The sequence below is a fragment of the Eriocheir sinensis genome, unplaced genomic scaffold, assembly GCF_024679095.1.
Source record: "Eriocheir sinensis breed Jianghai 21 unplaced genomic scaffold, ASM2467909v1 Scaffold456, whole genome shotgun sequence".
Taxonomy (NCBI): domain Eukaryota; kingdom Metazoa; phylum Arthropoda; class Malacostraca; order Decapoda; family Varunidae; genus Eriocheir; species Eriocheir sinensis.
Genome location: NW_026111783.1, coordinates 73650 through 145738, shown reverse-complemented (window position 1 = coordinate 145738; position 72089 = coordinate 73650). Strand labels below are relative to the sequence as shown.

The 72089-nt window shown below is 45.4% G+C and overlaps 1 protein-coding gene across 1 annotated transcript; it reads left to right on the top strand.

The window, feature by feature from the left end:
* Window positions 1-39805: 39805 nt before the first annotated feature.
* LOC126992416 (mucin-20-like) lies at window positions 39806-53105 on the top strand. The gene is made up of 5 exons (XM_050851153.1): window positions 39806-40496; window positions 40605-40830; window positions 50406-50605; window positions 51939-52061; window positions 53085-53105. The coding sequence occupies exons 1-5, from the start codon at window positions 40035-40037 to the stop codon at window positions 53103-53105; spliced, it is 1032 nt and encodes a 343-aa protein (XP_050707110.1). The 5' UTR covers window positions 39806-40034.
* The last annotated feature ends 18984 nt before the right edge of the window (window positions 53106-72089 follow it).

The following is a 72089-nucleotide window of genomic DNA, read 5'->3' as shown; positions in this document are numbered from 1 at the left end:
TCCCGCGCCTTCCTTACCATAATCATTTAATTCAATCCTTCGTATTGAGCATCATAAAGTACGGATTAAAGATATGGGGATATAGTGCTGCATGCCATATCCAGCAGGTGCAAAAAACAACAGCCAAAGTTGCGCTTGGTGCAATAAATTTGACCATGCAACACCATATATAGGGGAGCTAAAGTGGCTGAAGATATGTGATATGTACAAGTACGAGTCGGGAATCACTGTGAATAATGTAATGAGTTAAAGATTGCCGGGTTGGTTGTTCTCGCTCCCTAAGGTGAGTGAGACTCGCGATGTCAACACAAGACATCAACACCAACTACTTGTTCCCAAAACTAGAACTTGTATAGGAGACAGGTCTCTACTGGTAGCTGGACCTAAACAGCCTACCTGATCACGTGAAGGACACCAAATATGTCTATTTTCAAAAGTGAGTTGAAAAAACTATCTTTTTTAGTTTTAACGAACAGACTTTCTCCAAGTCGTGACTACACTCATGTATATGATATTTTGTTTTATTATACATTTTATGACAACATTCTTGTATATGGCTATTATATTATCTTACGACAACGTGTACGCACATTCCTATTTTATTAGTATTATATCATTTTATTCTTGTTTACGGAAAACCTTATGTCTTATATTTTCAAGATCTAGGTTTTATATTGCATCGTTTACTATTATCTTATTTCCTATTTTATCTGTATATCTTAACTTGATATAAGGTCCTAGTATAGAAACCCCAGTATGTTATTTCGCTCTGTACTAGGACGTTTTCGTCACAATGTATGCCAGTAATAACCAGGGCAGTAGCAAGTAGTGAGCCCCCAATAAAAAAAATATATGTGGGGCCCCATACAGACAACCGAGTTTTACCTTTTTTTCAGTAATAGTAAGGAGTACAGCTATTAAAAACAATGAATGATGATGTTATACATTTAAGTGGTGCTGAGCCGGGCACAACGTGGGGGCACGACTGATAAGCAGGCCTATCAGAGTACAAAAATAATGTTTCTCTTGACAAAGTATGATGATTTAAATGCAAAACGATCATTAAAAGGCTTTTTTCGAGCTTTGTGGTTTGCAAACTTATTAACCAAAGCATCAAAATCACGAGATCTAGCAACATCATGTTCAATGAAGATGATTCCTAGAGCAGAGAGCCTCTCATCTGACATTGTTGACCGCAAAATATTTTTTTTAATTATTTTCTTTCTATTAAAGCTTCTCTCTGCACTTGCAACAGTAACTGGAGTTGTTAACATAGCTCTCAACACAATTCCAGTGTTTGGGTATATTTCCTGAAGATTATTACTACAAATATATGTTAAGAAATCTTTAGCAGTAGCAAGAGTTTTTTTCTCTACTGACAACAGCAATGAAATGTCTCAACTCCATTTCCAGTTCAGGTGCATCAATGTCTCCCATTATTTCCTCATATTTCTTGCATCGAATGTGAAGCTTGTTTTCGTCAATACACTGCTTGAATTGCTTCGTATTGTACAAAAAGCCAAACAGGTTATGCCACTCCATAAGCTGACTAATTCCCGAGTTGACGGATGATATAACCTGATCTACTACAACAAAGAAGAACTGACCTTTTTTTTTGTCCTCAGATAAGATACTTTCATTGCGACACATAGTCAAACATGCTTTTTTTTTCTTCGTGTACGCGTCTGCGGAAATACTTTGGCTACATTCACCTGCTCAGCTATTTCCGATGCATTAAGATTTTTTATTTTTTTACAACAAAGGAGGCAGCTCAAGGGCACAAAAAAAGGAAACAATAATAAAAAAAAGCCCGCTACTCGCTGCTCCTAAAAAAGAATCATAAGAGGTGGCCGAAAGAGAGGTCAATTTCGGAAGGAGAGGTGTCCTGATAACTTTCTCTTGAAAGAGTTCAAGTCGTAGGCAGGAGGAAATACAGATGAAGGAAGATTGTTCCAGAGTTTACCAGCGTGAGGGATGAAAGAGTGAAGATGCTGGTTAACTCTTGCATAAGGGGTTTGGACAGTATAGGGATGAGCATGAGTAGAAAGTCGTGTGCAGCGGGGCCGCGGGAGGGGGGGAGGCATGCAGTTAGCAAGTTCAGAAGAGCAGTCAGCGTGGAATTATCGATAGAAGATAAAAAGAGAGGCAACATCGCGACGGAATTCAAGAGGTAGAAGACTATCAGTAGGAGGAGGAGAGCTGATGAGACGAAGAGCCTTAGACTCCACTCTGTCCAGAAGAGCTGTGTGAATGGAGCCCCCACACGTGAGATGCATACTCCATACGAGGGCGGACAAGGCCCCTGTATATGGATATTACCTGCGCGGGGGAGAAGAACTGGCGGAGACGACACAAAACGCCCAACCTCGAGGAAGCTGATTTACCGAGAGAGGAGATGTGAAGTTTCCAGTTGAGATTTTGAGTTAAGGATAGACCGAGGATGTTTAGTGTTGAAGATGGTGATAGCGAAGAATAGGGGATAGGTGTTTGGAAGTTTGTGTCGAGTTGATAGGTGGAGAAATTGAGTTTTTGAGGCATTGAAGGACACAAGGTTCCTTCTGCCCCAATCGGAAATGATAGCAAGGTCTGAGATTAAGCGTTCTGCAGCCTCCAGTCTGGAGTCGTGTACTTCCTGTTGTGATGGGCTTCTATTGAAAGAAGTTGAATAATGCAGAGTGGAGTCGTCGGCGTATGAGTGGACGGGACAGTTTGTTATGGAAAAAAGATCATTGATGAATAACACGAAAAGAGTGGGTGATAGGACAGAGCCCTGTGGAACACCACTGTTGATAGGTTTAGGGGAAGAACAGTGACCGTCTACCACCGCAGAGATGGAACGACCGGAAAGGAAACTGGAGATAAAGGACAGAGAGAGGGATAGAATCCAAAAGAGGGCAATTTAGAAAGCAAAGACTTGTGCCAGACTTTATCGAAGGCTTTCGATATGTCTAGCGCAAAGAGAAAGTTTCACCGAAACGGCTAAGAAAGGATGACCAAGAGTCAGTTAAGAGAAGAAGATCGCCAGTAGAACGCCCCTTGCGGAACCCATACTGGCGATCAGATAGAAGGTTAGAAGTGGAAAGGTGCTTTTGAATCTTCCGATTAAGGATTGATTCAAAAGCTTTAGATAGACAGGAAAGTAAAGCTATAGGGCGGTAGTTTGAGGGATTGGAACGGTCACCCTTCTTTGGCACAGGCTGTACAAAGGCATACTTCCAGCAGGAAGGAAAGGTAGATGTTGATAGGCAGAGACGAAAGAGATTGACCAGGCAGGGTGTCAGCAAGGAAGCACAGTTTTAAGGACATTAGGAGGCACTCCATCAGGTCCATAAGCCTTCTGAGAGTTGAGGCTAGAGAGGGCATAGAAAACATCATTTGGAAGAATCTTAATAACAGGCATAAAGGAGTCAGAGGGGGGATGAGTAGGAGGTATATGCCCAGAATCGTCCAAGGTGGAGTTCTTACAGAAAGTTTGAGCGAAGAGTTCAGCCTTAGAGACAGATGAGACGGCAGTGCTGACGTCAGAGTTAATGAGAGGAGGGAAAGAGGAAGAAGTGATATTGGAGGAGATATTTTGGCTAGATGCCAGAAGTCACGGGAAGAATTAGAAGAAGTAAGGTGTTGACATTTTCTATTGATAAAAGAAGTTTTGGTAAGTCGGAAAATAGATTTGGCACGATTCCGGGCTGAAATGTAAAGGTCATAGTTAGCGGGAGTTCGAAGGCTCTGGAACCCTTTGTGAGCTGCCTCTCTATCTTTAATAGCACGAGAACAAGCATGATTAAACCAAGGCTCTTTAGCATGAGGAGTAGTAAAAGAACGTGGAATGTATGCCTCCATTCCAGAGACAATCACTTCTGAGATGAGTTGTGCACACAGAGAGGGGTCTCTCTCCTGGAAGCAGTAATCATTCCACGGGAATGGAAAAGTACATCCTCAGGTCGTCCCACCGAGCTGAAGCAAATGCCAGAAGCATCGCCTCTTCGGTGGGTCCAGAGGATGTACAGGAGTGATAGGACAGGAAACAGAAATAAGGTTATGATCGGAGGAGCCCAACGGAGAGAACAGTTTGACAGAGTAAGCAGAAGGGTTAGAGGTAAGGAAGAGGTCTAGAATGTTGGGCCTGTATCCAAGACGGTCGGGAATACGTGTAGGGTGCTGAACCAACTGCTCTAGGTCGTTGAGGAGAGCAAAGTTGTAGGCTTGTTCACCAGGCTGGTCAGTGAAAGAGGATGAAAGCCAACGCTGGTGGTGAACATTGAAATCTCCCAAGATGGAGATTCAGCGAAGGGAGAGTGAGACAAGATGTGCTCCACTTTAGAATTCAAATAGTCAAAGAATTTTACATAGTTAGTAGAGTTAGGTGAGAGATAAACAGCAGATATGTATTTAGTAATAGAATGACAATGAAGTCTTAGCCAGATGGTGGAAAATTCAGAAGAGTCAAGGTCGTGGGCACGAGAGCAGTGATGTCGTTGCACACGTAGGCGCAACATCCAGCTTTGAATTGAATTTTAGGATAGAGATAGTAGGAGGAACAGAGTAGAGGTTGCTGTCAGTAGCCTCAGCCACCTGTGTTTCGGTAAGGAAGAGAAGATGAGGTTTAGAGGAGGAAAGATGGTGTTCCACAGAATGAAAATTAGAACGAAGACCGTGAATGTTGCAGAAATTGATAAGGAGGAGGTTCGAGGATTTATCAGGACACCTCTCGGGTCGGCAGCCAGAAGAGGAGTCCTTCCTGGGGGTATTTATGGTCCCCCCCCACAGGCGGCAGCTGTATTATACCCTGTATTGCGATACTGTTCAAAGAATGCCATAGTAGTAGTCACCCCTGCCTGCAACACACCAATTGTTATGTCTGATGACTGAATAAGCTTGCTGGTCTTATTGATATGAAATAAAATGTCATACCATAAGCAAACTGCTGATAGAAATGGCCATTAGTTCAATATGTCCATGAGTGCACCTGCTCCTGTGGCCACGCCATCTTTTTCTCGAGAGCATATTCTCTCAGCACTGATAAGGCATTGTTAATTTCCTTCATATGATATCGGAGTGGTTTAACAGCTTCAATTCGTGACTCCCACCTGTTACCTGATGGACCTTTAACTGTAATAGGCAAACATTCTTCAAGAATAGCCCATCGAGATGTAGATGAGCTAAATATCACATACATTCTGTTCATGATGCCCAAAAATTCAATGGCATAATTTGAGGATTTCGCTGCATCTACAATCACCAAATTCCAGGTATGAGCCACGCAGTACATACAAAGCACGTTGATTCGGTTCTAATGTACGTGCTTGTACTCCTTTATTCTTTCCACTCATGTTAGCACCATGATCGTAAGCTTGTCCTCTCATATCAGATATATCTATCCCAACCCCATTCACCTTGTCAAGGAATGAGTTCAGTAAACCGTCACCAGTTGTATCATGCACATTCAAGAAACCAAAAAAGGCCTCACGAATTTTAATCTCTCTCTCTCTCTCTCTCAGGCAAAGGCAAAGCCTCCAAGAGAATTTGCACAAAATTTCAGCTTGGTCGGATAAATGGGAGATGCCCTTTAACGTAGACAAGTGCCAGGTCCTTCAAGTAGGAACAAAAAATAAGAAGTTCGATTACGAAATGCGCGGCGTTAAACTCATAGGAGCTCAATGAGTTAAGGACCTGGGGGTCAAAATCGCGTCAAACCTCAAATTCTCACAGCAATGCATCGATGCAGCAAATAAAGCAAACAGAATGTTGGGCTTCATTAAAAGAAACTTCTTATTCAAGAATAAAGATGTAATACTTCCGCTCTACAATAGTTTAGTCAGACCCCACTTGGAATATGCGGTACAGTTTGGTCTCCCCACCATGCAAAGGACATTGCTAAGCTAGAAGGTGTTCAGCGTCGAGCAAAAAAAAAAAATGATCCCTTCCTTGCGCAACAAATCCTACGAAGAAAGACTTTCGACCCTTAACATGTTCTCTCTTGAGAAACGTCGCCTCCGAGGAAAACTGATCGAATGTTTTAAAATACTTAATGGTTTCACGAATGTAGACAGATCAACATTGTTTATGATCGATGACACTTTGCGAACGAGGAACAATGGCATAAAACTCAAATGTAGACAAGTAAATTCAGACTGCACCAAATTTTTCTTCACCAACGTTGTAGTGCGAGAATGGAATAAGCTCCCACCATCAGTGGTCCAGTGTAACACGATTGACTCCTTCAAAAACAAGCTCAACCGTCACTTCCTTGAGATTAATATTAACTAGAGTAGAAAAGCAACGTTTTGGAGCCATCTGATTAATGTAAAATCACTTAGGTTTAAGGATAGACCACCTAGTCTGGACCATGGGGTCTGTGTGGTCTGATTTTCTATGTAATTCTGTGTCTCTCTCTCTCTCTCTCTCTCTCTCTCTCTCTCTCTCTCTCTCCCTTCCCGTCACCTCCCCCCCCCCTCCACAATGCATGGCTCTCAATGAAGACGATTAAACAGTTCCGAAGTTGCTGTTGTGTTTGCAAAGGTAACGATCCCCCTCTCGGCCTTCGGGAATAATTGATGAGAGTCGAAAGCGCCTGAAAACACCCACGTTAGAGCACTGGGGTCCGTCTGCAGGAGCCACCAACTACACGGTCAAGTCTCTGACATCCCCGGTGGCACCTGGCAGACCTGTGTGTCGCTGCGCCGCGGGTGATTTTAATTATCGAAAAAGAGAACTCGTGTCTCCCGCATTGTTCTTTTCTTATTTCTAAGCAGGAGCGTGTGGCCGGCAGGCAGGCACGCATGACACACACACACACACACGGCCCGGTAGCTCAGTTGATAGAAAGTCGGCCTTACAACCAGAAGGACCGGGGTTCGATTCCCCAGCCGGGTGAAGATAAATTGGGTTAATCTTCTTTCACGTGTAGCCCTGTTCACCTAGCAGTGAGTAGGTACGCGACGTCAGGCAAGGAGTTGTGACCTCGTTGTCGCGGTGTGTTGTGTATGAGTGGTCTCAGCCCTACCCAAAGATCGGTACTACGAGCTCTGTGCTCCTCCGTAGGGAAACGGCTGGCTGTCTCGAGCATAGCTGGGCGTTATCGCGATAAGTTATCGCGATACTTTATCGCTGATAACAAAATCGGGTTATCGGCCATCCGCTACTTATTTAAATATATATCGGTATCTTCGTTACTTTTGTAACCAAACTAGCGATAATCACTACTTTTTTCCGCCTCAGAAAAAAAAACGTCTCCTCCCTACTGCGCATGCGTGGCCGGGCGCCCGGTGTTGTATGAAAAACGTAGGGTAATGAAATATATTAGTGTGAAGAGATTTCATACTTAGATCATCAACAATAAAAAAACTACGTGAGGTTTTATATTAGACTCAAAAATCAATATATCAAAGAGAAAAATCATTTAAGTTTCCCCCAAAATGATTATTCACTGCCTCAAATTTGATATTCTATATCCGTTTGTGAGCATGCCATGGTACTGAAGGCTCCCGATGTTTTGTTATTTGGTGTCCCATCGCTTTTGTTTACAAACACTGGTCTCTCGTGAACTGCGCATGCTCAGACCAGTAAGTGTAGACCTGTACAGTCTCACAAAGATTTTTAAGGCTGAATCAGACATACAGTACCACCATCCTCTTTTTTTCTAGAACGCCACTCTTTACATATAAATACAACTCGTACAGAGTGTCGTTCTAGAAACAGCGGGGATGGTGGTAGTGGTACTGTATGTCTGATTCAGCCTTCCAGCAACTCTTAATTACGGTTAAAAAGCTTTGTGAGACTGTACAGGTCTACGCTTGCTGGTCTGAGCATGCGCAGTTCACGAGAGACCAGTGTTTGTTGACGGTGGGGACGCCAAATAACACAACACCGGCTCAGGCGTTTCTAGTATTACCGTCCATAGGTACGTGTCAACGTGTGGTTTTCGGGTTTTGTAAGTTTTCTAAAATACAGATAATGAAAATGTTTTCTATTTGAAATATGAATATAGTATCGTTTTCACCTATCGGACTTATCGCTAGCTAGTATCAGAATTGTGGATTTATATCGGGTATCGGTTATCGGTTATTGGCTATATTTGTGTCTCCAGTTAACGAATATCGGTTATCACCGATAAGGTTTTTCATTATCAGTTATCGGTTATCGGGAATAAGGTTTTCTGTTATAGTGCCCAGCTATGGTCTCGAGAGAGACCCGCAGCAGACCAAGAGGTGAATTACACACACACACACACACACACACACACACACACACACACACACACACACACACACACACACACACACACACACACACACACCTCCACCACATTCCAAAGTCTGTCCTTCAATACTTTCATTTTCTATGGGAATTCTGCGTGCTAGAAGGGCGTGTGGAGCATCTCAAGGTCGCAGTGCGGGGAGGGATGAATGTGTGCCTCTGAGCGGTGCGGCGGGCAGCGCGGTGTGTGTGTGTGTGTGTGTACGGTCACTCGGTGTGTCCAGGCAGCCCGTCACTGAGGAATGCGAGGAATGCGGCGCGGGTGGACTTTAAACCGGGGTACGCGAGGGTCCGTGGGAACGCTTTTGAATGACGCGGCGCCGGCTATTTATAGATTTGAGGCCATTATTCGCGTGCTCTCAGGAGGGCTGCTGCCCCTGATGGTCCATGACGCAGCCTATTAGCGACATCAGCACGGCACAGGGAGTCTTCTTGCTGCTATACAGGCTAATCAGCAAAGTGTAATACCCGGGCCTGTCTTCCTAGACATATCGGTGTCTCGGTTCGCCTGTTTGAAAAGCCTCTCGTTGACGTTGCTGGGATTGTCGTGGACTGTTTCGTTATTTCGGCGTTCCTTCTCCTCCTCCTTTTCCTTCTCATCTTTCTATTTCTCATTCATCACAGTCTTCCTTATTCTGTCCTCCTCCTCCTCCTCCTCCTCATCATCATCATCATCATCCCCTTCCTCCGTCCACCTTCTCATTTATCTTTCTACTTCTTTTTCATATTGTCTCTCTTCTCTTCTTTTCTCTCCTCCTCCTCCTCCTCCTCTTCCTCTTCCTCTTCTCGTTCCTCCGTCCACCTTCTCATTTATCTTTCTACTTCTTTTTCACTCAGGAAGGCTTTACCATGACTCATCTCCTCTCTCCGAAAATAAGATGACTCAAAAGGAATATAGCGTGACTCACCTCTTCTCTGCAAGCATTATATGACTCAGAAAGACTTGTGTGACACACCTTCCCTGCATACACAAGCCGACTCAGGAGGGACTTCGTGTGACTCACCACTCTGCATGCTTGAAGTAATGACTTAACCCCGTAGACTAAAGGAGAATGCATGCATATTTGTGAGTCATTGAAATATAGACTTTGGGAGAATTTGAGTCAGTGAAGGGAGGAAGGAATGGAGAGGGGGAGGAGGAAAGGGATGAGTCATGAGTCAGTTGTATAAGGTGGATGATGAGAGAGAGAGAGAGAGAGAGAGAGAGAGAGAGAGAGAGAGAGAGAGAGAGAGAGAGAGAGAGAGAGAGAGAGAGAGAGAGAGAGAGAGAGAGAGAGAGAGAGAGAGAGAGAGAGAGAGATGCCTTTAGCGTAGTGTATTAGCCCTAGTAAGGAGGAGGAGGAGGAGGAGGAGGAGGAGGAGGATAAGAAGAGAAGAAATAAGATTAGGAGGAAGGAAAAAAAAGGGCCGTGGGGGGAGTAAATAAAGAGAAAGAGAAGGAATAAGAGGATTGGGAAGAGGAGAAGGAGGAGGAGGAGGAATACATAGGAATACATAGAAAGAACAGACACCAGAAGACCTATCGGTCTATGGCGAGGGTGTCTGTTTACTACCGCTACTACTAGTAATCTACGTGTGGTAGGACAGGACATAAAAGATGAAGGCTCCTCCCCACCCACCTCTCCCTCCGGCAACGTGCCGGCAGGAAATAGTTAGAAGAGAACACCATGTACCTTTAAGGAAGAAAGGGACATGGAAATTTTACAGTAAAGAGAGAAATAAGAGGAAATTACTACCCTTAACTTACACTACTGGTAACCTAAGCTGTGGGGGAAAATGACTTCATTATATAAGAACCTAAGAACATAGAAATACAGGGAGACTGGAAGAGGACGAGTGGCCTACACAGGGCAGCCCCAGAATCCCCACTAAGACCCACGATGGGTGAGGTGTAGTTTCAGGGGCACAGGTGGAGGCTTGATCCTCGTTTTACCGGCGGTACTAGGCACGCACCAGTAACCTGTCACCTTACTGCACCCACACCTCACTCCACCTGCCATGCGGACATTAACTGTTGCTTTACTCTATTTTTGACTTTCGCTACTTGCAATCTAGGTTGTGGGGGAGAATTATATGAATATAGGTTGAGGTCTTGCTGCAATCTGTCTAAAAACATGCGAAAAAGGGTCAGTATAATCTTATATCCCTGAAGTACTTATCCAAAGAAGACTTAAAGCTATTGATACTCTGTGCGCTAGCTACTGACGGTGGGAGTCTATTCCAATAATCGACGACTCTCTTATTGAAAATAACTTCCGTGCACCAATGTGTTACATCGATTTCCTTTTAACTTCATACCGTTGCTGCGTGTTATTGTGTTGGTGTCTCTCTGAAATATACTATCTGGGTTAATGTTGTCGAATCCATTAAGGATTTTGAACACTTCAATTAAGTCCCCTCTTATCCTTCGCTTTTTTAGGGAAAACATATCTAAAAGCTTTAAACGCTCGTCATATGGCAGGTTTCGGAGCACTGGAATTTGTTTGGTTGCTCGTCGCTGTATCTTTTCTAGCAAAACTTGATCTTCGATATAGCTCGGTGACCAGAACTGAACGGCGTGTTCTAGGTGTGTTCTTACTAATGCTAAATATAATCTCTTCATAAGTTCGGGTGATTTATAATCAAAGTTTTTTGAGATTAATCCCAACATCATATTGGCTTTTTTACTCGCTGCAGAACATTGATCACACGATCTTTTTCGTGTTTTAATTCGCTGAGCTCATGTCCTTGAATCTGATATTTAAAGTTAGGATTTTTTTCACCTATGTGCATTAAATAAGGAGGTGAATGAAAAAGGAGAGAAGGAGGAATAAGCAAACGAGAATGATATATATATATATATATATATATATATATATATATATATATATATATATATATATATATATATATATATATATATATATATATATATATATATATATATATAGAGAGAGAGAGAGAGAGAGAGAGAGAGAGAGAGAGAGAGAGAGAGAGAGAGAGAGAGAGAGAGAGAGAGAGAGAGAGAGAGAGAGAGAGAGAGAGAGAGAGAGAGAGATTTACATAGATATATTTACATAGAAAATCAGACCACACAGACCCCATGGTCCAGACTAGGTGGTCTGTCCTTAAACCTAAGTGATTTTACATTAATCAGAAGGCTCCTAAACGTTGCATTTCTACTCTAGTTGATATTAAGTTGAAGGAAGTGACGGTCGAGCTTATTTTTGAAGGAGTCAATCGTGTTACATTGGACCACTGACGGTGGAAGCTTATTCCATTCTCGCACTACAACGTTGGTGAAGAAAAATTTGGTGCAGTCTGAATTTACTTGTCTACATTTGAGTTTTACGCCATTGTTCCTCTTGCGCAAAGTGTCATCGATCATAAACAATGTTGATCTGTCTACATTCGTGAAACCATTAAGTATTTTAAGACATTCGATCAGTTTTCCTCGGAGGCGACGTTTCTCAAGAGAGAACATATTAAGGGTAGAAAGCCTTTCTTCGTAGGATTTGTTGCGCAAGGAAGGGATCATTTTCGTTGCCCGACGCTGAACACCTTCTAATTTAGCAATATCCTTTGCATGGTGGGGAGACCAAAACTGTACCGCATATTCCAAGTGGGGTCTGACTAAACTATTGTAGAGCGGGAGTATTACATCTTTATTCTTGAATAAAAAGTTTCTTTTAATGAAGCCCAACATTCTGTTCGCTTTATTTGCTGCATCGATGCATTGCTGTGAGAATTTGAGGTTTGACGCGATTTTGATCCCCAAGTCCTTGACGCATTGAACGCTGTTGAGTTTAACGCCGAGCATTTCGTAATCGAACTTCTTATTCCTCGTTCCAACTTGAAGAACCTGGCACTTGCTTACGTTAAAGGGCATCTCCCATCTATCCGACCAAGCTGAAATTTTGTGCAAATCCTCAAGAGACAAAGAAAGACAAAAAAACTAGATATTAGATTCCATAGAGTACAGACGAAGGGAAGAAAGAGAGAGAGGGAGAGAGAGAAAGAGAAGGAAAGAGAGGAGAGGGGAGGAGAAAGAGGGATTGTACTATGGGGCGAAAATTAGCTAAGGGGATGAGTCTGTGGTGAGGGAGAGAAAGGGAGAGAAAGGGGAGAGGGTGAAGGAAAGCGAAAGGGGAGAGGAAAGTAAATGAAGGGAGGAAGGGGATGAGGCTAAGACAGGGAGGGGAAGGGAGAGGAAGGGAGAGGTGGACGGACAGCGAAGGGAACGGGAAGGTAAGTGGGGCAGGAAGGAGAGAGAAAGGAAGGAGGAAGAGGAGAAGGGGGAGGAAGAGAGAGAGAGAGAGAGAGAGAGAGAGAGAGAGAGAGAGAGAGAGAGAGAGAGAGAGAGAGAGAGAGAGAGAGAACTAAAGAGCAAGGTAGGAGGTGTTATGTACAAATGATGATGATCGTGAAAGAAACAAGATTCATCGATTTTAACGGGGCACTTTAGGTCTGACGTATGTTGTTGATTTTACCTTTAGCTTTTTGGGAGTATATAGATCTTACTACTTAGCACACATACATACATATATACATACATACATACATATATATATATATATATATATATATATATATATATATAAATATATATATACCTATATATATACATACACATATATATATATATATATATATATATATATATATATATATATATATATATATATATATATATATATATATACATACATACTTACAAGTGGATATTTTCATATATTTTTAGACCGTTTTGGGGAGATTATTTTTATTATTTTCTACCTGGCTCTCATACATACGTACATACATACATACATACATATACATACATACGGATGGTTGAATTCATGCACTTCTAGATATCGTTTTGGGAGTTTTTTGTATTTTGGAGAGTTTAAAAAAGTTCGTCACACACACACACACACACACACACACACACACACACACACACACACACACACACACACACACGCCCATCGATCACCAGCCATTCGACCAACCAACCTACAAGCCAGCATCACCTCCCCCTTCCCCCTCCTTCCCCTCCCTCCCTTTGTTAGCTTCTAAAGACCCCGTACGTAAAGTTCTCTCCCATATTCCTTCTTCCGTTCTTTCATTGTTCTCTTACCTCCATTCCTCCTATCCCTCCCTCTTCTATTTATTTATCTAACTTTACCGTACCTTACCTAACCTAACATTACCTGACCTAACCTAGCTTAACCCAATCTAACCTGACTCTTCCTTACCTTACCTAACCTTACCTAGCCTAACCAATCCATACCTCCTCTTACCTAATCTTACCTTACCTAAGTTAACCTAACCTTAGCTAACCTAACCTTTCCTAACCTTATCTAATCTTATCTAACCTTACCTTACCCAGCCTAACGTAGCCTAACCTAACCTCCTACATCTGTTTTTGGTGTCCCTGTTATCCTTTCTCCTTCATTTTAAGGGTGACCTCCTCCTCCTCCTCCTCCTCGTCCCCTACACACCGACCAATATTCCGTCCCTTCCTTCACACGTCTTCCTTTCCTTTAGTGTGTGTTCTCTCTTCTTCTTCTTCATTTTCTCGTGTTTTCCCTCTTTCTAACTTTATCACTCTCTTCTTTTCACCTCAAAATATCTATCTATCTCTTTTACATCGACTTTTCTTTTTCCTCTTTTTTTCCTTCACATTTTCCTCTTTTCCTTCGCACTATCCTGTTCTTTCTATCTCAAAACATCTATATTTTATCCTCTATCTTTTCCTCTTCCTCTTTTTTCCTTCGCTTTTCCTCTTTTTATCAATATTAACATCTGCATTTTTTTCCACATGTTCTACTTCATTTATTTATCTTCCTCTTTTCTCTTCCCATTTTCCTCTTTTCTCATCTTTATCACTCGTCTTTCTACCTCAAAACCACTATATTTTCTCCTTTATCTTTTCCTCTTCCTCTTTTTGCTGCACTTTTCATCTTTTTATCAATCTTAACATCTGCCTTTTTTTTTTTTTGCTTCTTCTATTTCATTCTTTTTCCTCCTCTTTTCTCTTCACTTTCTCCTCTCTTACAATCTTCTTCACTCTTCTTTCTACCTCAAAATAATTAATCATCTTTCTCTACTGCTTCATCTTTTCTTCTTCCTCTTCTTCTTCTTCCTCTCATTTTCATTTTTCCTAGTATCTCCTCCACCCCTTTCCTTCACTTCTTTTCACCTTCACACTCGTCTCCCTCCTCCTCCTCCTCCTCCTCCTCTTCCTCTTCTCCTCCTCATCCTCTTCGTTCCCAAGATTAGCTTTCGTCCAACTTCACATGCTATTCTCACGTTTCTCTCTCTTTATTTAAACATCAAGATATATGATAAGATAGAAGGGGCAGGGAGATTGTCTCCATGCTAAAGACTACCTCTATCTTGAGGTCGCTTATCTTAAAGCATTGCCACTAATGTTGTGGTGTGCTTGTACTCAGGCGGATGTGACTAGGGCGGGTAGGTGCGACACCAGGCATGAGCCGCCACCTTCACCTATTGGGTGTTCATTGCACCTGGCTCTGCGGCTTCTCGGGATTTCAAGGAGGAGTTCGTTAGCCACCGCCGCTCTCGTGGTGTGCTGGTTTCTCCTCCAAGGGACCCGTAGTGCCGCCAGGTGAGGTGTATGTTGGACCTGGGCCTTGTGCAGGACTGTGATGGCACCGACCCTTCTCCGGTGCCCGAGGCTGTCGAGCATACAGCGGGGGGCGTCCTGCTGGTGATGATCTGCCGGTGCCGCCACTGGTGTCCATGTGGTCGCTCCTGCTGAGGGCTGCTGGCATCGCGGATGAGTCGCTCTGCCCTCCTCTGCACTCTGCCCAGCAGCGAGAGGTAACATTGGGCACTGCTCATCCAGGAGAGAGGGGAGTATTCCATGACGGACCTTACCTGGGCTTTGTACAGCCTCAGGAGGTCGTCTGCGTCGAGCAGGTGCCGAACGCGACGCAGGAGTGTCACCCTCAGGGAGGCTCCGCGCGCCACACAGTCCAGGTGGCGATCGAAACTGAGTCTGGAGTCGACCTCCACCCCCAAGATGTTGATGGAGTCCTTGATGACCAGGGTGTCGTCCCCAAACTTCAGCCGTCCCTGCAGGAGTCTGGCGTCCTCCTCCGAACGCGATATGACCATGGCCTGGGTCTTCTCGGCAGCAAACTTGACTTGCCAACGTCGTCCCCAGGCCATGATGTCACCAAGATGGCGGTTGGTGGCTTCGATCAAGTTCGAGGTTTCCTCCCTGGTGTAGCTGTGGGACAGGGTGCAGTCGGCAGTGTAGGCTGAGGCGACTAGTAGGCCACGGAGCAGCTCGTCGAAGTATGCGTTCCAAAGGATCGGGCCCGGTACTGATCCTTGTGGAACGCTGGCAGTGACTGGGTAACTGCCTGACGTGCACCCGTTCACCACTACCCTCAGACTCCGGCCGTGCAGGTAGCTCGAAAATAGCTGCAGCAGTTGTCCTGTGATGCCGAGGTGTTCTAGCTTGGCCAGGAGGCCCCTCTGCCACACAAAGTCGAATGCCCCAGTAATATCTAGGGCAACAACAAGTGAGGGCCGACCGGAGTCCAGGGCGTCATGCCAAGACTTGCTGAGAAGAAAGAGGAGGTCTGATGCCGAGCGATCTCTCCTGAACCCGTGCTGGTGAGGAGACAATAGATGGTTCTCCTCCAGGTGGCGCGTCATCTGCTCAGCAATAATCCGCTCCAGGATCTTGCTAACAACTGACAGGAGCGAGATTGGGCGGTAGTAAGTTGGGTCTGTCCAGTCCTTCTTCTTGAAAACCGGTGTGACACGAGCTTCTTTCCAGAGGGTCGGCCAGGCCCCTGCGCTTAGGCACTGTCTGAATATACGTGTGAGGGGGTACGACAGCTCCCCTGTACAGTGCTTCAGCAGGAAAGGGCTGATGTCATCAGGGCCTAGGGCTTTCCTGATGTTGGTGTCTCGTAGGTGCTTGGCCACTGTGCTCGCTCTCTCTCTCTCTCTCTTTCCTCGCTTTCCTGGTTCTTTCTGTCTCTCTCTGTGTCTCTATATCTCTGTCTCTTTGTGTATTCTTTTCTCTCTCTGTATGTCTGTTTGTCTGTCTGTTTCTGTATCTGACTGTCTATCTTTTTCTCTGTTCTTATAGTTTCTTCTTCTTAATTTTCTTGTTCTTCTTTTTCTTGTTTTCTTTCTCCTTTGTCGTCATTATCAGGAGACTTATATATCTCTATCTGTCTATCTGTTTATTGCCCGTTGTCCCTCTGTGTTCTTTCTGTCTGTCTGTTTTTTCTGTCTCTCTTTCTCTTGTTGCTGTTGATATTATAGTTTTCTTCTTTATCATCTTGTTCTTCTTATTCTTCTTTCGCTCTCTTCAGCGTCATATAACTTGTCACCTCCTCCTCCTCCTTCTTCTTCCTCTTTCTCCTTCTCGTCTTCCTTTATTATATTTTTCTCTATCATCTTATTCATCTCGTTCTTCTTCCTCCTCTTTCTGTTTCAGCATCATAAGACTCGTCATCTCTTTCTCTTCCTCCTCCTTCTTCTCCTGTTCCTTCCTTCCTTTATTTCCCGTACAAAGACTTTCGTTTCTTTATTCCGACACACACACACACACACACACACACACACACACACACACACACACACACACACACACACACACACACACACATGCACTCACACACTCACTCAGTAATTCAAGCGATGGATTCCTGCACGCCGGTCTCCCCTCACCCCTCGCTCCTTTGTTTTCCCCTGTAAGTTTTCAAGCAGCACACCTCACCCTAGGTATATAACACGACCAGGGGATATTACTGGAACAGCGATACGGCGTATAACTCACTCTCTCCTGCAGCTTTCCTTCCCTATATCTCCTTCCTCTTCTGCCAGGGGACCCAGACCAGAGACCGCTTTGATGTGCTTTCTTCTTCTCCTTCCCAAACTTGTCACACGAGACGTCTTCTTCTTCCTGCGCCAGGGTCGTATCACCCGGTTTAGTCTTGATCTAGAGAAACGGCGGATACGTGGTCAAAGAGGAGAGAGAAAAGATGCTGCGTGAGATGGAGAGGTAAGATGGAAGGAAGCATCATGGGTTAGGGAACAGAATAAGGCTGGATATATTACGATTAAGACTAAGGAGTGGGCTTGGGCACGTCGTGTTATGGGTAGAAATGATGACAGACGGACAACCAAAGATGCTGCGTGAGATGGAGAGGTACGATGGAAGGAAGCATCATGGGTTAGGAGAACAGTATAAGGTTGGCGATGTTAAGATTAAGCTAAAAAGATGACTTACGGTGGTCGTTTCATGGGTAGAAATGATGACAGACGGACAACCAAAGATGCTGCGTGGGATGGAGTGGTAATGGAAGGAAGCGAGCGAGCGTCACGGGTTTTGAGACAGAATAAGGTTGGAGATGTTAAGATCGAGCGTAAGAAGTGGACTTGTGGAGGTCGTATTATGTGTAGAAATGATGACAGACGAATAACCGAGGATGCTGGGTAAGACGAAGAGATAGAAAAGAAGGAACAAATAAAGAAAAGAAAGAAGAACAGGAGGAAAGGAGGAGATAGAGAGAGGAAACAAGAGACAAAGACAGAGAGAAAGCAACAGAGAGAGAAAGGAAAAAAAAAAGAAAGAAGAAGAAGTAGTAGATGAAAGTCAAGTCATAGATAATTTGCCAGGACAGAATGGAGTACACTGAGAGGCGAAAGACAGGTAGATAATGTGAGTTAGTTAAATACATATAAAACTGAATCTGTATATCTTAGCTTGGGAGTGTTAGCGTAGCAGCCACACACTATTACATTTGTTCACGATCTTAGGCAAGGGAAAGTTTAATATATATAAGACTTACTGACACTCGTATGTTTTAAGCCCCAAATATTACCTAGAGAAAAGTTAGAAATGATGTTAATCGATAGTGTTTTGTTTGGAATAGTTAATCAGTGACCCATCGAACTTTTACTCTCCTGAACTAAAGAAAGTGAGAGTATGATGTAACTAATATTATAATAAGCTTAACGCCTCATTGAGATATTGCCAAAATAGGAAAAAGTGATGACTTATATCAGTGGTGCTCAACATTATTGGGTGGCAGGGCCACATTAGATGGGCAATGTGTGATAAGGGCCTCATATTTCCTGCAATGTGAATATGCATAGTAATTAATATACGTATTCTGCAGACTAATAATACTGATTATGTTGTGTATATATTGTAACCTTCCGGAAAGAGTCGTAATCAAAACACTTTTCACATAAATTGCAGGTCATGGGAAATGGGCAATTACAAAGTACAATAAAGTGAAGACCTATATACGAGCGACACCATTTAGCTGTTGGGCAGGGAGAGGGGAAACGTGGAGCGGCTGCTGTGTGCCGGGAGGGTGGGGAACTCAATTGGGTAGGGGTACAGGGGAGGTGGCGTGGAAGACGATGGGTAAGGGGAGAGGGCTAGGAGTGGATGGGCAACGGTGGGGAAGTCCCGGAAGGGAGCGGTTGGGTAGGAGAGGGGTAGGGAGCCAGAGACCAGGACTGATTGAGAGGATGAGTGGGGGGATGAGAGGGCAGGGACATGAGCGAAGGGAATAGCCAAGCAGGAGGGAGTTTCCCCCCCAAAAAAAACCTAGATTAGCCTGTTTTCAAGGGAAAATAGCCAAGGCGCCAAGGTCCCAGCTCAAAAGCCAAGATCTAGTAAAAAATGCCAAGGAGTGGCAACACGGGACTCACGTCAACAAAATCAGTGAGGCTAGCCAGCTTTCAGGCTGCCAGATGAGGAATAGCATTTTTATCATTATAATACTATAACGTCATAAAGTTCACTTATAATAAGATATTCAGTAATATCAATCATAATATAATTTATATTGCTACATGTCATTAAAATTAAATGTGAACTAATATTATACGTATTATGATAGGGATAAGTAGGTTATTTTTTTGGTTACTTGCCGAGGGCCGCATTAAACTTTATTGAGGGCCACATGCAGCCCTCAAACAGTGGGTTGAGCACCCCTGACCTCTATTATTGTGTATGCATTCCTTCACCACTCAACCATTAATAAAAGCAAACAGCATTATATGACTGACCTATATATCATGAAAGCCACACGAAATATTGTTAAAGAGAAGATGAAATTGTGACTGATCTTCAAAGTCTCGTCTAAATCTCCACCTTCCTATGACTTGTACTCTTTCTTACACGGGGGGAGGATCAAGACACCTGAACATAATCTTTTGGAATTCATTAATACTTCATTTTGGGAGTATTAGTTTCGTTTTCTTCCCGATTTTTTTATTTATTTTCCTCTACTGCTTCTGATATATGAAAAAAACAAAAAACAATTTCTTAGTCAACCATTAAACAAGTCCTTTGTTCAGGTAGTAAGGAGGAGTAGTTTTGCATTTTCTCTACGTGTTTTATTTTTTTGTTTTTTCTTGACTGCTTCTTCTGATATATAAACAAACACCCATTGGTGCCACTTTGTTTTTGTCATGAATCTACTTTGGTATGTGATCTACACTTTATATTGCGGTCTACGTGTCATGAATCTACTTTGGTATGCCATCTAAATGGTTGATGCATGGTCTAGATGGTCTAGACTCCGACTATAGAGGGTAATAGCGGTGGTAGAGAGGTAGTTGAGTCCCGGCTCAACAAGGTACAAGAACAAGAAAAACACGTGTCGTGATTACGAGAGAATGTCTGGTTAGAGTGTCGAAGCGCCGGTCCCGAACAAGGAAAACACTCGTCGTGGTTTCGAGAGAATGTCTGCTTAGAGTGTCGAAGCTCCGGTCCCGACTCAACAAGGTACATGTGGCAACAGCACACTTCATTCCGCCATAGACATCAATCTCGACAGCTTTGGTATGTTACCTGCAAGCTAGTTTGTTACATCATGGACTTCTTTGATAACTTCAATGGAGGTGTACTGCACATAACAGTTTTGCAGTTCTACGCAAGAAAAGAAATCCCAACACTCGAAAAAATTCATGAAGAAGTGAAGAACAACCTCTCATATCCTGGCAGCCGTGAAACACTGAGAAAAGTTTTGAAGAAAATCGGATTTCACCATGCAAAGGTTGATGGGCGAAAATTCCTCTTGGAAAATAATGATGTGCAATATGCACGAAGCAAGTTTTTAAGAGAAATAAGGAAACACTTAAGCTCAGACAAGAACATCGTATATTTGGACGAGTCGTGGGTTAACCAAAACTACACGGTTTCCAAATGTTGGGTGCACGAAGAAAATGCAGGACAGGCTATAGGAGTGAGGGTGCCGACTGGGAAGGGAGGCCGCTTGATCATTCTGCACGCTGGATCATAAGAACATAAGAACTCAGGAGTCTACAAGAGGCCGGTAGGCCTGTACTAGGCAGCTCCTTTGACCCTAAGCTCCCGTGTATCTAACCCCACCTAATATCGCTGTCCATGAATGTATCTAGTCTATTTTTGAATGTGACAATTGTATTGGCACTCACCACATGACTGCTAAGCCCATTCCACTCATCCACCACCCTGTTAGTAAACCAATTTTTGCCTATGTCCCTGTTGAATCTGAACTTATCCAGTTTAAACCCATTACTTGGTGTCCTACCCGGTTCTCTTACCAACAAAACCTTATGAATGTCTCCCTTATTAAAGCCCTTCATCCATTTATAAACCTCGATCATGTCTCCACGCACCCTTCGCCTTTCTAGAGAATGCAAGTTTAACTGTTTGAGTCTTCCCTCGTATGGCAAGTTTCTCAACCCCTGAATCATCTTAGTCATCCTCCTCTGCACCGATTCTAACATTTTGATATCCATTATATAGTAAGGTAACCAGAACTGAACCGCATAGTCAATATGAGGTCTAACTAATGCTAAATATAGTTTGAGGAAGACTTCGGGGCTTCTGTTGCTTACGCTCCTTGAAATAAATCCCAGTACCCTATTAGCTCGATGATTTGTTCCCGGGGGCCGCCCTTGTTTTCCAGGCAAAAAATGTCGGGGATTACCATGATCAGATGAATGCAGAAACATTTGAAAAGTGGTTCACACATCAACTCTTACCAAACATTCCTTCAGCGTTAGTAATTGTGATGGATAATGCATCTTATCACTCAAGGAAAATTCACAAGCCACCAACATCTGCAAACAACAAAGCTACGATACGAGAGTGGCTGGAGAAGAAGGGCGTAGCAGTGCTAGAAGTTATCCTCAAGACAGACCTTCTGCATCTTGTAAGTCAACACGTCTCTTCTGCCGACACAAACTACGTTGTCGACAAGATGGCTTCAGATCACGGACATAAGAGTAGTGCGCCTGCCACCATACCACTGTCACTACAACCCCAATGAGCTGGTTTGGGCTCAAGTTAAAGGCTACATCTAGAAAAAAAAAAAACATTCAAGACTGCCGACCTAAAACCACTCATAGAAGAATCAATACAAAATGTTACCAAGGAAATCTGGAAGAATGCTGTCCGGCACGCGGAAAAACTGCAGTCATAGGATGCAGAGAGAGATGTCGTGATTGACAACTTCATTGATTATTTCATCATCACTCTCACATCTTCTGATGAGCATTCATCCTAAGTCATCCAAGATGCAGTGAAGAGAGGAATAGGCCTATCGGGGATATATACCTCTTAAAAAAAACGCGCCATGACTTTTACCTCTCGGGTGGTGTGGAAATAAAGTCGGTTATATAATCTGTACAATACAATGGTAAGGACTAAAACCAAATTTATCGTATAAACCCACAATTTCTGTATTATAACCTAATAAATCAGGTTGAATAAACGCGAGAGAGAGAGAGAGAGAGAGAGAGAGAGAGAGAGAGAGAGAGAGAGAGAGAGAGAGAGAGAGAGAGAGAGAGAGAGAGAGAGAGAGAGAGAGAGAGAGAGAGAGAGGTAATCAAGGTGGGGATAAAACGTGGCACCGCTGTACTGCTGCTTACTCCCTAGAGGCCTACGTCACAGCCGCACGTTTGAGCTAGCCGGAGTATAACCTCCTAAATCCTCATTTATATTTCAGTCATTGACGCAGCCCTAAAGCGTGCACAATAATTCTACAACGAAATCAGCGACGAAACTAAAGCACAGGCATTTTAAGAAGACATGGACTTTTGGATGAAGAACAAAGTGTTTCACCGTGTCATCGATGTGGCGGAGAGGTGAAGGACGCTCGGAAAAAAGACGAAATGGCGAATTTATTCCGTTCTTCGTTGCAGAAACCGTGGATGTCAAACTTTTCGTTCCGTTCGCAGAGGTAATGTATTCATCCACTTCACAGATTTAAATAACAAACTAAATTGCAAGCTCTCTTTGTCAAATTTTAGAATTGATCTTTTATTTTATACAAGACCTCTCTTATGATCTGGTTCAAAGATTAACTGGTAGAGGTACCGAAGCAATATGCGACTGGTTCAACATGTGCAGAGAAGTTTGTACAGCGAATGTTTCAGTCCAACATCGTGGTCAAATGGCAGGGACTGAAGAAGAGCCTGTGCAAATTGATGAAGCACGCTTTGTAGGACAGCGAAAGCACAACAGAGTCCGAATGTTGCAAGGAGACCGGGCTCCAAATTCAACAGACGGTGAAGCTGAAGTGGACAGTAACCGTAACCATGGGAGACGTATTGATGGTGTTTGGTTTGAAGAGAGGCTCAGAGTGCCGATATTTTTACGTTCAAAGAAGAGACCGTGAGACACTTCAACCAATTATTCAGAGAGAAGTCGCTGAAGGCTCAATAATCCATTCCGACGACTGGCCAGCTTACTCTGATTTAAACCAAATCAATTGTCGTCATTTTTCCGTAAATCATCAGCAGTATTACGTCGATCCTAACAATGGGGCACATACACAAGGAACTGAAAGATCCTGGCTTGATGCGAAGACTCGGGTATTGAAAAACATGAGAGGCAGCAATCAAAGAACTTTTCAGTCGCACCTAAACTACTTCTGTTGGCGGATGATGAGAAAAGAAGCTCCTGACATACATTTAGCATTTTTAGCTGATGTATGTGATGTTTACCGATATAATATTTTTAATAAAAAAAAAATGTTTTTATTATGTTTCACCATGTAGATATCATTACAAAGTAAAATATCAACGGTGTAGATACTTTTCCTTGTAGATAACAAGCCAAAGTACGGTGTAGATATTTTTTCTTATAGATAACTAGCCAAAGTAGCACCCACCCATTTTTTTCAGTCATCCATTTAGTACCTTTTTTTTAAAGTAGTGAGAGGAAATTCAAGTTAAAGAAAATGGAATGAGGTTAGTCTGTAGGAGGTGCTTGATACGGGGTCTAAAATTTGCCTTGAAGGGGGGCTGGATTTTTTTTTTTACAACAAGGAGACAGATCAAGGGCACACACAAAAAAGTAAACAATAATAAAATAAAAGCCCGCTACTCGCTGCTCATAAAAAGAATCCAAAGAGGTGGCCGAAAGCTAGGTCAATTTCGGGAGGAGAGGTGTCCAGATACCCTTCTCTTGAAAGAGTTCAAGTCGTAGGCAGGAGGAAATACAGAAGAAGGAAGATTGTTCCAGAGTTTACCAGCGTGAGGGATGAAAGCGTGAAGATCCTGGTTAACTCTTGCATAAGGGGTTTGGACAGTATAGGGATGAGCATGAGTAGAAAGTCGCGTGCAGCGGGGCCGCGGGAGGGGGGGTGGCATGCAGTTAGCAAGTTCAAAAGAGCCGTCAGCGTGAAAATATCGATAGAAGATAGAAAGAGAGGCAACATGGCGCATAAATTAAGAGGTAGAAGACTATCAGTAAGAGGAGGAGAGCTGATGAGACGAAGAGACTTAGACTTCACTCTGTCCAAGAGAGCTGTGTGAGTGGAGCCCCCCACACGTGAGATGCATACTCCATATGAGGGCGGACAATGCCCCTGTATATGGATAGCAACTGCGCGGGGGAGAAGAAGTGGCGGAGACGATACAAAACCCCCAGCCTCGAGGAAGCTGATTTAGTGAGAGCCGAGAAGTGGAGTTTCCAGTTAAGATTTAGAGTTAAGGATAGACCGAGGATGTTTAGTGTTGAAGATGGTTACAGCTGAGTGTTGTCGAAGAATAGGGGATAGGTGTTTGGAAGATTGTGTCGAGTTGATAGGTGGAGAAATTGAGTTTTTGAGGCATTGAAGGACACGAGGTTCCTTTTACCCCAATCGGAAATGATAGTAAGGTCTGAGGTTAAGCGTTCTGCAGCTACCAGCTTGGAGTCATGTAATTCCTGTTGAGAGGGTCTTCTGTTGAAAGAAGCTGAATAATGCAGAGGGAGTCATCAGCGTATGCGTGGATAGGACAGTTTGTTATGGAAAGAAGATCATTGATGAATAACAGGAAGAGAGTGGGTGATAGGACAGAGCCCTGTGGAACACCACTGTTAATAGGTTTAGGAGAAGAACAGTGACCGTCTACCACGGCAGAGATAGAACGGCCGGAAATGAAACTGGAGATAAAGGAACAGAGAGAAGGAGAGAATCAGAAAGAGGGCAGTTTGGAAAGCAAAGAATTGTGCCAGACTCTATCGAAGGCCTTCGATATGTCTAGCGCAACTGAGAAGGTTTCACCGAAACGGCTAAGAGAGGATGACCAAGAATCAATTAGCAGAACAAGAAGATCGCCAGTAGAACGCCCCTTGCGGATGACGTGGTTATGGTGCGGTAATTTCAGCAGAGCAAGTTGTGACGCAGGCGGGGAGATAAGGGTATTGACGAGTGACGGAGTAAAAACAGCCTTGGAGGCTGCTTCTATCTGCCACAAAACTCAGTATTTTCTTGTGTTTGCCATTTATTTTGTTTCTGTTGTACATTTATACATCTTTTCTTTATTTTTCTTTTGAAATATATACTTATTCATGTCGGATGTTTACGTTTTGCACGGAGGCGTCCTTAGCAACGAGCCCGCCATAAAGAAGAAGAAGAAGAAGAAGATAATAATAGCCAGGATTTGCTAATACCTACACTCAAAGTTGACGAGGATAGCTGTTACTCTTAATAAATTGAAACTATTAACTTTGATAGTAACTTTAAGAGTAAAAGTTAATAGCTCGTGAGGATACGGGCCCAGGTGATCTATTTTGAGAAACATTCATTGACGACGTAGGCTCACGTGGCCGTAGCCTATTCATGTTATCCGTATAATATTTTCTGACCACAAATTCCAAATTTCTAAAAATTATGATTGATAGAGTTCATTTTCTGTTTATGTAATACTTTTTTTCTACAGCGTGTGTCATTTCTTGAATTCACGCAGGCTTGGGATTTGTGTCTTTCCATTCTTTACATATTTCCTCCCTGGTCACAAAACGCCAGAAAACGCTTCACATACGTACTTTATGTGGTGTAGGAAAGTCATTACTGACTCGGCTGATGCCCGGATAATTCAGTTAATCAGGTGGGTAAATAATGAAATAATGATTAAGAATAATTACTGCAAAACACGTTAGGTGAAGAATCATCAGCCAAGCCTAATCTATAGCAATAAGTGACCCAGGTTTTCTCATGAGTTTGGAAGTGCTCACCTTAGTTCTAAGTTTCACTAAACCCTTGCCAGAAAAGCTGCAGGGGTCACAACAAGAACTGATGGGTGCTCTTGGTAGTGTAGCTACACAGAGCTGCATAGATGCATTTCAGTTCTATCGTGATGGAAATAAGTTCAACCAACTTTTTGCCCAAGCTGAGGAAAGGTACGGAGATATCATCCAGAAGCCTTGAACAATCAGTGGTCATCATAAACATAATTAAGGCTAACCCTTCAACAGCAACTCCATCGGAGTACTATCGAAGAGCTATTTTTCTCCCATTTTCGGACACTGCTATAGCACAACTTAGGGAAAGGTTTGCATCTAAACACATTAGGAGTTTTTTGTTGGGAAATCTTGTTCCCTCTTTTTCAGTTGATAATGGCTTTGGTAAACTGAAGGAGTCAGTTGAATTTTATGGAAATTTCTTGATGGAGATGCAGATCTCGTTGCAGATGAATATCTACGGGGGCAGAGTTATTGGGAGCGTCGTGAATCTCATGAGAGGTCAAAGCAAGTTCTTGAGACATTAGCATGTACCAAAAAATTGGGCACACGTCCAAAATTTTCCACCCTATTGCAAATTTTTCAACCCGACCTGTTAGCACTTTCACCAATGAGCGATTATTAAGTGCCCTTAAATTGCTTAAAACGTACCTTAGGAACGCAGTGAGTGACAGTCGTTTAAATGGACTGGCCTTACTCTGTCCATTGTGACACAAATCTTGATCATGAAGTCCTTGATGAATTTGCACGTAAGAACAGACGCATAAATTTGAGGTAAACCAGTTACAATGTATTGTTGTTGACAGTAACGAATCTAATTCATCTAGTTAATTTTTATTTTATATTCATAAAATACCTGACCCAGTTTCCATGTATCTTATAAAAATATGTATTACAGCAGCAGCTTGTATAAACGAAGATTATACATGTTATATGAATATAACATTTTTTTCCTTGCCAGTATATTACTTTTTTATCAGAACATTTAGTTCTAGAGTAAGTAGTGTTGTTTCGAGGGTAAATTTTTGCAGTCCAAATTACAGAAATGAACAAGATTTCTCCCCTCTCCACACCCACCATACTTCCCTTCCCTTCTGCCGCCGCTGACTCTCATTCATCACCCCCCTCGCCCCTTTCCTCGACCTCTTCCCTCCTTCCGTCTCTTCCTGCTCTTCCTCGCATTCTCTCTCCTTGTCCTCCCCCACATCACCTCCCCCCTCCTCTGCTACCACTACCTCCCCCGCCTCCTCCTCCTCCCCCGCCTCCCTCCCTCTCCCCTCCTCCCCTGCCTCCCCCACCACCTCCGCCACCACCTCAGCCACCTCCTCCTCCCCCCTCCCCCTTCGACGTCATCCTCTTCCTCTCTCTCCTTCTTCCACTCATCGTCGTCCTCCTCCTCCTCCTCCTCCTCCTCCTCCTCCCCTCCTCCCCTGCCTCCCCACCACCTCCGCCACCACCTCAGCCACCTCCTCCTCCCCCTCCCCTTCGACGTCATCTCCTTCCTCTCTCTCCTTCTTCCACTCATCGTCCTCCTCCTCCTCTTCCTCCTCCTCCTCCTCCTCCTCCCCCTCCTCCTCCTCCTCTTCATCCTCCCACTCCCCTGCTGCCGCCCCTCCCTCTCCTCCTGTAGCGGCTTCCCTTCCGTCTACTGACAAAGTTAATAAGAGGAAAGTACTGGTGGTTGGGGACTCTCAAGTCAGGTTCATTGACAGGTACTTTTGTTCAAGGGATAAGGAAAATAGGCTTCGAGTGTGCTTTCCCGGGGCAGGCATCCAGCACGTATCTAACAGAATGGAGGAAATTTTAGCAGGGGAGGGGACACAGCTAATCGTCTTCTGCAGTTACGGTGGTAATGACATCAGTAAGGTGGGTAGCGAAGAGATATTTCGGCGCTTCAGGGAATCGTTTGCTAAAGTGAGGAACTTCGGGGGGGGTGCCGGCTGTTTGTGGGGTTTTGCCGAGAGGGAGAGGGATGGCTTTCCAGAGCCTTAGCAGTAAACAGCAGGCTGGCGGCCCACTGTAAGCGAAATGGTTGGCTTTTCCTTGACAATTGGGACCTCTTCTACAATAAAGCCACCTTGTATGCCAAGGATGGCGTGCATCTGTCACTCCAGGGGGTGGAGGTTCTCGCAGACTCCCTCGAGCGATCACTTAGCACCCTACATAATTTTTTAGAGTAGGCGAGGGGGGAGGGCCTGTCAATGCATAGCAGACTGGGACCAGGGGGCGCAGGAGAAATCGAAAGGATATAAGAAAGGATGGGCTAACGGCTTATTACACCAACAGTAGGAGTCTCAGGAACAAGATAGATCTACTGAGGGGGAAAGCATGTGTCGAGAAATTCGACATTATAGCTATCACGGAAACATGGGTGGATACTGCCAACAAAAACTTTGTGTCTGAGTATGAAATAGATGGTTACCAGATGTTTCACAAAGATAGAAAGGGAAGAAGGGGAGGGGGGGTGGCACTTTGTGTTAAAGACACATTTAAATGTTCCGCTAACAACTCTATTCAAACAAATGGCGACTCAGAATCAGTTTGGGTGGACGTCCACAAAGGGAAAGACAAACTAAGTCTAGGGGTTCTTTACAGGCCACCCAACCTCAGCAGGCAGGACACTGATATATTACTGCAAGAGGTAGGCAGGGCGAGCAGGAGCAAAAATGTCTGCATAATGGGGGATTTTAACTATAGGAATATAGATTGGGAAGGCGTGGTGGGTGATCTAGAGTCTGAGGATTTTCTGAAAGTAATACAAGATAATTTTCTCAAGCAGACAGTAACAGAGCCCACCAGGGGTAACAACATTCTGGACTTGGTCTTAACTAACACCGAGTATATGATCAGCGAGCTAGATGTTGAGGGAGAATTAGGTGGCAGTGATCACAAGGAAATTAGGTTTAAATTAGACTGGGCGGTGACCCATGAACTCAACCCTGTGTTGGTGCCCGACTTTAGAAGAGCTGATTATGAGGGGCTCAGAAGACACCTTGAGGAGGTAAATTGGGAAACCTTAGGGCTGGATGAGGGCCAGATCTCAGGGCTGGAACCGGAAAGACAGGGGAACCATGTAGAAATGACCTACAATAATTTAGTTAGAGAAATTGCAGAGGGTCAGAGACAGCTTATCCCTTACCAAGCACGTAGGAAGGAAAATAACGACCCCAAATGGATGACCCGCAGACTCAAGCATGAAATAGGCTTGAAGAGAGGAATTTATAGGAAAATAAAGAACGGAGAGATCCATCTCAGGGGTAGGTATGTTGAGCTCGTCAGGTCGGTGAAGAAGAACACCCGCCTAGCAAAAAGAAATTATGAGATTAGGGTAGCCAACGCGGCCAAGAGCGATCCCAAGGGCTTCTTTAAATTGTACAGGACGAAAACAAGGGACAGAATTGGACCGTTGAAAACAAACACGGGCGAGCTCGTTGAGAATGGAGAAGATATGAGTCAAATGATGAATGACTATTTCCTCTCAGTTTTCACGCAGGAAAATCTAACAACCATTCCGGAGAGAGTTCAGATATATGAGGGTGACGAGAACGACAAGTTGAGGGATGTGATCATCACTAGGCAAGTAGTCCAGGATGAGATTGGTAGGTTGAGGAAAAACAAATCGCCGGGCCCAGACGAAGTATTCCCAAGGGTTCTGAAAGAGTGCAAGGAAGTCCTTAGTGGCCCTCTTGCCGATATCTTTAAGATGTCGATAAATTCTGGGTATGTGCCCAATCAATGGAAAGTAGCTAATGTGACGCCGATTTTCAAAAAGGGAGACAAGTCAGCCACCTCAAACTATCGCCTAATTAGCTTAACATCAGTTGTAGGAAAGATTTTAGAGTCAATTATAGCCCGGTGCATTCGGGACCATCTAGAAAAGCATAATTTAATTCATGATTCACAACATGTGGTCACAAAGGGTAGGTCTTGCCTTACTAACCTGTTGTCCTTCTACACTAAAGTAATCGAGGCGGTTGACAGAGATGAAAACTATGACATATTATATCTAGATTTCAGTAAAGCGTTCGACAAAGTCCCTCATCACCGGCTATTACTAAAATTACAGGCTCACGGCGTAGATGGGAAAGTTTTGAACTGGATCAGGGCGTGGCTTAGTGGTAGGAAGCTGAGAGTGCAAATCAATGGTAGGAAATCTGAGTGAGGCAGTGTTACGAGTGGAGTCCCACAGGGGTCGGTGCTGGGTCCTCTGCTTTTTATTATTTACATCAATGACTTGGACACAGGAATTAGTAGCGATGTCAGTAAGTTCGCAGATGATACCAAGATCGGTAGAGTAATCCAATCAGACAGCGACGCTACCGTTCTCCAGGATGAGCTTGACAGACTATATAATTGGGCGAGGAAGTGGCAGATGGAATTCAATGTCAGGAAGTGTAGCATTTTGAGTGTAGGTAGGAATAACCCCTTACACAATTACTCCTTGAATGACACTCCTCTAAGCAGGTCTGGGCGTGAGAGAGACTTAGGAGTCCTAGTGAGCGCTGACCTCCGTCCTAGGGCTCAATGCATTCAGGCTAAAAATCGGGCAAACAGAGTACTAGGTTTCATCTCAAGGAGCGTGAGCAATAGGAGCGCTGAAGTCATCCTCAAACTTTACTTAGCACTAGTTCGACCTCATCTCGATTATGCAGTTCAGTTCTGGTCCTCCTATTATAGAATGGATATCAAGATGTTAGAATCTGTACGGAGGAGGATGACGAAGATGATTCAGGGGGTGAGAAACTTGCTTTATGAAGACAGGCTAAAGCAGTTAAACCTACACTCTCTAGAAAGGCGAAGGTTGCGAGGAGACTTGATCGAAGTTTATAAATGGATGAAGGGATTTAATAAAGGGGATGTCAATAAAATTTTGAGAGTGAAAGAGCCAGGTAGGACGCGTGGCAATGGTTTTAAGCTAGACAAATTCAGATTCCACAAAGACATAATTATACAAGAATTGGTTCACCAATAGAGTGGTGGACGAATGGAACAGGCTTGGGAGCCATGTTGTGGGTGCCAATACCATAGATACATTCAAGAAGAGGTTAGATAAAGCCATGGATGGTGAGGTAAGGTGGGGTTGAGTGTACAGGAGCTGCCTTGTATAGGCCAACCGGCCTCTTGCAGACTCCTTACGTTCTTATGTTCTTATGTTAAAAGTAATGTTTGCTCAAGTAACATAAAATTAGTACTTTTAAGATTATTTAAATCTCCCAGGTTTATGTTGTACTTATATGCTGCCAATAAACTTCTAAAATGTACAATGTATGTATATGTATGTACCAATACATGTATGTATAAAAAATAACAAATTTACCCTAGCGATCTGACCCGAATCCTCAAGCTGTATGGGATCCCTGCGCTTGTAATAACACTGGACCCAGAAAAATTATATATATATATATATATATATATATATATATATATATATATATATATATATATATATATATATATATATATATATATATATATATATATATATATATATATATATATATTGGCCCCCCCTTTTCAATTTTCTGGTACGCCAGTGTTTAACGTTATCTCAATGCCAGCACACTAGACGCATCACATTCCCCACACACATACAAGGCACACACACAGTGTTTAACGTTATCTCAATGCCAGCACACTAGACGCATCACATTCCCCACACACATACAAGGCACACACACTGACACACAAGGCCGCAGTGTGATGTAGGGAACAACACGACGACTGTAGCTGAGACACAAGGCGAGCTGATCACGCTGAGCACAGCGGCGAGGCGTCACCCTGAATTTGGAGTGTGCTGGAAATAGCGAGGCGGAGCTGTGCTGAGGGAGCAGGGAATGTAGCGTGTGGGAACACAACACTTCCTTTGTAACAGTGGCAGCATTTCACGGGCACGGCCCGTACTACTGAATAGGCTTTTCGCTAACACCCATGAAAAAAATAATATCCTCACCTTGATGGATAACAAAACAAGAAAGAAACACACGGAGGCAGGCGACGTCTGGCTCACTTCCTCTCTTTTTCTCTCTTCGTCTTTGTCCTTCATTCAGTCTCCTTCTCTTTTGCTCCGTCTCGTTCATGCCCGCACATGTTCTTCCTCTTCCAGCCCCAACAAACTTTCCTTTCCTGTTCCACTGCCAGTCACCGTCTCCTGTCTATTTTATCTAATACTTGCTCGAACATTCTTTCTCTCAGTTTCTTTCTATTCGTGTCTCTCCGTCCCTCCTTCATCTGTTAATATATTCCATTTATTCCTCGTCCTTTATCCGTCTGTATATTATCCCCGTTACTCCTTCACCCGTCTATATATTCCCTTCCCCCCCCATCTCTCTCTCTCTCTCTCTCTCTCTCTCTCTCTCTCTCTCTCTCTCTCTCTCTCTCTCTCTCTCTCTCTCTCTCTCTCTCTCTCTCTCTCAGTCCAGCAGTCAGTCAATCAGTCAGTCACTCAGTTAGTCAGTTAGCCAGTCAGTTAGATAGTTAACGACGGTCCAAATTTGTGGCTTCACCTTGTAGCAGCGACGGGCCAAAATTGTGCCATGATATAACCCCCCCTAAATAGATGATACATAATCTGATCACAAATGCTTGGATATATATTATGAAGTGGTTTGTGTGAGGTGTGATTTTTTCTTATTTTTCTCACTTGGAGGAACCATTAAGAAACATGATCCCCGCTGCTACCTACCGGGTTAACCATTCATTCATTCATTCAGTCAGTCCGTTTGCCATTCATTCATTTATTCATTCAGTCAGTCAGTCAGTCATTTAGTCAGTCAGGCATCCAATCACTTTTTTTACGTAGCCACAGAGTCAGTCAGTCAGTCAGTCAGTCAGCCAAATCAGTCATTCAATTATACATTAGTTAGTCCGGCAGTCAGACAGTTACGTAGGTAGTCAGACTGCTAGTCAGTCAGTCAGTCAGTCAGTCATTTAGTCAGTCAAGCAATCAGTCAGTTATTTTCGTAGCCACACAGCCAGCGAGTCAGTAAGTCAGTCAGCCACTTACATCAGCATGGTCAGCTAGTCAAGATAAGTCAGTCAGTCAGTCAAGGCATTCAATCAGCCATTCTTAAAGTAAATCAGTCACTCTAGCAGGGAGCGCCATCAAATCCCGGAGTCTGCCTTACAAAAATCCCGTTTTCTATCGTGTGCCGGGGTGGGGCTAAGGCCAGCGTGACCTTGAGGGCGGCGCAGGGATGAATGATGGGCCTTTAAACTCTACCATGCATGCGGGACCCGAGCCAGTCGCGGCGCCCTGAATCACGCGTCGCCGGCTACTTCGGGGGTCATGTTGGTAAACCTTTCGGCGTCCAGGCACACACACTGGGCAAGGCTGTCGTGGAGTGGTGGGCGCGTCCAGGGGTAGTTTACGGCCCTGGCGGTAGTCTGACGAAGCCTCTGTGGTGGGATCTTGAAAATACTCCTGAAAACTTTGTAAACGTTTGTTGTGAGGTGGAAAGCGTTAAGAATACGAGACTCAGGTCGGCATTGTCAGACGCTTCCGCCTCTCACATCAACTTTTTCAAGGCCCAAAGAGGACATTAATCGGGCTCTAATGAGTGTTCGTTTAGGCTGATAAAACAAAAGAAGGGTCAGACTACCACCAGGGTCATGAAACTACCCCGGGAAATGCCCACAACTCCCACGGAAGCCTTGGCAAACGTGTGCGTGCTTGGGCGACGAAATGTTGACCCCGAATTCTTGAACGTATCAGCCCCCATGGCGACTATTTCCCAAGGCCGCAGGGAAGATGAGCTGGATGATCATGCGCGATTTTCCCGATCAAGATGCGTAAGTCATGAGCAAGTCTGAGGGCCTTATTTTTAACAGTATCCGGCTGCCATTACTACTTCCAGAGAGAGGATTAACCGGGCTTTCATGGGTGGTTTTCCAGTTCAGGGTGCAGCAGAGGTCGTGTAAACCTATCACCAGCATCACAAAACAGTCCACGGAAAGCCCAGCAACTTGTAAGTACGAGAGGCTTATCAAACAAGAGAACTGAGGGGCCAGACGCTTGAAATAGACACTTAAGCGGATAGAGTGATTAGCAAGACTGGTTTCTACTCTCCGAAATGTGTAAATACATCTATACTGCAGGGAAATGGGTAGGCATAGAGATTAGAGCACACAATGACACACACACACACACACACACACACACACACACACACACACACCGTCAGCTGTAAACAGACACACACACAGTGCTGCAGGGATGGGTCAGTAAGGCTGCACGGCACGTATTCTTAACGCATCGGCGCCTCGGCTCGCCTGTTTAAAAGCCTCTCGTAGAAGTTTCAGGGTTTTCACGGACTGTCTCGTGATCCCGGTGACAGTCATACACGACCTCTGCACCCTCAACGGGACACCCCCGTGAAAACCCAGTTAATCTTCTCTGTGGGCTTGGAAAATAGTCCTAATCTGAGCCGAGACGTTTAGGAATATGGAACGAACTCACTTCAACCTCGTTTACAGTCTCTCTGTAGATTAGGTAACGCACACACCAGCGGCTTTGAAACAGGCGTAAAAGTAGCTACGTATAGTGATTGTAAGGCTGGTTTATATGTCTATAATGCTCTCTCTCTCTCTCTCTCTCTCTCTCTCTCTCTCTCTCTCTCTCTCTCTCTCTCTCTCTCTCTCTCTCTCTCTCTCTCTCTCTCTCTCTCTCTCTCTCTCTCTCTCTCTCTCTCTCTCTCTCTCTCTCTCTCTCTCACACCTCCACGCTGGGCTTAGTGAACGTAAGGAGGAACGGCTTGCAATTTTCCTTCCTAAGTCTGTCAATGGCGAGCGCGAGATATTCATTCACTTCCTCTGTTGTGTTCTTGCCGCTTTGGGAGTGGCTGAGACCCAACCTGCGAAGGGGAAGGTGAAGTATTGCATGGGAGGGCGAGGCTGTCATCGGGGAGCTCCGGGCTAAGGATACACGGGCACCTGATAGAAAGGGGGAAGGTGAAGTATTGCATGGGAGGGCGAGGCCGTCATCGGGGAGCTCCGGGCTAAGGACACACGGGCACTTGCTTAAGCAAGAACAATAACTTGTAACATATATATTTATGTTGCAACTTGGGGGAAAGACAATGAAAGCGACGGACAATGAGGAAAGAAACACTCGTCATTGTCCGTCTGTTTACCTGTCTGTTTTTTTTTTACCAAAATACCTCAAAATCTGATGAATATATTTACCAGTTCCACATGGGTGGACATCCCAAACATTTACACAGCTCCCTCCACACACACGTGACGGCCGTGCTGCGTGCGCCAAGTGCCGGAGGCGGTGACAGTGAAAACGTGTAAGAAAGTATTAAGGGTTATGATTATTTTCCAGTTATCATTCCTCCATTTTTCGCACTTCTTGAAAAAAAAAAAGAAACGTCAATCAGAAATAGAAAAAAAGAGTCTGGATAGAAACTGTAAAACTGAATCTGTTGTTTGCTCAGCACGTAAAGGAAAATTGAGCTGCTTCTCCGTCACAGATTTACGTAGAAAGTTAATTAGTACGTACCACGCACACAAACACACACACACAATAAAACTTCCTTTGTGTGTGTGTGTGTGTGTGTGTGTGTGTGTGTGTGTGTGTGTGTGTGTGTGTGCTTTCCTCATCACATCTGATAATGAAGACGTTGAGGATTGTTTCGACACAGCCACTCAGCGCGGCCGGTCGGCTTAGAGAGAAAGGCGGCGACTCTCTCCTCACTCTTCATAAATAAAAGCGGATCAGCAAAGTAGCTTCTCCCGCGACGCCACCGATGAACAACTCTGTGGGGGGTCCTACCTGCCCGCCGCGCCCCGCCAAGCTCCCACCTCGCCCGCCGCGCCCCCGCCCCCCACACCCCGCTCCATCCGTCCCATCGCGGTGGTCAGAAGGGCAAAGGGACTGAAAGGAGTGTTATGTAAACCTTTCCCATTTTTTTTCATAAAGACAGGTGTGCTAGGATAATGTGTGCCGGAAAAAAGGTCTGTCAAAGATAAATCCGTGGAACTCAGTATTCAAGTATTATTCATTGGTGAAAGTTGTTAGTGACAGACTGACAGGCATCTGGGCATACAGACAGACGAGCAACGGACAGATACACACAACTAGAGACAAAGACATGAAAGAACACACACACACACACACACACACACACACACACACACACACACACACACACACACACACACACACACACACACACACACACACACTGTACCCTCAAAGTTATCCGGAAACACACTTTTTATCTGAATACATGATAGTGTTTGCCTCGCCAAAAAGAAAAGAAATGCGGCTGATCTTTCTGAAATTACAGGCAGGTGTCTTATTTACGGTCGTCGTCGAGAAGGGCCTCTGCGTGTGCGTGACGGCAGGAGGCGCCACGGGGGGGCAAGATTATTGGGGAATGTACAGATGTGACCTTTTTTGTGCAGTGACGGTTTATTTTTGTCACATTTGGTTAATTTTCCCTCGTTCATCACTTCATTATTTTTTGCTCGAAGATGGAGTTTTCAAGCCTTTGCTGTGTCTGGCCTTTCCCGAGACAGTCTTGTATGGAGGAAATTTCTCTTGGTGGTTGCAATGGTGTTGTCATGCAGATAATCACACATACACGCTCTAACAAGCGCGCACACATGCACGCACACACACACACACACACACACACACACACACACACACACACACACACTCTCTCTCTCTCTCTCTCTCTCTCTCTCTCTCTCTCTCTCTCTCTCTCTCTCTCTCTCTCTCTCTCTCTCTCTCTCTCTCTCTCTCTCTCTCTCTCTCTCTCTCTCTCTCTCTCTCTCTCAAAAGAAGCTGACAATTTTAAACCCCCGGTTGACCAGGCGTTTCAAACTAAGTATTTACGGAGAAACTACTCACTGCCCGTAGCTCTTGGACGCTTCTTCACACACAGCCTTCTCCAAGGTATGCGATAAATACATTACTGCGAGAAATGTTTTCACCGTAACTCGTGTGGCTTTCCTTCATTCCTTGATTGCGGGGGAAAGTTCAGGAAAGTATAGAATTATGTAACCATCATCGTCACAGCTCGCCGCCCTTTCCTCTCCCCGCTGAAAGCTTGAGAAATGTGTGGTCGCCTCATCCCAAACGCCAAATAAAATAACGCCAACTTTTTGAAGCCTTCCTTTAGTAGGCGCCAGACGTAAAGAATTCGACGGGAAGTGTCGACTGGATTCGGCGGTCAGTAAGGAATTCTAAGGATTATTTATATTTTTTCTTACCGGTGAAGAGGTATGGATTAAGTCGGGAGGTTGCAACTCCCGGGGATCTGCTTAATAAAATCAACCTTTCATTGAGGGAAGTCGACCTCGGTAGGTAGATAAGGTTAAGCTGACAGTAAGGTTGTGGCTTAATGTCATACTTCTCGGTGTGCCGCGGATTATAGGCGAGATAAGTGGAGGAATCACCCACGGCCGCCTCCTGCCTCCTTGCTCGTCGAATGATCAAGGGGCTGGAACCTCTAAGGCGATGGCAGATGTATTGTTAGACTTAGAAAAGAGTCAGAGTTCAGTGCGAACCTTGTGTAACCTGTTGATGAGAGGGGAAAGGGGTCTGAAGGAAGGAAGGACGAATTGATAAAACTAGAGAGTGGAATTTGAATGGAATAAACTTACATGACTCAGCACTGGAAACTTCATTGGTTAAATATGATGAAGTTTTCGTAAGTGCTAGTGAGACCGTTAATTACTGCTTGGTGGAATTTCACGGTCGGGAGGTGAGGTTGGCTCGCCCTACAAGTAACGCTGAAATAATGAGTTTCTTTGAAGTCGGCCGCACACCGGAGCAGTTTGTTCACGAACTGCATAATAATATGTAAACTTTTCCCCAGTAAAAATGATGAGTTACCTTTTGTGTTGTAATATTAACTTAAACGCACATGGGTGGTTTTCATCCCCCCCCCTAAGCATTCTTCTCTGTTTTCCCGGTATTTTGTCTCTATAGACCTACTTGGTACTTTGGGAGACCACTAATAAATAAACACTTATAAGCATCTAACAGATAATTCTTTCCGTTGCAGGAGCCAAGATGGCGGCGAGCCCTTGCCGTGGTGCAGGGCGTGGCGTCCAAGGGGTACTGGCTGCTCCTGCTGCTTCTCTTGCTGCTGCTGCCGCCACCACAGGCCGCCGCCGCCGGGCCCCCCGCGGAGAGCCAAGGTGAGTCTCCGCCCGTCACGCCAGAGGAGGTGCCGGCCGTGGAAGTCTTGGGGCAGGAGGAGTATAGTTACAATACCAGCAGCGTCCAGGGCGACTCTCCGCTCCTGCCTGACGACGCCGACGATTTCCTTCCGCCCATCATATCAACGGAGGCGCCCTTGGAGAACCCGAGTCCGCCAGGTGAGGTGCGGCTGCCTGGCCCGCCCGCTGCTGCCTGCTGTCTCGCCGCACGGCCTCCACTAACACCTAACTCGGGCGGCGCTGGGGATGCGGGTGGTGGTTGTATTAATGGTTGTTGTTGTTGTTGTTGTTGTTTGTGGTGGTGGTGGTGGTGTAGGTGGTACTATATAGTGCTGGTAATGGTATTGTTGTTGGTACTAATATTGGTAATGATATTCCTGTTGATATCAGTGGTGTTGATGGTGATAAGATTAATATTGTCATTGGTATTGGAATTTTACGGTTTATGGAGGTAGTGATGATAGTGATGGTGGAAGTATTTTGTGTGATAGTTGTTGGTGGTGGTCATGTTGCCGCTACTGCTTGTGGTGGGGGCGGGTGACAGGGCTGTTGCTAAACTATAAAGGAATAGATAAAATATTCTTAATTCTTTTGAATGGCAACTATTCGCAAATAAATCTTGATAAGTAAGAAAAAATAACCGTGTTCAAGTTTTATTTCATGCACAATGCGTGGATAACATGCCTTGGGTTCTTTATACATTAGTTATTTCCCAGTGTGTCGCGTAGGTACTCTTTCCCTCCATATCTGTTCCCTTTATCCCGTGTCCGTCCATTGCGATTTCTTAATTTTAGTTGCCTTTCTGCCTACTACACCCCTGGATTGTTACTAATGAGACCAGAAGACATCCAATTCCTACTTGCTCTATTATTATTATTATTATTATTACTATTATCATCATCATCGTATATAGTAGTAGTATTTCAAGTATGCCTATGCCTCTCCATATTGTACTCAGTCTTTCACCGCTAAATACAAAGTTCTCATTTACTACTCAACGGCAGATTTTATAGTTTTTCACCTTCTTTGAATTCCACATATAGTACTTTACACCCAATTACTTTTTTTGCTTTGCACATTTGCGTCAAATTATTACTAACAGTGGACATCAGATTGTTGGATCATTATTACAGTAAATATGAGATATATGGATAATTTTTAGAGGTGTTCATCATCAAGTAAAGTGCTTCGTGGAAAGTTGATATCATAGGAATAAGGTCTGGAAACACGTAGTTGGAACTTGGAGTATGGGCGTTGTGCTGAGTTTTTCCGTGGCTATGGTCTATAGTCTACAGGAACTGTCAAAGGGAAATCAAGAATGAGCTCGGGAGGCAGCATGAGCCACGAATAGATGGCGTCACTATAAACACTTGCCTGCGCCACGGTGGGCCCCCAAAGAAAGCCTACCGGCACCATAGGCCAAGATGTAAAAAAATATATAAATAAAGGTAGTAGCAATAGTAGTAGTAGTAGTAGTAGTAGTAGTAGTAGCAGTAGTAGTAGTAGTAGCAGTAGTAGTAGTAGTAGTAGTAGCAGTAGTAGTAGTAGTAGTAGTAGTTTTCTTGTACTGTTTTCCAATGTATTTAAAAAGGTGTAATGTACAATATGACCGTAACTGGTGAGTAAAGGAACGCGTGCCGTAAAAAGGGTTGCCCTTAACGTCTAAATTTGCATTCCCTGGAAAGTCGGACGATGCGAGCAGACTTCATTAAAGTTTATAGATGGGTGACGGCCTTTGATGAGGGTCTGCTCGTAAAAGGGCATGCACTCTTAGCCATGGGTCGTTAGATCAATATAGATTTGTTAAACATGCAGGCAGGAATTGGTTTGCTAATAGAATGGTAGTCGAATGGAAGAGGCTTGGCAGTCGTGCATGTGGTGAATTTCACTGTGATAGGCACACTATTATTAATAGGTAAGGTAAATTCATTAATAGGATAATAGTTTTATTGTAAAGGTTTTCATTGATAAGATAAGAAATACAGCTGGAGCTCCTCCCCTGAAGGTGTAATAAGAGCGACGGTCACTGAAGGGTGTCTCGCTCCCCGGGAGTGTGGCTCACGATGTGGCTCGCGCCTGCGCCGGGGGTCACTGGTGAGTGTGTTACCAGGCTGCTTAGTGAAGCATGACAATTTACACAACGACAGCACAGATGGCCGTGACGTCCAGGAAGGCATCAGTCTCTACGGACCAGTCATCACTGGTCATCATCTCGAAGGCTGCCCATGCATCATCAGCCTCTTCGGTGATGGCGGCCACCAATTCGGCGGATGGGCATGGATCATCAGCCTCCACGGACCAGTCATCACGGGTCATTGCTTCAAAGGCTGCCCATGAATCATCAGCCTCGACCATAGCAGCGGAAGTCACCAAGTCTGGAGCTGCCCATGAATCATCAGCCTCCACGGACCAGTCATCACGGGTCATTGCTTCAAAGGCTGCCCATGAATCATCAGCCTCGACCATAGCAGCGGAGGTCACCAAGTCTGGGGCTGCCCATGAAACATCAGCCTCCACGGACCAGTCATCACGGGTTGTCACTTCAAAGGCTGCCCATGAATCATCAGCCTCGACCATAGCAGCGGAGGTCACCAAGTCTGGGGCTGCCCATGAAACATCAGCCTCCACGGACCAGTCATCATGGGTTGTCACTTCAAAGGCTGCCCATGCATCAGCCTCGATCATAGCAGCGGAGGTCACCAAGTCTGGGGCTGCCCATGAAACATCAGCCTCCACGGACCAGTCATCATGGGTCGTCACTTCAAAGGCTGCCCATGCATCAGCCTCATCGGTCCTGGCCACTCCGTCAGTGGCCGCACGCGGTGCAGGGCTCACCGCCCGGACGGGCTCGCCACCCCGCCTCCCGTGGCACCGGAGGCTGGTGAAGACGGCCCGTCATCACACCAGAGAGAGAAGTGGAGGCCGCTGATGTTGTCCAGCAGCCAGGCCAGCGGCATGGAAGAGGTGAAGACTGGCTTCCTAAGCGAGGCACATTGCACCCTGACGGCCGCGTTGCCGTCTTTCTTGCACAGCTTCGCCAAGGGCACACGCAGCTCACCCTCGGCGTGGCAGCCTTGAATCCCTGCGACGCAAGACCAGCCTTCCACGGGGAGCTTGACGGAGGCGACCGTACGCCTCCTCTTCAGGCAGCAGGTGGAGTCCTTGCACGAGAGCTTGATGGAGTCCACCAGGGAGGAGCCTCGCTCCAGGGTTACCCACGTTGAATTTCTGTCGAGATGCAGAGTTTCCCATCGTTGCTTCGATGTGATATAAAAAATATCCGTATATCGAGGAAATCGGTGTTAGGTAATAAAGGAGGTGCTATGTCCATGAAGACCGACTGGCCTCCAGCAAATTCTTTCTGCTGTAATCTTGCCTAGTCGGCTAAGTAGTGCAGTTCACGCGTCGGATGGCGGGTGACAGGGCTGCAGCAACACGCTTCTTCATGTTGTTTAATAATAATTAACAAAATAAAGGAAAATTCAAATTGTCTAGTGAGAGAGAGAGAGAGAGAGAGAGAGAGAGAGGAGAGAGAGAGAGAGAGAGGAGAGAGAGAGAGAGAGAGAGAGAGGAGAGAGAGAGAGAGAGGAGAGAGAGAGAGAGAGAAAAGAAAGGACCCACAGTAACAAATAAAAGTAAGGAGACCGCAGTGCAAGTGGGAATAGGGATTATCGGTAGGTGGCAAAACGACCATCTCAGGGCGCCTCCAAGCACACACACACACACACACACACACACACACACACACACACACACACACACACACAGCCACATCTATGTGGTGGAGACTAGTCGTGATGAGGATAGTAGGTGTTTGGTGGTGGTGGTGGTGGTGGTGGTATACTTCGGGAAAGGTCGTAAATTGCTGAACAGGTTTCCCCAAGGACGAAGGAGGATTTGCCGGTTTAATGGCACAAACTTAGGGATACTTTGGCTATTAGAGGAGCGTTGAGGTGCTTTTCGTCAGGCTGCTCGTGTTCCCCTTATATTGAAATGAAAATACAATAGATAATGATGCTAGGAAAAACAAGTATCGTCCAAGGTAACGTAAAGAATAGTTTGTTTGTTTTGTATCTTGAGTATGAGTAGTGAAAGGACTGGTGTTGAGTGAGCGATATTCCGGAGCTAAAGATTAGAAGTACAGTAGATGAGGAAGCCAGAAAAACAAGAATCGTCAAAGGTAATATAAGGAATAGTTTGTCTCTTCAATCTTAAACGAGGAGTGCAAGGACTGGTGTTGATTTGCGCGATACTTCGGCGCTGAAGATTAAAAGCTTAGTCTATGATGACGGTAAGTAGATAAGGATCATCCACAGCAACAATGAATTCAGTTTGTTATCATTTTTTTTTACAGCAGAGGAGTCAGTTCAAGGGCATAAAAAAAGTAAACAAATGTGAAAAAAAGCCTGCTACTCACTGCCCGCTACTCACTACTACTATACTGTGATTGAAGAATGCTAGGACTGGTGTTGACTGGTGTGAAGTGCGTCGAAGCGTGGTAATTTAGGGTTACGTGGAGGGCAAATTTGAGTACCTGTTTTAGTTTCCCTGTAACACTCATCACTAATTTTCCTGATTTAACTTGTTGCTGATGACGAAATTGAGGAGTCTTACCTAATTAAGCATGAAATCGCATTAAAAATCTCCCGGTGAAGTGGCAACCTGTCGTCAAGCATGAGGCTCATATTACGCTAGTACAGTGTTCCCGACTAATCAAGCAAACAGGTAAGTAGCTTGAGCATAAATCTATTAAGAACGTCATGTAAATATTTGGGAAGCGGCAACAAAAACTAGCCGCAAGGGTGCTCAAGAGGAGGGCGGGGAGGGAGAGTGGTATGGGTGGTAAGAGAGGTAGAGTGGCTCCGAAACCCGGCAAGAACCCCAACTGAAAATGTATGTCCCGTTTACTGATGCTCCCCCACAAGGCCGGCTGCCGCACCTGAGTTATGGAACAATAATATCTGCGTCCACTCAATCACATCACACACCTGGGCTCGACAAAAAAGCTCAGTTTCTGATACGACTATAATGACCAGATTTCTCTTTTCTACGAACCCCACAACAGACCCCTCAGCAACACTCACTGGAATGGTAAATATGTCCCCTGCTGCGATTCATTGCGGGAGGATGTCGACGAAAGTATATCCAAGATGGCTAACCTCACTGCATTGCGCTAAATACTCCATCATGTGCGAATATTGCTTTCAGTTACCTTGCATTTTATCAGTAAAGTAAATTAAGCATGGCAAGCTGAGAGCAGGACCCCGCGGCTTAACGGATCCATGGTTAGTGAACAATGTGAACGCGTCGAAACAGCAAGCAACGGCTACTGCTGTGTCACACTTTCATCTTATAAGCAGGGATTCATGATTCATGATTCATGGCAGCACTGAAGGCAGGTGTTGCGGAATGGAAACTGGGTCATTTGGACTCTGGTGATTGGTTGCAGCTCTGCCGTGCAGCTTATTCGGACGCCTTCCACCGTTTACCATTTATTAGTAAGCTACAGTGAAAAGCCATACTTCCGTTGTGAAGTGGTTAGCACGCATAACTACTAATCCTCGGTCCTGGTTTCGAATCCCGGCCCGGGGAATTGGTGCTCAGTCCACCCAGCTGTCCATCCTCACATTCTGACCGGTCGATAAATGGATATCTTGGAACTCCTGAGGGAAAGTCTGTGATAACTTAGATGTCACTCTTGCCTTGTGTCCCAGGTTAATGAGTTGAGATGGTTGTGTTTGTGGTAGGGGTTGGTGTAGGGGTGCTGGCTGAGGTGCTTGTGGTAGGGGTTGGTGTAGTGATGATGGTGTTGATGTTTGTGGTCAGGGTTGGTGTAGCAGTGATGGTGGTGGAGGTGTTGTGGTAGGGACGGTGTAGCAGTGATGGTGGTGGAGGTGTTGTGGTAGTTCCGGACGGTGTAGCAGTGATGGTGGTGGAGGTGTTGTGGTAGGGACGGTGTAGCAGTGATGGTGGTGGAGGTGTTGTGGTAGGGACGGTGTAGCAGTGATGGTGGTGGAGGTGTTGTGGTAGGGACGGTGTAGCAGTGATGGTGGTGGAGGTGTTGTGGTAGGGCCGGATGGTGTAGCAGTGATGGTGGTGGAGGTGTTGTGGTAGGGACGGTGTAGCAGTGATGGTGGTGGAGGTGTTGTGGTAGGGACGGTGTAGCAGTGATGGTGGTGGAGGTGTTGTGGTAGGGACGGTGTAGCAGTGATGGTGGTGGAGGTGTTGTGGTAGGGACGGTGTAGCAGTGATGGTGGTGGAGGTGTTGTGGTAGGGACGGTGTAGCAGTGATGGTGGTGGAGGTGTTGTGGTAGGGACGGTGTAGCAGTGATGGTGGTGGAGGTGTTGTGGTAGGGACGGTGTAGCAGTGATGGTGGTGGAGGTGTTGTGGTAGGGACGGTGTAGCAGTGATGGTGGTGGAGGTGTTGTGGTAGGGACGGTGTAGCAGTGATGGTGGTGGAGGTGTTGTGGTAGGGATGGTGTAGCAGTGATGGTGGTGGAGGTGTTGTGGTAGGGACGGTGTAGCAGTGATGGTGGTGGAGGTGTTGTGGTAGGGCCGGATGGTGTAGCAGTGATGGTGGTGGAGGTGTTGTGGTAGGGACGGTGTAGCAGTGATGGTGGTGGAGGTGTTGTGGTAGGGACGGTGTAGCAGTGATGGTGGTGGAGGTGTTGTGGTAGGGCCGGATGGTGTAGCAGTGATGGTGGTGGAGGTGTTGTGGTAGGGACGGTGTAGCAGTGATGGTGGTGGAGGTGTTGTGGTAGGGACGGTGTAGCAGTGATGGTGGTGGAGGTGTTGTGGTAGGGCCGGATGGTGTAGCAGTGATGGTGGTGGAGGTGTTGTGGTAGGGACGGTGTAGCAGTGATGGTGGTGGAGGTGTTGTGGTAGGGACGGTGTAGCAGTGATGGTGGTGGAGGTGTTGTGGTAGGGATGGTGTAGCAGTGATGGTGGTGGAGGTGTTGTGGTAGGGACGGTGTAGCAGTGATGGTGGTGGAGGTGTTGTGGTAGGGCCGGATGGTGTAGCAGTGATGGTGGTGGAGGTGTTGTGGTAGGGATGGTGTAGCAGTGATGGTGGTGGAGGTGTTGTGGTAGGGATGGTGTAGCAGTGATGGTGGTGGAGGTGTTGTGGTAGGGATGGTGTAGCAGTGATGGTGGTGGAGGTGTTGTGGTAGGGACGGTGTAGCAGTGATGGTGGTGGAGGTGTTGTGGTAGGGCGGATGGTGTAGCAGTGATGGTGGTGGAGGTGTTGTGGTAGGGACGGTGTAGCAGTGATGGTGGTGGAGGTGTTGTGGTAGGGACGGTGTAGCAGTGATGGTGGTGGAGGTGTTGTGGTAGGGATGGTGTAGCAGTGATGGTGGTGGAGGTGTTGTGGTAGGGACGGTGTAGCAGTGATGGTGGTGGAGGTGTTGTGGTAGGGCCGGATGGTGTAGCAGTGATGGTGGTGGAGGTGTTGTGGTAGGGACGGTGTAGCAGTGATGGTGGTGGAGGTGTTGTGGTAGGGACGGTGTAGCAGTGATGGTGGTGGAGGTGTTGTGGTAGGGACGGTGTAGCAGTGATGGTGGTGGAGGTGTTGTGGTAGGGACAGTGGTGGAGGTGTTGTGGTAGGGACGGTGTAGCAGTGATGGTGGTGGAGGTGTTGTGGTAGGGCCGGATGGTGTAGCAGTGATGGTGGTGGAGGTGTTGTGGTAGGGACGGTGTAGCAGTGATGGTGGTGGAGGTGTTGTGGTAGGGCCGGATGGTGTAGCAGTGATGGTGGTGGAGGTGTTGTGGTAGGGACGGTGTAGCAGTGATGGTGGTGGAGGTGTTGTGGTAGGGCCGGATGGTGTAGCAGTGATGGTGGTGGAGGTGTTGTGGTAGGGACGGTGTAGCAGTGATGGTGGTGGAGGTGTTGTGGTAGGGATGGTGTAGCAGTGATGGTGGTGGAGGTGTTGTGGTAGGGACGGTGTAGCAGTTATGGTGGTGGAGGTGTTGTGGTAGGGAGGGTGTAGCAGTGATGGTGGTGGAGGTGTTGTGGTAGGGACGGTGTAGCAGTTATGGTGGTGGAGGTGTTGTGGTAGGGCCGGATGGTGTAGCAGTGATGGTGGTGGAGGTGTTGTGGTAGGGACGGTGTAGCAGTTATGGTGGTGGAGGTGTTGTGGTAGGGAGGGTGTAACAGTTATGGTGGTGGAGGTGTTGTGGTAGGGACGGTGTAGCAGTTATGGTGGTGGAGGTGTTGTGGTAGGGACGGTGTAGCAGTGATGGTGGTGGAGGTGTTGTGGTAGGGACGGTGTAGCAGTTATGGTGGTGGAGGTGTTGTGATAGGGACGGTGTAGCAGTTATGGTGGTGGAGGTGTTGTGGTAGGGCCGGATGGTGTAGCAGTGATGGTGGTGGGGATGGTGTCGAAATGGTGGTCTGTGCGGTAGGGGTGATAGAGTGGTGTTGGCGGAGGTGTTTGTGGTAGTGGCGGTGGTGGTGGTGGAGTTTGGGATGCGGAGTGTGTCGAGGTGCTATAGTACCGCCCCATGTCTTATGGTGACTAACGAGGAGTATTTACAACCCGACCACCGTGCTATCTGGTTAGGGCAGCCTAGGAAGGGTTTCTTATAACCTTTGTAAATTGTTGCAATGCATCACAGTGAGTTACGTTCCACCCTCTTGAAGGAGCTCGGCGTCCCTCAGGGCTTCCACTCCACCTTCAGTAGGTACCCGTGGTAAAGGGTCATAACTCCTTCTTCCTCTCATTTTCCTTTTGGCTAATACTCTCATTATCGCCTCTTGTGTCTCGTTCAGCATCCCAGCAGACAGCGCGTAGGTTGTGGTGCACGCAAGCCTTTACTGTCCTAAACAAACAAAAAAATATAGCGTTTGTTTATTAAGCCCCTATAGGTTGTTGTATTATGCAGTCCATAAAAGCCCGTCGGTATTAAGTAAACATGGAGTGAGTTTCGATCCTGCATGTTACTTTGCGCGACCATTTAACGCCTCGGTGAAGAAGCGTGGCGCAGGGCACAAAAGCGCAAACTAATGTGGCAAAAAAATAGTGATGAAATTTTGCAGGTGGTCGATGTTGTGGGGGAAGTAAACATCGCAGTACTTGCAGACTCGTAATTTTTTTCCCCGTCGCCTTTGGTGTTGCTAATTCTACCCACGCACACACAGGCGGGAGGAATTATTATGTCTTTTGAGGAGGCGTTTAACGCACGCACACTCTTTGACTTATCTGCGGTGTCGTGTTCAGAAACCGGAAAATTAATTACTGTAAAGACAAATATTAAAAGATACTTGGATTCGTGTCAAGGCGAACAGTTATATAACTTCACAGAAGGAATGGTCGATAAAAATACGTGATAGACATTACAGACTAAAAGCCCAGTCATCAGTGGTCTTGGAGAGATGCGTGCAGTTTTCATTGCTGTTGGGATAAAACGGAGCTCTGCCCAAAGTTGCGCGTTTAAGGAAAACCACCTCCCTCCCCTTGCTGGTGCGGAAACCATAAAACTAACCTTATCTTCTGAATCTCATAAATAGGTGTGTGTGTGTGTGTGTGTGTGTGTGTGTGTGTGTGTGTGTGTGTGTGTGTGTGTTTGTAAGTTCATGATGATGTTTTTTTCTGAAAGTTTATATTTGTGTTTTCCTACATTTTGAAACGAATCAGCTCATCCGTAAAAGACACCATCGTATTAATTTCACAAGTTGCGTTTTCTTCTGTGTCGATTTTGAAAATAGAGCATTTGATATATTTTACAGTATTGCATTTTGCATTGAAAATACCTTTAGAAATATTTTATTCTCAAGACATAACTAACCTGTTTCAGCTGTTGGAAGCCACTGTGTATCCATCACTGATATATTTACTCCAAGCACTGTTTACATCCATCTGTATAAAAGAAAGTCAAACACGACTAACGTAATATATTGCAAGCTTACATGCATGTTTATTGTAAATAAGCTTTACTAAAATTAATCGCGTCCACATCCAATTGGCAAGGTCTTAAAATATGCTTCAGTATGGCTGCTTAACGTGCCAAATATTCTTAAGTAAAAAAAAAAAAAAAAAGACGGACAAACAACTCTCAGACTCTGTCAGTATATGAATATTAACGTCACTCTAAACCTCTTTATGTTGGTTTACGTGTACTAAGCTGGGCCGTGTGTGGACTTGTGCTGAATAAAAAGCTCGACAGCGGCAAGAGTGGCCTGCCAATGGGAAGATGTTCAAAGTTGTTCAGAAGTGTCCTGCGGCTAAAACGAAAACTACGGAATGTGTTTGTACGAAGTTAACGATGGTGATAAGCGTGCGAGATACAATATTGTGACTTGAGAGAGAGAGAGAGAGAGAGAGAGAGAGAGAGAGAGAGAGAGAGAGAGAGAGAGAGAGAGAGAGAGAGAGAGAGAGAGAGAGAGAGAGAGAGAGAGAGAGAGAGAGAGAGAGAGCCGTAGATGAAGTAAAAAACGGCCAAACGAACAAACAAACGGTCAGATGCACAAACACGTGAAAAACAAACAAACGGACAGATGAAAAAACATTCCGACACTCAGATGAGATAACAGACGGACCAACAGAGACATATAAAGACGGAAAACAGATTCATAAGCAAACAAACAGGTAGACAGAAACGGGAAGATAAGAGAGCAAGCGCCCATTGTAATATTAACTCATTTACCTCCCTTGCCGCTTTGTGAACTGTTTTGAGCATGTTGAGAGTTGATTGGGTCCGCGTTGGATCTGCCTGACGAGGTGTTGCTTGCGGGTGTCAAGAGCCTTGGGTTGGGGTTTTAATCTATTAAGCTTGATGATCCATCGGGAGGAAGTTGGTGAAATTGTGTAGTATGTTAATTGCTGCGTTTTCTTAATGACGAAGCAAAGCTGTGAGTTGTGAAATGCAACTCCTTTCTGTTGTATTGTTAAATAATAATGATAATTTTGGGGTGTAGTGGTAGTAGTAGCTGTAGCAGTAACATTAAAATCAGCAGTGGAAACAGTAGCAAAGGCAGGAACATTGTGATTATGGTGGTAACTGTGGAGGCAATACTAATTATAACTGTACTAATTCACTAACTGACTGCAATACTAACTCTACTAATTCACTAACTAACTGCAATACTAACTCTACTAATTCACTAACTAACTGCAATACTAACTCTACTAATTCACTAACTAACTGCAATACTAACTCTACTAATTCACTAACTAACTGCAATACTAACTGTACTAACTCACTAACTAACTGCAATACTAACTGTACTAATTCACTAACTAACTGCAATACTAACTGTACCAATTCACTAACTGACTGCAATACTAACTGTACTAACTCACTAACTAACTGCAATGCTAACTTTACTAATTCACTAACTAACTGCAATGCTAACTTTACTAATTCACTAACTAACTGCAATGCTAACTTTACTAATTCACTAACTAACTGCAATACTAACTCTACTAATTCACTAACTAACTGCAATACTAACTCTACTAATTCACTAACTGACTGCAATACTAACTCTACTAATTTACTAACTAACTGCAATACTAACTCTACTAATGCACTAACACTGCAATACTAACTCTACTAATCCACTAACTAACTGCAATACTAACTCTACTAATTCACTAACTAACTGCAATACTAACTGTACTAATTCACTGACTAACTGCAATACTAACTCTACTAATTCACTAACTAACTGCAATACTAACTCTACTAATTCTCTAACTAACTGCAATACTAACTCTACTAATTATCTAACTAACTGCAATACTAACTCTACTAATTCACTAACTAACTGCAATACTAACTCTACTAATTCACTAACTAACTGCAATACTAACTCTACTAATTCTCTAACTAACTGCAATACTAACTCTACTAATTCTCTAACTAACTGCAATACTAACTCTACTAATTCTCTAACTAACTGCAATACTAACTCTACTAATTCTCTAACTAACTGTAATACTAACTGTCCTAATTCACTATTGTTTTAAGCAAACCACTCATTCCTATTTCTAACAAGTCATAAAGCAATGTCCACTAGATAACATAGACAACCCAGCAAGTTTTCAAAATACAATCTTTCTTCCTTTTCTGCATTTCTTCCTATACCTACAAATACAACATAAACAATCCAGAACGTTTTCAAACACTTAAATTTCTTTCCCATTAACAGTCCTTCCTCTGCTTGCCGGCCCCCATCATCCCTCCCTTCCCCTCGGCGGCAGGCTGCTCCTTCACAAGTTCCCACTCTTCATCTTCGTGCTACATATCTTCCCACGCCTGCCGGCCACCCTTAACCTTTTCTTCCCTTGGGCGGGCAGGATGCTCTTTTTCTCTATCCTTGCATACCCCCTTCCTACACGTGACTCTCCCCCGTGAGTGCTGTCCTTTCATCTTCCACCTTTGATTAGATAGTTAGTGTAGCTTGTCACAAATAGCCTCGTAAGGACCAGCAGGTCTGCTGTTGTTTGTTCTTCCTTTGTGTTTCTTTGTGTGACCTTCTCTTCCCCTTGGCGGCAGGCTGCTCCTCGCCGCTCGGCCTCACTACCGGCGACGTCCTGGACTGGCAGATCTCCGCCTCGTCGCTCTACCCGGCGACGTGGGACGCGGGCTGCCAGGTCAAGTACGCCCGCCTGCACCTGCCCAATGGCCGGGCGTGGTGTGCCGGCAGGAGGGCCGCCGGCGAGTGGGTCCTCGTGGATCTCGGTGTGCCGGCCAAGGTAAGAATTAGTAGATTGACCCTTGACCCGGTAGCAGCGACGGGCCAAATTTGTGCCATGATATAAACCCCTAAAAATAGATGATACGTAAACTGATCACAAATGCTTTGATATATATTATGAAATGATTTGTGTGAGTGATGATTTTTCTCATTTTTCTCGCTTAGAGGGACCATTAAGAAACATGATCCCCGCTGCTACCGGGTTGAGAGGAAATCCATATCCTGCCGCGTGTGCACTAGTGTCCTACAATCTGATGTGCCGCAGTTAAATATATTTTTTTTATCTCTATTACCATTCTTGTTTTCGTTCACAGTATCAATAGCGTTTTACATTATTGCATCTATAGCAGGTATCGTAAACATAATTTTAGTTGGGTGCAGGTCTATTAAACTGTATCATGAAAGGCTGTCATTGTTCTTTATTCAAATTTCCAGGTATAATAAACGAACCGGGCCGAAATATTTAATGCGCACGCTTGTATACCTGAATGGCGTCACTTATCCACTGAGATATAGAAACTGCAATAATAAATGTCGGCCCAGGTGGGTTAAGCTTTTTGATTTATTGCCTCGTCTAGATCGTTTGTGGGTAGCAGTTGCCTCTTTCGCGGCGTCCAGGTGGTCATGTTTTTGAGGAGAAACTGTAACCTTGCCGAGTCACCTGCCGTAAAGGGGAAAAAAAAGCGTCGTCTCTGTTAACCGTGGTCAAGGATTACATGGTGCTGCTATGAGTCAGCAGAAAGCTTGCCTCGTGTACACGCTTGTCTCGCTTCCCACTCGGCGGCCGCGAACACCAGAAGCCACTCGACGAGGGGCTGGGCGTCCGCTTCCAATTCTTTGTGTTGGGAAAAAAAAAAAGATCGGGCTTCAAAATTTACTAATGTTTCTCAGATACGCTTGCTGCTTTCTAGTTCTGACGCCTGCAGTGTTAGCTCTTTCTGCGCTGGCTTTGTCGCTGGGCAGAGAAATGTTGCTTGCTTGTGGCTGCATATTATCTAAACTGATAGCCATAAGTATCCTCAAACTCGAATACCCCCAAAATTTTAGCAACTCTAACTTTTCTAAATTGTTTAATTAAAACCACACGACGTTAAATGACTTTTAGGAATATTATATTGTTCAAAGACCGCTGAAAATTTACGCAACTTTAATGAAGCAATATTTTTAGCAGTTTCTCTGATCGTCATATACTGCTGTCTTGAAATGTTTCAGGTAGGACAGAGTTTCACTTTCGTTCATTTTTCCTTTCCCTTTTTCAGTGTCGCATCGAAATGTATCCTTGTTCAGTTTGACCATGGCTGCCACTGAGTCTGTTCTTCCACTCTCTGTAGGTGACCGGCCTCCTAACGCAGGGCAAAGGGGACGACGAGGAGTGGGTGACGTCCTTGGAGCTTTCCTACTCCCTAGACGCCTACCACTGGCACTTCGCTCGAGACATCTACAACAACAAAAAGGTAAGTGTGTATTCGCTCATAGTTGGGTTGGTGTGCGTTGTTTGGTATGTGGCGTCACTGAGCAGCCTCCCCTGACCCGCAGCCATTCGTCCGGGACAAGAACACAGACTGACGCACCCCAAGGATACTGTTCTGGCGAGGGGGGAATGTTTTCATGCCTGGCTGCTCATGGGCCGCCGCGTACAGCACATGGGCCGGCCCTGAGCCAGGCTAGATGTAGATTTGGTAATCTTTTGCGACAATGTCCGTCCGTGCGGGCGCGTACACACACACACACACACACACACACACACACGCACACCGTGGTGGTGGTTGTGGTGGTGATGGTGGTGCTCCTGTTGAGTGCAGGGCGGGGGGAGCGGTCGGGCTCTTGCTTCGACCAACCTTTGCTGGTGCCGCATGGGGGAAAGCTTGGTCCCTGAGCAGCAAAGTGTCTAAAGGCCCATTTTGCAGCCATAGATGTAATCTCCTCAGGCGGACAGGTCAGGCCTTGAACTTAGCATGATGTCCCTCTTCAGAGCTTGGTTTCTGGCACCCAGTTTTCACCAGCCTTCCAGGGCCTTACGCCACGTATGGGCATATGGGTATATACAGTACCTGCATATACCCGTATACCTGACGACATAAGTGCAGTTGAAGCACCGCAGAGGCTCCGGGTTAGTCTCCTGACGGAGAATGTACTTTAAAAGCCTAAGTCAAAGGACTATGGGAGGGAATCTCCAGCTGGAACGTCACCTCCGCCTGCCCCATTGGCTCTGAGTGACATTGACCTGCCTTGTACGTACACCTCAGTGCGAAGCTGACGAACGGGTCCTCCAAGATGGGGTCAAGGGACTGGTGCCGGGATACCGTAAAACGACGTCCCGAGACCTGCCCTCCTCCTCATAAGGGTTGATGGCCAACTGATTCTCCCTCGCCAAACGAGCGAGGGAGAAGGCGGTCTCCTCGTCAAGGGTTTTGATAAGACCGAACCAAATTGCTTCTGCATCCTGATCTGTGAATGTTTGAACATTCCCTCTTCAGCCTTCGATGCTGTCATCGTAGCGGTAGCAGACTATCTGATAGACCCAGTAATCGGATGCAGGTCCTGGCGGCAAAGCGCGGTGGTGTCCCTCTCGAGGCGGGTTCAGTCCTCTTATTTTTCGACAAGAGGGAAGAGGTTGAGGTGCATCCATGGGGCGCCGCGGGCCACGGAGCGGCAGGAAAGGGGGAGGGCTTGTGTCCGCGCTTTATCGTGTTTTATCTGTTACCTCTTACCTATCTTGCTATTAAAATAACCACTCAACTCTAACGACTCGCTGGAAATGATGATCTTCTTGATTAGTAACGGTAAGATACATCACGCTGGCAGGGATGGGCATTGTATTCATACCTCTTCTGTTCCTAAAATTATCGTATGAAATGAACGTTGCTAACTGTAAATATCGCCTGTCCGATTTCATAATACATGTTATGGTGTAGAATTTACTTTCTTAGGTGGCTGCAGGTAGGTGAACGAGAGTTACTTTTGCAGGGACGTCTGGTCATTCGGCCTCTAGCGAGATAGGGTGGGGCGGGGCGCCTCTCTGCTCCTTTTTTGCCTTTCCTGTTTTGTTGGCGGCAGTTATCTGTGTGTTGATGCTCAATGGTTCCTCTTCTTGGCCGTGGTATTTGTTTTGTTGGCGGCAGTTATCTGTGTGTTGATGCTCAATGGTTCCTCTTCTTGGCCGTGGTATTTGTTTTGTTGGCGGCAGTTATCTGTGTGTTGAAGCTCAATGGTTCCTCTTCTTGGCCGTGGTATTTGTTTTGTTGGCGGCAGTTATCTGTGTGTTCAAGCTCAATGGTTCCTCTTCTTGGCCGTGGTATTTGCTCTGGGGCCTCCAGCAGGATGGGTCAAGTGGCGCCTCTCCCGCAACTTGCTGTAGGCGACCCTGGAGTGACTTTGATTTGTATGATGCACCGCGTAATGATAATCTTAAGAATTAAATTGCTTTCAAGATTCATCCGATTAGCTCCTACATGAAGTAGTTGATGTATAGAAGCTCCAAAAACGACTTGCTTAGCGCGAAGGATCTCGGTCGTGTACAAATTGCTCGTCTCGATGCAACTCATTAATTTAATAAGATCTCAGTCAACCACGTATTTGGCTCCTAATCGATGCTCAGTCAGTCATCCAGTGCTGTGTGTGTGTGTGTGTGTGTGTGTGTGTGTGTGTGTGTGTGTGTGTGTGTGTGTGTGTGTGTGTGTGTGTGTGTGTGTGTGTGTGTACATGAGTTATTAGTTTTATATTACAAAAGAGGCAAAAATAAAGTTTTTTTTTCGTAATCTGCAAGTTTTTTTTTCAAGTACAGATGCACTATTTTCAAGGTAGGAGTTTCATCTGTACAAATAGTTTTCCCATTACTGATATAATTCCCTGAAGAAGCCGTGGTATTGCGACACGGATGGCACAAACGAATTGGAAGATTTGGCAAATGTTCAATACCATTTACTCGTCCCTGGGTAGCCGTGGCAGCACATTTTGACCAACTGTAACACTTCGTGAAGACTTAGAAAAATGTTTTAAAAATTGATGTAAATGAAGTGTTATGCAACAGTTCCAGGGTCGCCTCTAATTTTCCGTGGTGGAGTCTGTGCCGCGGGGGAAGGGTAACGAGAAGAAACATTATGTTACTTATATTCTTGTCCCTCCACACTTTTAGGATATCATAAAGAAAATAAATTAAGTGTCGAAATCAATGTTTGACTCCACTTTTGCTGCTACTGCCATAAGAGGGAACATTAAGGTTTGTTAGCTCGGTAGAAGGTCCAAGCCTCAGTGAAGGTCAGGACAGGGAGAGGCAGGTAGCGAGGCGTGTTAAATTGCGGCCTGTCATCCACGGCTATAGCTCCTCTCCGTCTCCTAAATGGTGTCGGCGTGACTTGCGTCACAACCCCTTAACATCCGGGCTCCAGGACCTCGTTTTTTGCACGGGTCACCAGAAACGTACATCGGCCACTGCGCTCATATATACTGCTCAACTACTTACTTCCTGAGTCATCCCAGCAGCGGCAACACGTAGGGCCAGTAGTACAGTCCAATACACAAGTTTGTAAGCTCCCCAAACAAACACAAAATACTGTAAAAGTTCCCTGTAGTATATAGTGTTTGGCGTTGATATCAAGGAAGGAAACCTTAGAAAACTACACATCAGGAAATCTCATTATTAGTATTTGGTATTGAGTAGAAATAACGCATCATTGTGGAGAACAGAGTTTGGTTCGGGCGCTTCAATGACTCCGTGCTGGAGTGTCGAACCGGCCCGTAGTTACCAGCTCCCTCCTGTGCGTCTGTTTATCAATACACATCAACCTAGCATCGCTCGAGTTGTCTTTAGGATGCATAGTAAACCATCGTATACAAATTATTAGAAAATTCTGAACGACTTAAGTCATTTAAATTTATACTTAATTATGTAGCGTGCCATTTTTGGTGAACGTTGAATAAACCTCATACGAGTGGCGTAGGGGGCAGCATTTATAAAGCGTTTGATGCCCCAGTCCTCCGGCACAGTGATGGAGGGCGAGGGAGGGGCAGAATGAGGGTGGGCGGGGCAGCGGCGGCTCGTGGGGTAACAAGACGGCCTCCTCAGCAGCCGGGTGAAGGGGCTGGGGGGGTTGTCCTTGTGGAGTGTGGCTGGTGAGGCTGAGGCTGCTTTTGTCTTTTTCACTGGCTTCTTTCCATGTCTCAGTTTGTAGTAGGTTTCGTGATATACTTAACTCGTATATTCCTTAATGCATGTAATGTTGCGCCAATTTGAAAGAATATTTCGTCAGCAGATGCGAAAAAATATTGATTATTTTAATACAATGTGAAGAACATGCCTTGCTTTCACGAGAAGAATGGAGGGGCTAGTTGCCTGCTCTCTATATATTGGTTTATCAATGAAGAATGTCAGCAAAGGGCTACTTAAGCACCATTAAGAGTATTTCCATATTATAGGAGGGTATAACAAATCTCCCCGAGACCTTCAGTGACGAGCCTGTAAGAAAGCTTTGTACACACCTGCGTACCTGCTTCTGATGCTTCATAAAAACACATTGTTTTATTCATAGAAACATTTTCTGAGAACCACGCGGCAAACTTACATTTTACTTATTCTCGTGCACTAAACACCATGACTAAACTTTTGTAGGAATAATTCAGCTGCGTGGAGAAGGAAAGAGGAGCTTCAAAGTAAAGCTTGCAGGTTTGGGTTGTCCTGTTTGTATTTTTTATAACAATTATCGGTTTATCGTTTAGTATCAAGTACAGGGTCTAGTGCAACTATAAACACTGCTGTGCTCAGTGCGTCAGTGGGTGGGGATGTACCGCGCAGTCCTTGGCCCTGATAGGCTCAGCCCTTAGCCGCTACCTGCATGCAAAGCTATGGCGGAAAAGGCTGCGCTGAGAGCCCCACTTCTAAAGGTTTCTTGCTCGACGACACAAGGTATTCCCACTTGCATGGGGACATTACCGCGTTAAAAACAACGAATATGTTGTTCTGTGCTCAAAACGAGTATCGATCGCATGATCAGACCATGGTGAATGACACACACACACACACACACACACACACACACACACACACACACTGTCGTCTTATATACGGGCATCTAGTGAAGTCTTGACTTTCGCGAGCAGACTTTGGGCTGTCAGGGAGGGGCGGCGCTGCGTGGCTGTGGTGCCATCACCCACACTCCTCAGACCGTTCAGCACAGTCTGGTATCGAGGTTTAGAATGGATATATAATTATATAGTGCAGTTTTTTAAAGGAATATGGCGCTGTGGCTCGACGCCTTTTTCTTTCGTATTATTGAAGCGAAAGCATTTTGGGATAATGTTGTAAAAAGAGATTGCATAGGGTCAATAGGACAAAATAGCTTTCATAATTAAAAGAAATATATAAAAAAAAGTCATGGAAAAAAAATCCACATGTTCGATGATTTATTTGTTAGGAATATTTAAAAATACATGGCACAATAAGCTTGACCCAGTCCATTTCGAGGGTCTCCTCTCCGGGCACGGACTCGACCCTGGACTGTTACTGAGCAGTGAAAGCTGCCCCAGTACCTCACCTCGGGTCCGGGAGTGCCTGGCGGTCCGCTGGAACGTTAATCTCCCGGCAAACCAGATCCGGACACGTTGATTAAAAGTAAGAAGATAGGCAGTCTACATGTAGCGTTAGACTGATAAGCTGTGTAATAACTGAAATCATTGGGGAAGTTCATTAACAATATTAGTAGTTATAGACTCTTTAATCCTCCTTTCTTATTGGACACGGAGATAATATTGAACGCTTGGGAAACTCCTTGGAAGAGTTACTGATGCACAAAACCCGCCGCACCGGATTCCAGGACGCAGCTACGGGGTGTTTAAACATCTCGGACACTTAAGTGGTAGTGTGATATGAGTTGTCTCTCGGCGGTAAGATGGACGTCTTGAGGGGGCAGAAAGTGGGCAGAAAGGATGGAAAGCGAAACTGCATGACCGTCGACACTCCTAGAGAAAGTTTGCAAGAATGGAGTTGTGTGTGTGTGTATGTGTGTGTGTGTGTGTGTGTGTGTGTGTGTGTGTGTGTGTGTGTGTGTGTGTGTGTGTGTGGAGAGAGGGAGAGAGAGGCAGAAAAATGTAAATATAAAACCGGAGATAAGTCTGCAGATGGCATGTCTTGGCTGTCACTCACGACGGAGGATAAGTGTTTGAATATTACATTGTAGACCCGAAGAGCTCTGCAATACATCCTCCTCTTCCTCCTCCTCCTCCTCCTCCTCCTCCTCCTCCTCTTCCTCCTCCATCTCTCCCCCTCCTCCTTACGTTTACAAAAGACGTTTGAGGTTCCGTAAAGCGCTTGGAGTCGAGGCTAATAGTCGATTGAGGAGAGGCTGTCGTGAGTGTTCTTAACCAGACAGTGTTCAGCGGCGTGTGGGGGCAGGAGGCGGCGGCGGCAAGGCAAGGCGTTAAACATTCTTCAGATTTTACTTATCATCTCTGTGTATTCTCCCTTTGTATGGTCTTTGTTTATTTTTCCTTCCCCTCCCATGAGCATCCCTTCCCTCCACTCTGTTATATACCGCCATTCTTTACACTACATATTTCCCCTCTCTCCTAAACTCTACCTCCATCTCTTCACTTTCTTATGGCTAGGGAAGGGCAGGGACCGTGTGGGTTGTGCTGCAGACGTTGACGGGGGCTAAAAGGCTAACCTAACCTAACCTAACCTAACCTAACCTTCTATAGATCTTGATCCCCGTTGTTCCTTATACGAAGGGAAGAAAACGGGCGCAGCTACTGTTGACGATTTTTTACATTGTGACGACATTCGGGAGACAGGTAAATCATGTTCAAGGTGACTTATTAGTGGGTAGGAATGCTGTAGTGAGGTCAGGCGTGAGGGCCCTGAGGTGTTTCGATTTTTTGCCCATTTTCTTTTCTGGCTTTTTCGGGGTTAGTAAAAAGAGAAAATGAGAGCAGTTAGACCGAATAGGTTGTCATAGGCTTGTTTTGTGCTGGTTCTTGTCAGAGATATTTGGGTATCGAGAATAAGACTAAGGCTGGGTATGTTTAGCGTGTTTGGCTCATCAAGAGATACTGCCACTGAGTGCTACTTGGTGCGTCCGTGACAGTGTCTTATGGTACTTAGGATCAAAGCCACATTCATGGTCTTATTGGGAACATCACCTCAAACACTTATGGTTGGTATTACAAGACACTTTGCCATCTCACATCACCTATTTCTAAAGGTCAAAGAGGGGATCAATCGGGCTCTAATGAGTGTTTCCTTAGCTTCACGGTACAGAAGAAGGGTCAGACTACCACCAGGGTCATAAAACTACTCCTGGAAATGCCACAAACTCCTACGAAAAGCCTTGTCAAATATGTGAACTTGGGCGACGAAATGTTTAGCAATACGAGCCTAAGTTAAACTCTCCCCTTTGGAAATATAGAACACCACCGACTGTACATCATCATCATCACCATCATCACCACCATCACCATCATCTTAGCCTTTACTCGTCCACAGCAGAACAAAGGCTATTCCCAGCGTTCTCTAGCTACAACAGTGAAGCAAGCAGCACCAGCACCTACACTAAATACACTGTAGTTCATGAAGAAACACCTCCACCTCCACCACGCTACACTATACACAGAACGGCACCACTTAAACACTACACCGCCACCACTTAAACACTACACACAGGTTGAAGAGGAAACACCACCTCCATTATAATACAGGAACACCTCCACCACTTAAACACTACACCGCCACCACTTAAACACTACACACAGGTTGAAGAGGGAACACCACCGCCATTATAATACAGGAACACCGCCACCACTTAAACACTACACAGGTTGAAGAGGAAACACCACCTCCATTATAATACAGGAACACCGCCACCACTTAAACACTACACCGCCACCACTTAAACACTACACAGGTTGAAGAGGAAACATCACCTCCATTATAATACAGGAACACCGCCACCACTTAAACACTACACAGGTTGAAGAGGGAACACCACCTCCATTATAATACAGGAACACCGCCACCACTTAAACACTACACAGGTTGAAGAGGAAACATCACCTCTATTATAATACAGGAACACCTCCACCACTTAAACACTACACAGGTTGAAGAGGAAACACCACCTCCATTATAATACAGGAACACCGCCACCACTTAAACACTACACAGGTTGAAGAGGAAACACCACCTCCATTATAATACAGGAACACCGCCACCACTTAAACACTACACCGCCACCACTTAAACACTACACAGGTTGAAGAGGAAACACCACCTCCATTATAATACAGGAACACCGCCACCACTTAAACACTACACAGGTTGAAGAGGGAACACCACCTCCATTATAATACAGGAACACCGCCACCACTTAAACACTACACAGGTTGAAGAGGGAACATCACCGCCATTATAATACAGGAACACCGCCACCACTTAAACACTACACAGGTTGAAGAGGGAACATCACCGCCATTATAATACAGGAACACCGCCACCACTTAAACACTACACAGGTTGAAGAGGGAACATCACCGCCATTATAATACAGGAACACTGCCACCACTTAAACACTACACAGGTTGAAGAGGGAACATCACCGCCATTATAATACAGGAACACTGCCACCACTTAAACACTACACAGGTTGAAGAGGGAACATCACCGCCATTATAATACAGGAACACCGCCACCACTTAAACACTACACAGGTTGAAGAGGGAACATCACCGCCATTATAATACAGGAACACTGCCACCACTTAAACACTACACACAGGTTGAAGAGGAAACACCACCTCAATTATAATACAGGAACACCGCCACCACTTAAACACTACACACAGGTTGAAGAGGGAACACCACCTCCATTATAATACAGGAACACCGCCACCACTTAAACACTACACAGGTTGAAGAGGAAACATCACCTCCATTATAATACAGGAACACCGCCACCACTTAAACACTACACACAGGTTGAAGAGGAAACACCACCTCCATTATAATACAGGAACACCTCCACCACTTAAACACTACACCGCCACCACTTAAACACTACACAGAGGTTGAAGAGGGAACATCACCGCCATTATAATACAGGAACACCGCCACCACTTAAACACTACACACAGGTTGAAGAGGAAACACCACCTCCATTATAATACAGGAACACCGCCACCACTTAAACACTACACACAGGTTGAAGAGGGAACACCACCTCCATTATAATACAGGAACACTGCCACCACTTAAACACTACACAGGTTGAAGAGGAAACATTACCTCTATTATAATACAGGAACCACACCACTTACGCCACACTGGTTGCAGGAGTAGCGCCATCACTTGCCGCAGTGCACCATAATTACACACGGGACGCCACAGCCTACGCCACTCAAGTAGAACGCCGTTCACCACCACAGCTACACCATGACAGTTAATTAGAAAGTGCTACCTGGATCCACCTCATTCATTAAACAGGTAACTTCCACTAACACCGCACGAGAACTTTTCTTATTTCCCCAATGAGCTGTACGCATGCAATATATGGTCAGTCTAACAATTATGAGTCTATCTACCTGTCGTATTGTGGCGTTACTGTCAATAAGCTTTAAATGTTGCCTGTAACGTAAGCTCTGGGGCAGGAGGAACTTATTATCTGCACTTCTTTCGTTGCACAGAGGACGTAACATGCGCCCTGGAAAGATCCGCCCACACTCACCCACCCACACGGAGAAAGACGTCGCACCTACAAAATTAATAGTGGGTACTGCGCGGGCGACACAACACGTCTGCAATCTTGAACCCATTCATTCCTATTTTAATGTACCTTGACCTTCAATCCGAAAAGGTATACTTGCAATACCTATACTTTCACTGCCAGATAAATGCTACTCTCGTAATAATATACTTTGACCCAAGAATTCGAGCCTTAATAGAACTGTCGAGGAACTTAAATCTATATAAAAAGGAGTGAAGATTGTGCAAGAGGCAATTATCTGAGCGTCTCTTTCTCGTGCACAGTTCCTTTTAGTCACATCCACTTCATACCTTTTCTTGATTTTATGAGCTCGAAAAGGAGGTTGCAGGTCAAAGGGGCGGGAGCAAGGAACGGAGTGAGAATGGCGTTAGTAGAGGAAACAAAGGTGAAGGGCAAAAGAAAGAAAGGAGAGAGACAGGAGGAGATAAATGGAGGGATTTTGACAAGGAGAAAGGTGTTGGTAGAGGAAGAAAAGGTGAAGGTTAATAGGGAAAGAGGAAAGAGACAGGGGGAGAAGATAAGAGGGATGCAGACAAGCAGAAGGGTATTAGAAGCGTAAGGGAATGATGATAATGGGAAAAATAAGACGATAGAAGGAGGAGGAGGAGAAGGAGGAAGAAAAGAAACAGAAAGAAAAAGAAAACAAAGAGAATGAAAGAAAAAGAGAGAGGAGAAAGAGAAAGAAAAAGAAAGTGAGGAAGAGAAAAAAAGAAAAAGTGAGAGTAAGAGGAAGAGGAAGTGGAGATGGAGGAGGAGAAGGAGGAAAAGAAACAGAAAGAAAAAGAAAACAAAGAGATGAAGGAAAAAGAGAGAGGAGAAAGAGAAAGAGAAATAAAATGAGAAAGAGAAAAAAATAGAGAAGTGAGAAAGAGGAAAAGGAAGAGGAAGTGGAGATGGAGGAGGAGCAGGAAGAAAAAAAACAAAGAAAAAAAGAAAATTAAGGAAAAAGAGAGAGGAGAAAGAGAAAGAAAAAGAAAATGAGGACGAGAAAACAAAGAAAAAGAGAGAAAGAGGAAGAGGAAGAGGAGGAAGTGGAGATGGAGGTGACGGTGGTGGTTGAGGGAGAAGAGGAAGGGATGCGAGACAGTACGGCAGACGCGAACGAGATAATTAGAGAGATACAGGTGTTGGCGCCACTATAAACACTTGCCTGCGCCAGAACGGGCTGGGCCGACCATCAGGCCCCACCTGGACGAAGCCTTGGGCCGACCATCAGGCCCCACCTGGAAGAAGCCTTGGGCCGACCATCAGGCCCCACCTGGAAGAAGCCTTGGGCCGACCATCAGGCCCCACCTGGAAGAAGCCTTGGGCCGACCATCAGGCCCCACCTGGAAGAAGCCTTGGGCCGACCATCAGGCCCCACCTGGAAGAAGCCTTGGGCCGACCATCAGGCCCCACCGGGAAGATGCCTACCGGCGCAATAGGCAACAACGTAAAAAAGAAAAAAGAAAAAAAAAGAGAGATACAGGTGCGCCCGGTTGTTAGCTGAGATTACGAGAAGCCTCGGAAGATACGGGGAGAGAGTGAGAGGTGAAGGGTGCGATGAGGGTCGATAACAGGTGCGAAGGACGGTAGGGAAGGCCGGGAGGGACATGCAGTGAGGGAATAAAGGAGAAAGAGGAGGCGGGGCAGGAGGTGAAACACGAGAGGGAAAAGGGTGTGATAAAGAGCGATAATGTGTCAAAAGGCAGAGAGGAGGCGGGTGAAAGAGGAGGCATGGAAAGGTTAAGGATCTGTCAGAGGGTGAGATAAAGAGAATGGAGAAAGAGCAGAAGGTGGAAATTGATATATAGAGGCCTGTAGGAGCTAAGTAGAAAGGCGTGCTGTCCCGGGGAAGTGAAGAAGGCTGAGGGGCGTGCAACTTGTGCGGGTGAAGAGATGGAGAAGGAGCAGGAGGAAGAGGAGGCGGTAGGAAGAAGAAGTGCATGCAAATATTATTTGGCAGATGAAGAGATGGAGGAGGAAGAGGAAGAGGAGGAGATAGAAAGCAAGTGGAGTCAGAAAGTAATAGAAGCGTGTTGGGAGCTGATGTAGAAAGGCGTACGGTGAAGAGAAGGAGAAGGAGCAGGAGGAAGACGAGGCGGCAGAAAGAGGGAGCAGGAAACAGAAGTGCATGCAACTATTTTTTGGCAGATGAAGAGATGGAGGAGGAAAAGGAAGAGGAGGAGAAGGTACAAAACAGGTGGAGTCAGAAAGTGATAGAAGCGTGTTGGGAGCTGATGTAGAAAGGCGTACAGTATAATTATCATCGTAGGTTTTTAGTTAGACATTCCCAAGTCAAGGTTCTTTTACAGGGTACGAGCAGAGAACAAATTGCGGTCTGGTAGCCTGTATCATTAAGGAATTGCGAAGATACAGATTCGTAATGATCGGCGCTCTCGTAGAAAATTAACAGGCAAATTAATAAGAGGTCCTGTCTAGTGAAAACGAATCAGATTAACGCGCCTGTATATAATTTGAAAATGGTGGACGTGCGGAGGAGGCAGCGGTGATGGCTGACAAGTTGAAGGTTGTGAGTGACCAACCGCGCAGCATAGACCCCCCCACCCCCACCTTGGCAACACCTCCGCGCACCAGGCTCATGTCCCCCCCAATCCAACACACCTGCCTAAACCACTCCACAGACCAACAAAACTCCCTCCATCAACCCCCCCCTCCGATACCCACCCCCAGTTCTCTCCCCCCCGACTCCCCTAACTCTTCCCCGCATGCTCACTGCCTAATTTTCCCCAGGATTTCCACTCACCTCCAATTCGCCCCTCTTCCCCCCCTCATACCCTTTATATACTCTCCCCAAACTCACCCCCGCAGTTCTCCTCCACTTACCCACCCCTCAGCTTGCCCCCACGCATTTATCACAAGTCTTCCACGCGTCCCTATACAAGTTAACTCTCCTGCAGGCCCTCTCTCCACTCTCCTCTGTTTTCCCCTTCCAACGTTCCCTGCATTCCTACCCCCCCCACACACACACTCTTCTTTTTATGCCTAGTACCCTCCAACACCCCCTGCATACTTACCTCAGACTCCTCCCCGCATGTCCAACCTAATGCTTCTTCCTCGCGCTGCCTCCCACCCCCAATCAACTCCCCCGCACCTCCATCTCCAGTTCTCCCCAGCATGCCTGTCTGCAGCCTCCTCCTCCCTTCCCCAGCCCTCCTCTGATTACTGCTCCCTTGACCAGCACAGTAACCCTAAGCACGAGTACTTCACCTAATGTTTGCCAGCCCCCTTGTGTTTGTTTGTCTTGAGGATGAAATATGAAGCTTTAATCACTCCGACGATGACTCAGCCGCCCCTTCTTTGTTTGCCTTGCTCTACATGTCGTTTGTTCCCCTGATGTGCGAGGCGACTTAAGCACAAATACAGTTAGCCAAGAGAGAGAATCCCAGTAGAGAAACAGCTACTCAAGAAAGATAACTCACACACAAGCAAACTAGCTCGGGCTGATGGGCAGTAAAAAGTATTGATTTTCGCGTATACAGATGCACTAAAAACTCTGCACAGTATTTTTAAGTCGATACAACACAGCGAGGGAGACAGAGTGATTAAAGCAGGAAAACAGTTACCCCAGATAGAGAACCTTGCCCTAAACCACGAAGTAATAGGATAACCGGCTGATGCTTACGTCACTTATGTAAGCAGTATCTCTCCCTCCTAGTTTTCGCTCATTCTCAATATATAGCGCTGGTAAAGTGGGCGAGAATTAAAGCAGAGAAACAGTTACCCAAGATAGAGAACCTTGCCCTAAACCACGAAGTAATAGGATAACCGGCTGATGCTTACGTCACTTATGTAAGCAGTGTCTCTCCTTCCTGGTTTTCGCTCATTCTCAATATATAGCGCTGGTAAAGTGGGCGAGAATTAAAGCAGAGAAACAGTTACCCAAGATAGAGAACCTTGCCCTAAACCACGAAGTAATACGATAACTCTGGTACTTGCGTCACTTATGTAAGCAGTGTCTCTCCTTCCTGGTTTTCGCTCATCCTCAATATATATCATTAGCGCTGCCATTACTATCCTGCTTACTCTTTTATTTTCGTCTGTGGTCATTCAATTTCAGTGTGAGAAATGCTCACTATTATTTTTCCTTTATTCAAGCAAAAGGTACCGGTTTGGCGGGTCTGGCGGCGGGGGTCTGCTGTTGTTTGTTCTTCCTTTGTGTTCCTTTGTGTTTGGTGCGGGGAGGGTGCATGGTCGCCGCTCACCCCCTCGCTAAGGCACGGAAGATACTGATGATCCACGACTGATATGTTCACAATATTTATCGAGGAGGTATACTGAAGGGTCACTCGGTACCTTATCCTGTGCTCACCTGCGCTGGACTGCTCGATAATAACGTAACCTTGATCCACCTGACCTTAATGTGCTTCCCTGACCTTAGCTGCGTTTTTCTGTTAAGGTGGAGAAGGTGGAGGTGGAGAAGGTAGGAAAGGGGGTAGGGAGGGAAGCGAGGTTATATAAGATAGAAGGTGGAGGGGGGTATTCAGAGGCTGGAGGCAAGAGGGAGTAGTGAGGAGATGGATGGAAGACGGGGTGTGGATGGATGGGGAGTTGGTGTAAGAAGGTGGGAAGGGGGCAAGTGGATGAGGAGGGTAGTGGGGAGGTAGACGAGGGATATGTAAGAAAACAAGAGAGAGGGAGGTGGAGGAGAGAGTAAGTTGAGGGAGGCAGAGAGTAACGGTGCGGGTGGTAAGATGGAGGTGGAAGGAGGAGGTGGGAAACAGGTGGTGCAGGGAGGGCGAGGGGGTTTACGAAGTGGAGGGAGGTAGTAAGGAGGTGGATAGATGAAAGAGGAGGCGGGGGATACAGGGGTAGGGGGTCCAGGTAAGGGGTAGAGGGATCAGGTCGCTCACTGGTATTCACAGGATCCGATGCCCCGATGTCAGGCAGGAGAGAGCGGCCTGCTGAAGCTCTGCTCGTAATGCTTGCAAACTGTAATGCCTTCAGCTTATTATGCTTAGCCAAAGTAGTGCTAATAATCCACTCTGCGTGAAATATTTAGCTACGGAAAGCGAATGAATCAGTGCTTTCTCTGCCATAAGGTTTTAATAAAAGTATATTTTGTTCATATTTACTGATGCTGTACCGTAACATTATAATATTTCACACGCAATGCTAAGTTTGAGAAAACAAAAGATACCTGTGTGATATATTGAATTGTTGGGTTCACAGAATTGACTAACACATTTGGTAGTGATTTGCGTTTACATCTTTCGTGAGCGCTTCTTTATATCTGAAAAATAAGCACCACTAAAACTTACTTGTACATAACTTACAAGATAACAAGTATGACTCCAGTGAACATGTTGCATCTTCGTGGCGCGTCCCCAACCTCCGTGACGGCGCGGAACATTTATATGAAGTGTAGGAGTCACATAAACTAATCCAGCGGCACTCAACGCCTGGCAGTGATAGCAGTGTTCATTTTCCTTCAAGTGGAGAAAAAACGCCCAACGTACCGCCCCACATGCAGGGAACTCCTCCAAAAGCTTGCCAGGGGACACGCCGTCAAGGTGTGTGTGTGTGTGTGTGTGTGTGTGTGTGTGTGTGTGTGCTTTCTTCATCCCTCGTTCCCCGGCTCATTCCTTCACGTAACCAATAGAAAATAAGTACTCGTAGATCTTCAAGTTACACAAAAGATGACTGTGTATATTCAGGGCAGCGGGGACTATATACATGTCACACTATCACGGGCCTGCAGCTGTTATTGTCACACACACAGGGTCCACACGCAGGGCCTCGAGTTAAGAGTGATCAAATACTCATATGTTTAATGTTGTATAAGGGGACAGCTGTGTGTGTGCTATGAAAGGGAATACGTAGATATGTGGAAGGTTGTGTCGAGTTGTCAGATGGAGAAATTTAGGTTTTGAGGCACTGGAAGGAAGGCACTAAGCTCCTTCTGCCCCAATCTGAAATAATTGCAGTTTCAATAGGTATGCATTTTTCAGCATACATCCTTGAGGTGCGTAATTTCTGTTGTTTTGGACGTCTTTTTTATTTTTGTTACAGCAAAGGAGACAGTTCAAGGGCATAAAAAAAGAAAACAATAATGAAAAAAAGCCCGCAACTCACTGCTCCTAAAAAAAGTACAGAGGAGTGGCCGAAAGAGAAGTCAATTTCGGGAGGAGAGGTGTCCTGATACCCTCCTCTGACGTGGAGTAATGTAGTTTAGAGTTACCGGCACTTGACAGGGGAACAGATATTTTTAGAGATAATAAACGAATAATAGAAAGTGGTTTATGGAACAGGGCCCAGTGGAAGACTCCTATTCATGCATGGGCTAAGGAGTAGTGAGTGTCTACTAAACCCGAAATAGACTGGCCATATATGTTCTCAGACACACCTCTTTATTCGTGCCTAGTTAACCAGTTCTGCTCTGCTACGATACACTCGACTCTGCAAACATTATCATATATTATCACACAAACAGTTATGTCCGTCCATGTCTCCTAACGGTGTCAGGTGTCAGCCGGTACAAGCCTCCTCAGACGATTACAACACCAATTACTGTCTCCATACAGTACGTACTACCATGGCTGTATTATTTTGCTTTGCCTTCTACCGCCCGTAGGTCCACAGTGCAGTAGTGTCATGTTTCAGTTTTTATGTGGACAATAATTATATCTGAAGGCCCCACAAACGGCACACCGTTCCATCCCCATCGATTTACGGAATAACCTCACCCGCGGGTTAACCCGTCCGCTGCGATTGGCACGGATTTGGCTTTCACTAGTAGCCTGGTAACATACGCTCCCAGGTCTTTCTGTGCCTATGTGGTGGGTGGAGTGTTTCCCATGTGGTATTGGTATTCTGGATTTATCCTCACAACCTGCATGACCTCACATTTTTCTTCACTAAACTGGAGCAGCCACTTTTTAATCCACTCCTGTAGTTTGGTGATGTCCTCTTGTAGGAAATTCGCATCCAAGGGGTTAACACCAGTCATCAGCCCACCACCTCCGCCCGCGAGATCCTGTGACTGTAGAGGATCGCCAGTTAACACATCGAAAGCGCTTTTTGTATAAACCCTTATTATATTGTTTGCAAGATGTTTTTTTTTTTCAACGTTTGCAGCAGCGTGGACTACTCATTTCGAGGAAAATTAAGTCGATAAATTCTCAAGAATTCACCCATGAAGTGTTTTTTGAAGTCACTACATCACTATTCATTAGTGTGAATACAAAGAAGATGGAACGAAAGGACGATGATAAAGGAAACTATTTTAGCCCAAATTTGTCAAATTTCTGCAGAAACGCCTCGTCATTCCATATCAAGGAAGGCGCGGCACGCTGGCGGCGCTGTCTCGACGCTGCTCATTTACGTCTGCGAGGCGGCGCGGGAATGCCTCTCACAGGTTTTGTCGGGCTCACTGTCTACGGCTCTCACTTTGTCTTGCTAATAACGGTACCCGAAGGTTTTTTTAACGTCTTTTTTTTTTGTCATGGAATAAGACACTTTAGCCTTCTCCATCCTGCTGACCAGGATATCATGAGTGCCTTTTTTTTTCTATTCAATTGCGCCTCAATGTCCCGGTCAGTCACTGAGTCCATAAATTGCTTCCACACTACCCTGGAGCCTCCATTGCGGACCAGCGGGAGACGAAAATAATACCAAGTTTATTCTGTAAATTTGTTGCCTGTCAAGGAGGAAGAACTTGGCTGATTTCCTTGAACATCGGGTACTTCAAAGAAAATTGTCCATAGCATTTCAAGGAAAGTTTCGTGAATGTAATTTCTTTTAACCAAGAACAGGTTGTATAACGGCGAAGACAGAAACTGTACACTCATCCCTCGAGCCTCACCTGCACCCCACACAACAGCCCCTGACAGCCCCTGCCCCGCCACCTGCCCCTCAGACACACCTGCCCCGCCACCCAGCACCCCACACACCAATCCCTGACACCCTTGCCCCGCCCCCCAGCACCACACACAGAAGCCCCTACGCACCCTGATCCCCGCTACCTATCCCCCCAACGTCTGCCTTCCTTCCACACAATCGACTCCTTCCAGGGCGATAGCAGTGAACAGCAGACTTGCTGAGCACTGCGAGCGCAATGGGTGGCTGTTCGTCGACAATTGGGACCTCTTCTTTGGCAACGACGCCCTCTACGCCCGTGACGGGATACACTTGACGTTCAAGGGTGTTGAGGCTCTCTCAGACTCCCTTGAGCGAGCACTTGGTACCCTGAGGGATTTTTTAGTATAGGCGAGGGGGGGAGGAGTAATGGGAGCAATGGGAGGAGTAATGGGAGGGGACAACTAGCTCATAATATAACCAGGCAGCTTAGAAGTAATTCTAGAGGAGTAACAGAGGACGGGCTAAGAATCTTCTATACTAACAGCAGGAGCCTCAGAAACAAGATAGACTTACTAAGGGGTGAAGCTTGTTCAGAAAATTTTGACATAATAGCGATCACTGAGACATGGATAGACTTTGCTAATAGAAATTTTAGGTCAGAATTTGAAATAACGGGTTATCAGATGTTTCACAAAGACAGAAGGGGCAGAAAGGGAGGTGGAGTTGCGCTATATGTTAAAGACTCACTTAAATGTTTAGTTAACAACTCAGTCAAAACTAACATGGATTCAGAATCAGTTTGGGTGGACGTTTACAAGGGAAAGAAAAACTAACTCTAGGAGTTATATACAGGCCACCCAACCTTAACAGGCAGGACACGAGTATATTACTACAGGAGATTGGCAGGGCGAGTATGAGTAGAAATGTCTGCGTAATGGGGGACTTTAATTATAGGAATATAGACTGGGAAGATCTAGTGGGTGACCTGGAAGCCGAGGACTTTCTTGAAGTTATACAAGATAATTTCCTTAAGCAGGTAGTTACTGAGCCTACCAGAGGAGATAACATATTAGACTTAGTCCTAACCAATAATGGGAACTTGCTACGTGAGTTGGAGGTGGGCGGTGAGTTAGGAAATAGTGATCACAGAACGGTTCGTTTTAGGTTAGACTGGGCGGTAACCCGTGATCCAAACCCAGTGTTAGTGCCAGATTTTAGAAGAGCAAACTACGGGGGCTTCGAAGACATCTTGAAGGGGTAAACTGGGATAATTTAGGGATTCATGAGGGCCAGAACTGCGGATTGGAGAGCCAGGAGAACCAGGTAGAAATGTCTTACAATAATTTAGTTAGAGTAATAGTAGAGGGGCAAGAACAGCATATACCACAGCGAACACTTAGAAAAGAAAACAATGATCCTAAGTGGATGACTCGTGGACTAAAACACGAGATTGGGTTAAAGAAGGGAATTTATCAGAAAATAAAGAATGGGGAAACACATCTCAGGGGCCGGTACGTCGAACTATCTAGATTAGTTAAGAAAAACACCAGGATAGCAAAAAAGAACTATGAGATCAAAGTAGCAAATGAGGCGAAAAGTAATCCTAAGGGCTTCTTTCAGATGTATAGAACAAAAACACGGGAGAAAATTGGACCGCTGAAAACAAACACAGGGGAGCTAGTAGAAAATTACGAAAATATGAGCACATTGTTGAACGACTACTTCCTTTCAGTATTCACACAGGAGGATCGAACGACTATACCGGAAAGAGTTCAGGTGTACGAGGGCGGTGATGGCGATAAATTGAGGGATATAATCATTACCAGGCAAGTAGTTCAGGATGAGATAGATAAGCTTAAGAAGAACAAGTCGCCAGGTCCTGACGGGATATTTCCGAGTGTATTAAAGGAGCTAGGTGATATAATCAGTGACCCACTAACCGACATCTTTAAGATGTCGGTAAATACTGGCTATGTGCCGAGCCTATGGAAAGTAGCTAATGTGACGCCGATTTTCAAAAGGGGGACAGGTCAGTTGCTTCAAACTATCGCCCAATTAGCTTAACATCGGTTATAGGCAAGATGCTGGAGTCCATAATAGCCAGGAACATTCGGGAGCATTTAGAGAAACATAGCTTAATTCACGACTCGCAGCATGGGTTCACAAAAGGTAGGTCATGCCTCACCAATCTCTTGTCCTTCTACAATAAAGTATTTGAGGCGGTTGACAGAGATGAAAATTATGATGTAATCTATCTTGATTTTAGTAAAGCGTTTGACAAAGTTCCTCACCAACGACTGTTGCTTAAATTACAGGCTCACGGAGTAGAGGGTAAAGTTTTGAACTGGGTCAAGGCGTGGCTTAGCAATAGGAAGCAAAGAGTGCAAATCAATGGTAAAAGATCTGACTGGGGATGTGTTACGAGTGGGGTCCCACAAGGTTCGGTATTAGGTCCACTTTTGTTTATTATTTATATCAATGACTTAGACACAGGAATTAGTAGTGATGTTAGTAAATTTGCAGATGATACGAAGATCGGTAGAGTAATTGAGTCGGATCAGGACGCTAGTATTCTCCAAGGTGAGCTCAACAGATTATATGACTGGGCGGATAAATGGCAGATGGAGTTCAATGTAGGGAAGTGCAGTATTCTGAGTGTAGGTAGGAACAACCCCTCACATAACTATTGCTTAAATGACACTCTCATAAGTAGGTCTGGGTGAGAGGGATTTAGGGTCTTAGTGAGCTCTGATCTCCGTCCAAGGGCACAATGCATTCAAGCTAGAAATCGAGCTAATAGGGTACTGGGATTTATTTCAAGGAGCGTAAGCAACAGAAGCCCCGAAGTCTTCCTCAAACTATATTTAGCATTAGTTAGACCTCATCTTGACTATGCGGTTCAGTTCTGGTCACCCTACTATAGAATGGATATCAA

Bases quoted from the DNA above. Each gene is read 5' to 3' on its own strand.
- LOC126992416 (XM_050851153.1), top strand. From the start codon at position 40,035: ATGACAATTTACACAACGACAGCACAGATGGCCGTGACGTCCAGGAAG. The intron at 40,831-50,405 runs GCCGCTGATGTT...CCTTGGCGGCAG, and splicing joins CACCAGAGAGAGAAGTGGAG to GCTGCTCCTCGCCGCTCGGC. The intron at 52,062-53,084 runs GTAAGTGTGTAT...TTCCCTCTTCAG, and splicing joins ACATCTACAACAACAAAAAG to CCTTCGATGCTGTCATCGTA.